This window comes from Epithele typhae (assembly GCF_022376455.1).
Source record: "Epithele typhae strain CBS 203.58 chromosome Unknown BXZ73scaffold_67, whole genome shotgun sequence".
NCBI classification, from domain to species: Eukaryota; Fungi; Basidiomycota; class Agaricomycetes; order Polyporales; family Epitheliaceae; genus Epithele; species Epithele typhae.
In genome coordinates, this window is record NW_025954258.1 from 1 (window position 1) to 60,098 (window position 60,098).

A 60,098-nucleotide genomic window follows, 5' to 3' on the forward strand; every position below is an offset into this window, starting at 1 on the left:
GCGGAGCGGGTGTCCGTGAACTCCGCGGTCCCGTCGCCCATCACCTCGACCCGGGGATGAACTTGAGCGAGTCTTCGTTCGGCGTGGTCTCGGTTTGGATGAACATCGTGCGAGCTGGCGAGATGAGCTGCTGCAAGGATAAATGCGAGAGACTGACGCACCGTTTTGTATCCGCTTCGCACCCAGACCCAAATGCCCGGACCTCCTTGGTGCCGCGGTCGCGAAGGTCGTACCATGCTGGATGGCCACGAATGACGGGGACGCAGAGAAATGTCTTGCGGAAGTTGCGCTTGCAGGGCGCGGTCAGCCGTTGGTGGACGTGCGCTTCGCAGAGCGTGCCAGCGCGCGTAACGAAGACGACGCGACGGACGATGAGGAGAGCATGATGGCAGAAACCAAGAAGAGGAATTCGCAAAGTCGAGTCCGCATGTCTTACTCAGGACGGGCGCTCTGACGTGACATCATTTCCAAGTGCGCGGCCAATCATCGCACGTCGTGCTGCTGGAGGTGCCAGCTTGTCCTCTCCTCCACCATGGCCACTGCGGTGAGCAGTGCGTCGCCTCTCGTCTTCTCTTTTGCTGGCTGGCTTCTCGTACGCCTCTGGTCTTGGTATGCCGCACCCAAGCCTCGTCCAGCCTTGCGTTCTGTCGCATTGTGGTCCTCGGAGACATAGGACGAAGTCCCCGTATGATGTACCACGCCGAAAGCTTTGCTACAAACGAGTTTCTTACATATATCGTTGGATATGGGGGTGAGTGGCAACCACAATCCACAAGACACTGACTAAGACCCCTGCCAGGCTCGACACCTATCCCTTCCTGCTCTCGTTGCCTCGCGTCAAAATACTCTATCTTGCGGAACCCCCTTCCCTGCTACGAAAGCTACCTTTCATTCTCGGAGGCCCTCTCAAAGTGCTACGCCAAGTGATCGACATCCTGTACATCCTGCTTGTGCGCATCCCTCCACCGGAGTATATTCTCGTACAGGTACGCACTCCTCCCTCAGGCGATCTTCCCCTCAATCTCACCGCGATCTCCGTACCCTCGAAAGTCAGAACCCACCTAGCATCCCCACTCTAGCTCTTGTATGGCTTGTTGCGCGGGTGCGCGGTAGCAAGGTCATCATCGACTGGCACAATCTCGGCTACAGCATCCTTGCGTTGAAGCTTGGGGATGAGCATCCACTGGTCAAGATCGCGAAGTGGTGAGTGAATGCTCTCGAGTCTTTCAACTGCGCATACAGCCACCTGACGTTGCTCCTAGGTTCGAGTCCTACTTCGGTCGGTCGGCATATGCTCACTTATTCGTGACAAACGCCATGCGCGAGTATCTCGTTAGGGAATGGGACTTGCAGTACGTCTCCCTTCCCGCCCTCGGCCCTTCCCCCCATTCATTATCTCTCCCCGTGCCCCCAGAGGCCACAAGGTCGTGCTCCACGACCGCCCTCCCACCCGCTTCCACCGCGCGACCTCCACCGAGACCCACGAGCTCTTCCAACGCCTGCTCCCGTCCCTCTCCGGCGCGTCCGCGCCCTCCCTTGCCACCTTCCTCCCAAAATCCGACCCCCCGTTCTCCACACCCTTCACCCACATATCCACCTACTGGGACCCCGTGGCCATGGACGTCGGCGCCTTCACCGACCATACGAAAGCGCCCCGGCCGCGCCCCGACCGCCCCGCGCTCGTCGTGAGCAGCACCTCCTGGACGCCCGACGAAGACTTCGGGATGCTCCTCGCCGCGCTCGCCGCCTACGAGCACCGCGCGCGCGAGCTAGAAACCGCCAGCGAGGACGAGCGCCTCCCGAAGGTCCTCGCGGCCGTCACCGGGAAGGGGCCCCTGCGCGCGCAGCACATGGCGGACATCGACCGGCTGCAGACTGGGGCGGATGGCGGTGAGGCGGGTCCGTGGCGGTTCGTGCGCTGCATCAGCCTCTGGCTCGAGGCGGACGACTACCCGCTGCTCCTCGGTGCGTTCCCATCCCACGATAACCTTCCTTCCTGTCTGCTGATGCGACGACATCGACAGGCTCGGCGGACCTCGGCGTCTCGCTGCACGCGAGCTCCTCCGCGCTCGACCTCCCGATGAAGGTCGTCGACATGTTCGGCTGCGGGCTGCCCGTGTGTGCGCTCGGCTTCGCGTGCCTCGGCGAGCTCGTCCGCGACGGCGTGAACGGGCTCGTCTTCGACGACGCCGCGCAGCTTGCGTCCCAGCTTGAGGTGCGTCTGCGTCTGCGCCCCCTTCTCCCCCTCCTTTCCCTTCTTTTCCCCGTTGACGGCGACGGCGACTGACGTGCTGCACTCTCGCACAGACGCTCCTCCGCGGGTTCCCGCACCCTCCGGCGCTCGAGGCTCTGCGCGACGCGTTCGGGGCGCGCGCGGGGCCGGGGGCGACGGGTGGGCGGGCGCACCGGTGGGAGTGGGGGACGTGGACGGAGAACTGGGACCAAACGATGCGGCCGCTGCTGCTGCACGACGTGTCGGCGAGCGACGGGGCGGACGAGAGGTGAGGAGTAAGGGCATGGACTGTGGGTCGCGTCTGTTGAATGTACGGTACCAATCAGTATTTCCCAAAATGTCTGAAAACCTCTGGAGAGGGTTGAGACGCTTTGAGACGTTCAGAATCTTTCTCGCCTTGGACGTCGTGTGAGATGTCGTGAGAGATCTCAGATGGACCAGAAAAATCTTCAGTTTAAGATAGGGAAGTTTCTTAGGACTGAATCCAGGACTCGCGCGCAGTTGACACAGCGAAGAGGGAGTGAGAAAAATAGCTGGATTTCTGTGATTACTACAAATGCATGTGTAGACTTTGATAGTAGAAGGGCTGCCTAGGGCAGACTACGTGTTGCCCGTGGCCAGAGGGTTAGAGAGTCGGAGAGACTCATGAGCACGCGTGCGCAACCTATCCGTGCGTGCCGGAACCATGCGCATATGCATGCATATGTATGGCTGTGGTTGTACTTAGGAGCCCTTACCCTCGCGTGCGTACCCAAATACGAGTGATGGCGGCAACACGTAGCACTACTCGTCCATCAGCGAGTACGTGCCCCCACCGCAGTTGGTCCCGCCCATGGAGGTGGAGCATTTAGGGCGTCGTGGGCGACTCGCGCGCGTCTTGCGGGGGTGACAACGAAAAGTGGTGCGAGCCCTTGGGCCCGGCATGCTCCATGTTCCGGATGAGCGCGGTGATGGCGCTATGGGAAGCCTCGTCGAGAACGCGATGCACCGGGTGTCGGCAGCTAGGATAGATGATGTTAGAACGCGGTGGAGAACGTGGTGGAGGATGTTAAAATGGCACTCACTCACTCACTCACTCACTATTAGCAGCGTCCTCGAAAGGCGTCCTGGGATGTGTATCGTCTCTGCTGACAAGTGGGTGGGTCGTCGGCGTGTGCGGCGTGGGACGGATCCCGCTGTATGAGCGGTCGGGGAGTTGGAAGCTGGAGACCGAATATTTATGGGATGCGGAGCGGTATATGCAGCATGTATGAGGTGCTCTCCTATGTATTCCCAGTGGAAACGCCTACAGTCGTCTCTCTCCCCACGTCCTGCCATCCAGTGTGTGCCCGAATCATACAAGCATCCCAATTGATCTTCTTCCGCGCGCTCTGCCCTTCGCATCCTCCCATACCTCCTTCCAAACCCTCTTCACGTGTCCTGAACGTAGTTCCCTGCGCGCACCGCATTAGCCTTGCCCAAACCGCCGCTGGAGCCAGAATTTTAAAAAACCCCGCTGCGCACCTGGGAACACGCCCTGCCGCCCGTGCAGCTTCCCTGTCCACCAATCCTCCGTGCTCTCCGTCCGCTCCACGACCTCGATCCGGTCTCCGGCACGGAAGTCGAGGTCGCCGTCCGCCTGCGCCGCGAAGTCGTACAGCGCGACGACGTACTGTACCGCCGGCGCCGCCTTCGGCTTTGGCTTCAGCGGCGGAGGTGGCGGCGGGGCTTTCTTCGCCACAGCGGCAGCGCCGAAGCTCGAACCAGAGGGAGATGGTGAGTACGGCGGCGGCGCGGCGGACGGGGTGAGCGTGGGCGAGGGCGGCGGGAGGGCCTTCTTGAAGCTGGACGGTGAGCGCGAGGCGGCGGAGGCGGTCGACGCGGTCGAGGTTGCGCGGCCGAGGGTGGAGCCGCTGGGGCTGAGCGTGCTGTTGCCGGAGGCGGAGCGGTTCGCTTGGACCATCCGTGCTGCGGAGTGCGTGAGTGAGGGGCGTGTGCGGGGAGAGGACGGGGGACGGACATGTGGAGAGGATGCGGGACGTGATATTGAGGGCCTCGACGCGTTCGAGGGCGTCGGAGCGGCGGCCTTCGTAGTCGCTCGCGATCTGCGCAGCGGGGATGGAGACGTCGTATTTGCCCTCTGCGAACCCGTTGAGCTTGTCGAGGAGGAGGTAAAAGATGTTCAGCCTGCAGCAACGGGGAGCGCGTGAGGGAAGATATCGCGGGAGCAGAAGAACGTTCGGGACGCACTGCATGTAGTAGAACGAGTGGAAGAGGGGATCGATGAACTGGGCGGCTTGAATGAGGAATCGGGGAAGCTCGTTCTTCATCGCGGTGTTGATAAAATCGTACTCGTTCGACGCGATCTCAAAGTCTTGCTCCAGCTGAGAACGAGAGCGCGCGCGCGGAGTTGGGAGGAGAGGCCATAAAATGAGGCAAGAGTACGGCACACACCTTGAACAAGTTCTTCTCATCGCTGAGTGACTTGTCCTTCTTGTCCCTCAGTTTCGAGAGCGAGTTGTTATGACGGTCGAAGTCGACAAGCTGGATAGGGTTGTCGGTATGGACGTGGAGCTGTAATCGCAGAACTGCGCACCTTGTGCTGTCGCTTAGTGATGCTCTTCCGGATGGCCTTCAGGATGCCCTGGAACTCCTTGATCGGGCCAACGACCCTGGACTCTATAAGCTCCAGCTCAGGGACGACCGAGGACTTGAGGTCCTCCATGACTGCGGCATAACTGTCGACATGGGCAATGGTGGGCTCCGCTTCCGGGTGCCTTGATTCCAGTCCGTACTCGCCCCCGAGTGGATGGAAGATGGTGGCCCAGTGGGTGCCAAAGTCGACGGCGTTGGTGAACAGGTTCGCGACGGCCTCGGAGTAGCCCTTGCTGTCCTTGAGGAGCTTCTCGGTCGCCTTCTCGATGGACTCGAAGCGGTTTGCATAGTCGTCGAATTCGGGGTCGCTAGACTCTGCGCAGCGACAATCAGACCGGTATAGACATAAAACCGCACAGGGGGCGCACTCTTGGACATGCCGATCTTGGAAGTGAGCATGTGCGGTGTCCTAGGATGCGCTCCATCGGTGCTCGGGGATGAGAGGATGGTGAAGGGCGTACCGCGAGAAGGCCTTGCCGATGCCCTTCATGTTGGCCGAATATCGCTCAACGGAGGCCGTACAGAGGCGTTGATGTGGTTGGGGGACGAGGCGGCGAGGCGGCGAGGTGTGAGGAGGGAACGGGTGGAAAGAGGCGGCGAGACTCGGTATGCAGCCGCTTGGCACGCAAATGGCGGAGATAATCATCACGTGATCTGAATGAGTCGCGGCCCCGCTCTCGGAGCGAGCCTCGGAGCGCTATGACTGATACCATTCTCCTCTTCCGTTCTACACACACCTCCTTCGACCCCCACACGCCACCATGCCTATCAACCAACCGTCGAATCAGATCAGGTGAGGCTCACACTTTCAAAGCTGGCTGCGAACTAACACCGCCATACACACAGACTCACGAATGTCTCGATCGTTCGCCTGAAGAAAGGAGGCAAACGCTTCGAGGTACTGCGCAAAGCTCTGCAACGTCCTCCGTGCCGTGCTCATCCGTCTGCAGATCGCATGCTACAAGAACAAGGTGCAGGAATGGCGGAACGGCGTCGAGTCCGACATCGATGACGTTCTGCAAATCGCCAACGTCTTCGTCAATGTCTCTAAAGGCGAGCTCGCCAAGCACCAAGACCTGAAAAAGGCCTTCGGCACTGATGATCAAACCACCGTCGTAAAAGAGGTGAGTTCAGCTTCTCCGTCTGCGCGCGCGCTCTCCCCCTCCCTCTCCTACTGTTCCGCACGACACTCTTCTGCCACTCCCGCAGTCATGTCCTGACATGCTCGCGTGTAGATCCTTCAAAAGGGCGAGCTCCAAGTCGGCGAGAAGGAGCGCGAGCACGACCTCTCCTCCGTCCGCCGCGAGATTGCGACGCTCGTCGCCGAGAAGTGCGTCGACCCCGCGACCCAGCGTCCGTACCCGGTCGGCGTGATCGACAAGGCGATGACCGAGGCCGGCTTCTCCGTCCGCCCGGGCAAGAACGCGAAGGCGCAGGTGGCGGAGTGCATCAAGCTGCTCCAGACCGACTCGAAGCTTCCCATCCAGCGCGCGCGCATGCGTGTGCGCGTCACCGTCCCCGTCGCAGATGCGGACGAGGCCAAGGTGCGGACTAAAGTGCGGGAGAGCGCGGAGGCGGTGGAGAAGGACGAGCTTGGCGCGGATGAGTGGGAAGCGGTGAGTGCTGCTCTACATGCGTGAAAAGCTCGACTTACTCAGAGCTCCTAGGTGATGCTCATCGACCCGGGCCAGTTCCGCGTCCTGAACGAATTGCTGCAGAAGGAGTGCAAGGGACGCGGCCGCCTAGAAACGATGTCGTTCGCTGCGACTGCCGGGAGTTGAGTGATTATATGCGTGGCGTATACCATCCATCTCTCCTACCTGTATCGATACTGGCATTCCTCTTGGTTGTACGCTTCTTGAGACACTGTATCCACTTCCGCAGCCCTAGAGCTGCCCATCGCCCAGCCTGCGTATTCGCACCAGGTGTCATCGCCATTGTATGAGCTCGTGTAAGAGCATTCGGAGTGGCTTCCGTTGAGTAAGTAGTTGTTCGTCACATAGCCGGACCAGGCTCCGCGGGGTGGCGCTTGCGCGCCAGCCTCCTTGTCTTGAACCAACTCGTTCACCATGCACTTGCTGCTCACCTATACCCACTCCCTGGTCGCCACCTCTGGCCGCGAAAATCCTCCTTCTTGTCTTACAAGACGATGGCCGAAAGAGCATTCACCCTCGCCTCACGCGCCTCGCGCTCGGCCCAGGCGTAGACCAACCCCCCGCGCGATGCCCTCGCTAGGTTCCACCCGGAGCACCCCTTCGTAATCTCCGGCGGCGACCGCAACAAACCACAGGCGATATACATCATCTGCGAATAGGAGCTCCGGACGAAGGAGGGCGACTTTTCAATTTCACGACCCCGTACCGACAAGTGAGTACTTGAGTTCTGACTATGAGCCCTGTCGTCGATCGCTCATTCTTCTCCGACTTCCTGCGGACGACCAGGGACCAGGATATCCGTGCGACACGTCGACCTGTGTCGCGCTCTACCTTGGCCCGATGCTTGCATTCTGGAGCTTGCCGGACCTCTAGCAGCTAATACTACCACAGCGTGCCAGTGGAAGACGCGGCGGTTCTTCTCTGTTTCCGTCCGCATAAGGCCGCGTACAACTCACCGGGCGGAAACTCAGATTCGTCAGTCAGCGCCCTTCACTTCTAGACTCTCCCCCGACTGACACCACCGGCTTCAAACACACTCGCGCAGCCGCCGATCTTGAATCGAAGCTCTGCAACATGGCCCGGCGCAGCGTCGTCGATGTCGTCGGCACGAACTATCCCCATCGGTGCTCCAAGAAGATTCCATCCCCCGTGGTCTCCTCGAGTCCATTGTGAGTCGTGACTCGTCTGTGATCGATGAGACGTCGCCAGAATGTCTGATTGAGGCATCTCGATCTCGTTCTGCCAGAAAAGCCGGCACCCATCGCCCCAACGGTCCACACACACGCACCGGCGACCGCAGCCTCTCCGCGTATGGATGTCAACTCAATCGCCCCTGTCGCGCGTATTGCAGGGGGCCCACCATGGCCGCCGCTGGATCCATGGTCGCCATGCCGGTGCTTGCGTCCAGAGACGATCAGTGTTCCGCTGATCAGGCGAGTACCATTTACGCTCTCAATGCATAACACCCCTCGTGCTTACGCTACCTGTATATTCGTGGCTACAGGAGACAAGTCCCTTCAACGAGATCGACGCATCTTCCAAGAAGGATAGGTTAACATAGACAAGAGGCCCGGGACGAATCGTCTTATCGTGCGCGAAAGGAGGGCGAGAGGATATCGTACAGTACAGGGAGTAAGCGACGTAATCGTACATCTTCCACTGAAGCTTGTCATGGGAGGCAATGTCCATTCAGATAGATCTCGTGCACGGACGTCCGTCGCGGGCATCGATCTCGCACAGATGCACGAAGCTGAGTGTACCGTTTTTCCTCCCCAGCACCAACGCCTCTCCGTCGCCGGTGAAAGCCAGATGACTTGGAGACCCCTCGGGGAAGAAGTGGTGCCCCACGCACGCCCCATCACGCGCCCTCCATATCCGGACGCTCCCGTCCATCGACGAGGAAGCGATGAGATTCCCGCAGGGTGACCATTGTGCGGTGTGGACGTAATCACGGTGGCCTGTGAGGGTATGAATACAGATGCCGGTGCGAGGGTCTGATACGATGAGTGACTTGACTCTCGTTTGGAAGAGGACGAATGGATGTATACGCCAACAAACGTACGTCGCATTTGGGGATAGGTGTCCTTGGATGACCTTGAGATCACTGCAGTGAAGTAACCACTCCGATGGCCATTTTAGGTGCACGGTTTTCAAGAGGCGTCCCTCCCGTATGGACCAAAACTTGCAGACAGGCTTGAAGGACCCGGTGAGAATGACTTCATCGACTTCTCCCGGTCTGGTGACACGGCCTGGAGAAGATATGCGGGAGCATATCCATGGCTCACCTGCCGGCATCACACCGCAGAGAGTGAGACTGTCACCTATCTCCCAAACACATTTCTCTGGTGTGCGTCCGTAAGTGAACAACCATCGCCCGTCCGGAGAGAGTTCCAGTTTGTGGACCCGAGAATCTCGGAAGTGGCTTCTGAAGTGGCAAGTAGTGTTTGTTGCTATGTCCCAGACAATGATATAACCGCCGCCGTGACCGGAGACGATGCGCTTGCCGTCGGGTAGCCATATCAAGGAGTCAGAGGAGGAGGTGGTTGGGGTTTTCCCTATATGACTATATAGGTTGACAGTGAACCGGCTGCGCCGGGCTTCTATTTTGAGTTCTGTGCAATCTTCGTAGATTTGCGGATTTCCCCGCTCGCCGAACACTCGAAGGGTCCTCAGAGTAGTGCGATCCCCATCAGATTTGTTGCTTTCTACAGTTGCGATCCGCGTGCCTTCCGGTGAAAGTGATACCAAGCGTGCGGTTTGGTAAATGCTCTCGGTAGACGTGAAGTTGAAGGGTCGGATCGCGCGGATAATGTTGGAGGTGCGCGAATCCCACATAGAGACTTGAGCTTCGTTGTCTACGGTCACCACAACGCGTCCCGGTCCGGGTGATGTGAGGAGGTGAAGGGTTCTTGCTTGGGGATTTGCGTCTGCGGATGAGTAATAAATGTCAGTTGTGAATACGAATCCTCAGCTGATATCAGCCAAACCTTGAATCCCGACCGATGTTGAGAACCTGGCACTGCGATACTTTAGAGTGGGGAGCATTTCGCACATGATCGACCTTATGTTCTCGGTGTCATGGATTTGGAGGCTGCGAGCCGTGATTGTGATTTGCACATCTATGGACGACACTTCCTGCGTTTGCGTACTATCTGGTTGGAGTGTGCGCGCATGGCTCGGTGTAGTCTGCCTACGTTGTTTGTGATAAATAAAAAGTATAACGGGTACCATAGGTACAACACACTGTTTCATGAATGCATCGTAGTCACATATGAGGATATTGATGAAGCGCAACTGGGCTGCGGACATTGCCCCTTCGAGTATTTCATCCAGTTCACCAGCAGATACTCCGGCTTCGGCCTTCAGATCCAGCTTCTGGAGACATGGCAGAGTGCTCCAGATATCACTCGTGATCGATACTTGTGTATTCAGTCTGATGAACTTCGAAGTGACGGATAACTGTTTGTTCTCACCTTTGGGGTATTCCTTGATTTTGAGTTCCAGCCACTTGACTCTCGAACCATAATACAGAAGAGCTCCCCTCATCGATGGGCCATAATCCCCATGCATCTATTTAAGAGAATGGGAACAATCAGTCAAACAGGGCTACAGTGGTGAATCACCAGGTGCATCTGTTGCCATAGCCTATCGGCAGGTGCAGATGCACCTGATGATCCGGCCGGCCCGGTTGCATTCCCGCAGCGTGCTCACGCAGCCGCCGGCCACACAGGCGCGACACTGCCCCGAGACGTCCGGACACCGGCGCCTCGGGCCCTGCCACCTGAGCTCACCGTCTCCGACAGTGAGCTCACCTCCCTCTTTGTTTACACCACAGTTTGTATATGATTGGTGATCAAAATATATTTATCAGTAAACTACCATACAGTTGGGCTAGCAACTAATACCACGCCCCGCGACAACGTGGAGGTGGAGGCGGAGATGGGTGCGGGCGGGTGACACAGGTGGATGAGAGTAACACGGGCGCGAAGGCGGTGGATGGGCGTGGGGGACGTGAGCGAGGCGAGCGCAGACGACGCAGCAAGGCGGGCGAAGAGGAGGCGGGCGCGGAGTAGAGCGACACGGCAACGCGAGTGCAGGCCAGGCGCAGATGGGCGACTCGGGTGGAGGGCAGCGCGGGGAAGAGCGAGGCGGGCGGAGGAGCGCGGTTTGGAGGAGGGTGGCGTGGGCGGGTGGCGTGGGCGTGGTGGAAGCAGGCGGGTGTGGGGGACGCGGGTGAGGCGCAGGCGGACGACGAGAAGGGCGAGGACGTGGCGCGGAAGAGGGCAACGTGGCGATGGGCGATGGGCGACGAGCAACGCAGAAGAGGAGGGCGAGGGCGTGGGCAAGATGAGGGCGGACGGAGAGGGCGACGTGGGGGCGAGCGATGCAAAGGCGGGCGACGCGAGGGCTTGCGAGAGGACACGGAAGGCCAGAACGAGGCAGAGGTAGTGGTGCGTGACGGCAGCGGAGGAGGGCGACACGCGCGGAGGCCGCGTGGAAGGCCCGGATGAGGCAGAAAAGGCGGAGGGCGACGCAGGCAGAGGAGGGCGAGGCGAGGAGAAGGCGCGGAGGAGGGCGACGCACGTAGAGGCAGGCGATGCGGGTGGAGGCCACGTGAGGCCGGGACGAGGCGAAGGAGGGCGAGGGCGAGGCGCGCAGATGTGGGTGACGGGGAGGAAGGCGACATGGAGGTGAGGGAGACGGAGGAAGGCAGCGGGGAGGCGCAGAGACGGGCGTGCGGGCGGAAGAGGGAGTGTGGGCGTGCGGGCGTACAGGCGCAGGCGGACAGCGTGGAGGCGGGCAACGCGGATGCGGGCAACGCGGGGGAGGCGCAAGCAGGCAAGGCGCATGAGGTGCGCGACGCGGGTGGAGGGCAGCGCGGAGAAGAGCGAGGCGGGCGGAGGAGGAGGCGGGCGACGTGCGCGGAGGAGGCAGGCGACGCAGAGAAGGGCAGCTCGGAGGAGCGCGGTGTGGAAGAGCGCGGTGACGCGGGCGGAGGAGGGCGATGCGGAGGGCCGAAAGGAGGAGGAGGACGTCCATGCGGACGTCCTCGGCCTGTTGTAGTTGTTGACAAAGCGGCAGGTGGGCGTTGGGAATGGGGAGGGCGGAGTGGAGGACTCACCAAAGCAGGGCCACGGTACATCGTCGTGGCCCCCCGATTCCAATCTCCATGCTGAGGACGTCTGGATGGACGTCCTCGTGCGTCTTGACGTTGTGAGGGCGGCAAGCAGGGTAAAGGGCGGGATTGAGGTCGAGGTCGAGGTCAGCCTGAGGAAGGAAGGTCGGTGTCACCTGGTGACACCGTAGTCCAATAGCAGACGACAGTCGACCATATGGTCGCTATCGTCTGCCTGGACAGAGCGTGGAGGATGGGGGCAGTGAGGGTGGAGGAGGAGGAGGAGGAGGAGGAGGAGGAGGAGGAGGAGAGCGAGGACGGCGAAGGACGCGTGGCATGCATCACAGCCACACATTGATGCGCGCCACGCCCAGCGAGGGGCGTCTACACGGGCGCGCATCACGGATCAACGGGTGCATCTGTAGCTGCCGATAGGCTATGGCAACAGGTGCTCCTAGCGATTCACTGCTGCTCAACAGGGGTACGAACAGCAATTGGTAACCCACTGATAACTTTGGCACAGAGATGCGAGGCGAAATATTGTTGAAGAACCCCGAATCGTAGGTCACTTTCCCTAGATCCAGCGTGTCGAGGGTCGAGAACATCGGCAGTACAACATGGAGGTCTTTTGAGGATTCGAGTACCAGATGAAGATGTCGAACGGGTCGAAGAGAAACTCTTCCAAAACTTAGTAAGAGGCTGCTAGGGGCTTTCATGAAACTGCGATCTTGTAGGTTCATCGAGAGGTGGCTCAGTCGCGAGAGCTTACAGCGGCAGGCCAGCTTCAAAAGACGATACAGATCGCCGCCGCCGAGATCTGCATTGATACCCGCGACAAGCTTGCCCTGGCCCTTCATCGGCTCCAATGTATGTTCAAGGACATCCACGTCCCGCTCCGAGCGTATGTAGACGGTTCGGTAAAGGTGTGGGAGAGCGTGGTGATACCAATCTTTGCAAACGAGTACGCAGTTGGCGAGAGCCCGTACGTGGTGTGCTTCCCCCAAGGGCATTTTGAAGTCGTCTTCGTCACCCAAGCAGTCGATCGCGAGGAATGCGATATCAGTGACCAGAGGGAACGACGACATGCCAAAGAAGACAGGCGTCGCCATGTTCCTCGCCGTCGGGGTGTGGATGATGATTGGTGTGGGGGATGATTACGGACAAGATGGCGAGAGGCGGATGTCGGAGATGATGAGACACCACGCGAGGACTTATAGTCGTGGTTACTATGAATGTAGAAGTTCGGCGCTGCCTTTGGAACCTGGCACGCCGGGAATATCAAAATTTCTGCTCGTCCGATATGTATGAGTAAACCTTACGAGAAATGTAATGTTTTTGGTAGCGTTCTGAGCCCTTCAGAATGATACAATTCGCGTGCATTGAAACTTTATGTGCCTCGACCTATTCCCGAGTCCTCAAAATGAAACATTTCTGCGGGTGCAGAATGATTTCTCACACATAGAGTTCTGGCGGCCCGGGAACTCAAAGTTTCCCGGTGTGCGAAATCATCTGCCAAATTTGACGTTTTTCTCATCATTTTGTCGGCCTCGCAACGATATATTTGGTGTGTCGTTCCGGCGGTCCTGAAATGTTATGTTTTGGATCTGAGCGCCCGCTCATCGCCCACTTGTCGCCCGCGCGTCGCCCGCTCGTCGCCCGCAGGCCGTCCACCTCCCTTATTTCCTTGTGCCCTGCTTATTGCGCGCAACGATGAGTGGGCGACGAGCGGGCGACGCGCGGGCGATGAGCGGGCGCTCAGATCCAAAACATAACATTTCAGGACCGCCGGAACGACACACCAAATATATCGTTGCGAGGCCGACAAAATGATGAGAAAAACGTCAAATTTGGCAGATGATTTCGCACACCGGGAAACTTTGAGTTCCCGGGCCGCCAGAACTCTATGTGTGAGAAATCATTCTGCACCCGCAGAAATGTTTCATTTTGAGGACTCGGGAATAGGTCGAGGCACATAAAGTTTCAATGCACGCGAATTGTATCATTCTGAAGGGCTCAGAACGCTACCAAAAACATTACATTTCTCGTAAGGTTTACTCATACATATCGGACGAGCAGAAATTTTGATATTCCTGGCGTGTGGGCCGGAGGATTCCAGACGGAGGCGAAAGCGCAGACGGAGTTGAAGATCTCGGATACGCTGTTGCTTGGTCCTATTTGTGTTGTGGCTGACGCGGGTCGCCGCGAATAATCGGACTCGGGAGCCTCAGCTCGTCGACAACGCCATCTCCTCCTCCACACCAGTTTCTCTCTACCCCCGGACGCTTCTATCCTTGCATATATACAGGGCCGGGCATCCTCTACCTCTTCCAACGGAAGCTTCTTCACTCTGGCTCTTCTTCCGATCCGTGGTTGTTGTAAACGCCAGCGATACAAGGCGTCTAGGGGGTATCGACATGAAGAGGATTTGGCCCATGGTATCCTGGTGCGTCATAGTCTTCCATCTATGGACCGCAATTCAGCAGACTCAGACCCACCCAGATGTTCCGCTTGGCATTGGCTTAGCGGTCCCGGTGGGATCCTACTTCGGCCTTCCTCCAATGCACCATACCTCAAGTCGGTGTCGGCCACTCCTTTCTGCACTGGCGGCTGAGACTGCTTTAATTAGCACGGAAAGCTGGACTCTGGAGGCGATCGAAGAGTAGGAGGGTGAAATCATTGGACAATGCATTCAACTAGTACGTTCAGTCTGTGTCTTCGTCTTGTGTGAGTAGATGCTAAGGTGCGAGTAGACCTTCGCCGCGGTAGTGAGTTTAGGCAATCGCGCGAAGCCACCCCGTCGATGGTCAATCGAAGTCCCCTTTTCCGGGAACCAACAACTGTCAACTTCCCCCGCTGCGACGCCTATGCACTTCCTTAGGAGATCCTTCTACCTCGGTCTCTCCAATGTCTACACACCTTCCCGCCGCCGCCGCTCACACTCTTGGACTTTCCCGTCGCTTCCACTGCCTCATGGGGCGCGACACCGCGGCGCGCAGAATGGGATCATCAATACTCTCCTTTCGGCGGGCAAGGTGCACATACTGAGAAACGACCATCTCCCATTCCTATATACGACAATCTGCCCCGACATGGCGCCGTGTAACGCAGCCACCTGTGCGTCATCCGTACTCCCACCTTTTTACGTTCACTCACGCGCGTGCACTCGTTCATATAGACATGCATGGTGAAGGCTGGACACCTCTAACTGTCTCGGCACCCCCGCACTGTTCGGAAACGTGGGCATGTGCGACCTCGCGACTCCACCTTTCCTCCACGCCGTTTCCGAGAGGGCTGTCGACGTCGAAATGCCGCTGCCCGCGCGCTCTGCCTTGCGTTCTCGCACTGGCGGAGCGGGTCGGCGCGCTCGCCGGAGCGGGCGTGCCCGCGAACGCCAGAGGTTGGGGGTACGCGCGCCGCCGGTGAAGGTTTTGATGGTGGAGAGGCGAAGCAGATCTTGGAGGATCTCGTGGCGGACACGGTGGGTCAGCTGGTGGACGGTGAGTGTTCCAGAGACCATCTCGGTGTACGAAGAGAAATGTACGTTCGATGGCGAAATCAACGCGTACTACCCCTTTTCTGTTGGGTCGAGCCCTCCGCAATGAAGGTGTTCCGAGACGCACGATCTCGGCTTGTACAACTCGCGGGCTACAAGCATCTCCGCCCAGGCGTCGTCGCCATCCTCGTCCGCTGCTACAAGGACTTGCCGACCGCGCTCCCCGCAGGGTGCATCGCCGCCGGGATGCTCGAGCGCGAGCACGCGCCGACTACTTTATCGTTGAGCACGATACAAGACCCCCGTAGGGCCGCCCGACGGGAGCGTCGTAGGGATAGCAGGGTGCGCCGCGTCAAGGATCTCGTGCGTCTCCTCCACCCTCTCTTCACGCACTCTCGCTGACAGTCCCCGCCCTCCTAGTCTTTCTCTTTGTCCTTAGCGCGGAAACCTGTACGTCCCCCACGCCCCTCCCATTTCCTCGCTCCTTAGGCTATGACGCGCCGGCGCAGCGGCACGCATGGCCCGACGTCCCGCGACCCCCGATCGCCATCGCCAAAGCCGTGTTCGCCCAGGACGTTCTTCCGGAAAGCTTGCAGCGCATATGATTCTAATTTTCAAGACGATCTCCAAGTACCTTCGATACAACTGGTCTACTGCTACACAATCATGACGTCTACAGGCAAAACCTTTCGCAACCAGTGCAGGGGACCAGCGTTCGCGGAGACTTGGAAGAATCCAATTCGGCGGTATACCTGCATTTCCTGAGACGTCACCACGATGCCACCGACGATGTTTGGATCCCAATGGATCGGAACCGCCCACAGCTCGCGCACGCCTGCGTCGTCGTCGCTGTCGAGGTAGACGAACCCGAACCGCTCGAGCCCGTCGTCATCGTCATCTTCGCGTTCGTCGACAGCCACTTCCCGGCAGATGTACCGTCGGTCCTCTTCATCCCACACGCACGGGACGAGCGGTGCGCGGAGAACGAGCGTCGCCGCCAAGACCTCGCCGAACGGGAGCTCCGCATGCGCCAGCACCACCTCGCAGCGAACTACCTCCGCGACGCCTCCTCCTTTGCTCTCGAAAGATCCTGCGGTGACGGCGCGGGCCCCTGCCATCACCTGCCCGTCGACTGCCGCCCAGGACCACGACGGAGCGCGGTACGCTTTCTGGCGCGTCGGGGCCGGGGAGCCCTCGCGCCGGTTCCAGAGGAGGTCCGCGAGCAGGCTCTCGCGCCAGAGGCCGGCGAGGTACTCGGTGCGGAACGCGCGCTGGAACTCCTCCGCGACCCCGCTGAGCGCGACGAGCTTGTCGCTCGAGACGGTGATCGCGCGCGCCGAGTAGTCGCGGAGCGCCTCCTGCCAGGCCGCGCGCAGCGCCGCGCGTTCCTCGGGGCCGATTTGCGGGGGCGCGGGCTGGAGGAGCGCGGCGGGGAGGCGCGGCGGGCGGTCGGACTGGTCGTGGAACGCGCCCCCGACGTTCCGCACGGCGCTGTGGCAGTGGACCTGCACCGTGTGCGCGGCGAAGACGAGGGCGCGCGGGGACATGAAGTACTCTTGCATGCACCAGCCCCGCGCGCTCACCGGCTCCGCGCGGGCGTCGTACTGAGAGAGAGGATGTTCCGGCGGGTCCGGGTACGTCCAGAGAGGGGACACGACGATTTGGCCCGTGCGCGCCGGCGTGCCTTGCGGAGCCGGGCAGCGGAAGGGCAGCACGACGTCGCGAGAGAACGTGCTGAACGGGGTGGGCGGCACTGCCGGCCGCGGCGCGAGGAACCCAGCGCTGACGCGGGGCGCGTTCGCGGCGACGATGGTGACGTGGGCGTCGCGGTAGACGTTGCGCATGCGCCCGAGCTCCTGCAGCTTGTCCTCCAGGGAGTCTTGGATGATGCACAGGGTGTCGGCCCGCAGGTAACGGAGACCGAGAGCGCGTGTCACCGCCATAGCGTCGAGGATGGTCTGCGGGAGGTGGGCGGGGTCGATGAAGAGGGCATATGCGGCTTGGTTAGCTGTCACAGTACTGTGTGGCTGAGCTTCGCCCCAGACATAGCTCAGTGCAGTGTATGTGCCGCGGGTACCGGCCGTGGTGACGAGGCGTGGAGCTCCAGGATCGGCGCAATCAACTAGTCGGGTGGGCATGAGCGACGGCGGGTCTGGTTGTGGGAGGCAGTTCTTGTGAGAGCTGATGCAGTCTTCCAGATACGCTTTCGCGAGGCAGAGAGAGCCACTGGAACCGACGTCCAGCAGACGTGGGCGGGCAACGATATGAAGAGCAGATGGGTCATCTGGAGGATCGTGATGAATGACGAGAAAGACGTGGCGACGCATGCTTACCTTGGTGAGTATACACGTAGCCGATAAATCGGAGAGTGTCGTTCACAAACACCGATATGTCCTGCGTCCCTTCAGGGGTCCCAGTGTTCAGAACACCCTGTGAACCCACAACGATACGCAGTGGAGTGTTTGCATGGGAGTCCGCGTCGTCTTCTTTGGTGGAATAGACGAGCTGACACCAACGACATCCGACGGCTGCACGAGCCGCCAAGTCCTCCCAAGACGTGGAATAAGCAAAACCTCCGGTTGTCGGTTTTCTCGAGTGCACCTTGACGAAAAGGCCTAGGGATGAGGCGAAAAGGCCCTCACAGCAATGTTTACAGACCGACTCCGCCAGCTCTTCTGATGTCCTGAATTTGAATGGAAATGAGTGAACATAAGACTTTAGAATCTGGATTGCATTTTACGTACCTGCTTTCATCGTCGCGCTGCCGCGAAGCCTTCGGAGGCGTGTGACAGAGGGAGCACATCGAATGCCTCAGGCAAGAAACCATGGATAAGAGACATCCCATGTCTGCTCGGCGACGGTGTCGCGGTAAGTACTGGTGAAGAGGCTCGATGCGAGATCTGGCCTGGCGTGAAAAGCACTGTTGTTGCCGCATGGTGGCCTCGTGGTCATGGCGTGGCAGTCAAACCTCAGTCACTGTACCGAGTGTTGCATGGAAGCACTTCGGACCGAACCACAACTATAGCTCGGTATAACGGACTGGTCATGGTGGATATCGTAATATGTGGACCGGAAGGCGCGCGGACAAGTCGTGGGTACGTGCACGTGTGGGGCACCGTTTTGATGGTCCAGGTGACGGGACCGTCACAAGTCACACGACATGATTTTCGGTCGTGCCATCACTGTTGATGTTTCGGAGTCCGCCCAGCTTCCCGGAGGTGCAGCAGAAAACATTCGACACCTAGGTATGTACGGCTGGGATAATAACCGTTGACTGATGCTTACACACATGTAATATCGCCAGCTTCGACGGCCTGGGATCAATACGGGCTAGTGGGAGGCCGATCTTGGGCTATCATTGGTTGCGGACACATTGAGGCGGCTGGTGGACTGCGAGTGCCGTGGAAACCGCCCCGGTGTACGATGACTCAGGGACAGTTGAAGAGGGCGCAGCAGTTCCCGACTTGAATGCTGGGATGCTCGGCGGATGCGCGTTCTTTTATCTCCATGGAGATTTTGCTTACCCATGCATAGGCCACGTACTGCACGGACTAGTAGCGACTCACCATTGGTTACGCAGAGTGTCCCCGGATGTCTTCGCAAACAACCGGGTCTTCAACTCTCGACTCAGACAAAACCACAGCGCAGCTCGCGCAATTATGAGTCTTGTCACCAACACGCACTTAACCGTCTCGTAGACCTCAGGCAAACTTCGAAGTATGACGAGACAGATCGCGTGGCGGACTTCTCGGGCTCAATGTACGTTCACAGTCGGTTTGTCTTACCGTGGTCGCTTACGTCGCACGCACAGTTCAGACGAGGGACTGGTTACTCGACACAGGCGAGAACCCGACCATGGATAACTCACGGACAGCGTTCAACCTTGGGGTGAAGACGGATCTCAATCACTTCGCGTGGTTGGAGGTTCGGGGGAACGAACACCAACTTGCGCGCTTTGTCATGCGATGACCGGGTCGGGTCAGTAGCAGGAAACGAGGAACATGCTCAAAGGTGCGCTCGTTCAAGGCTCCCCGTTGGGCGCTCGGAGTTTGACAGATGGTATACCGCCGCAGGATTCGCTTGAGAATGGTTCCCGGCGGACTCGGTCAGTCTGTGTTCGCGGTCGTCGCAGAGGCGTTCGCTCACCTCCGCTTTGCCGTCGAACACCGCGCGGCGCGCCCGTCGCAGCGGTAGCACCGAGATGATACGTCGTCGCTCCGTGCACAACGCTCGCAGCCATGGAGAACGACGCACGCGGGATTCTTCGCGTCTGACCGCGCAATGAGCTTCCACTGCCGGCACGGCGTTCTCTGCGCCGCAGAAGCTGCTCACCATTCCGGGGCTCGCAGCCATCGTCGCACAACCCAGCACTGTGTTCATGAATTGCGGCGTCCCCCACCACTAGCCCGACGCGAGTGAGCCCTCCCATGCGTTTCTTCTTCTCTTTGCTTAACTAACGACGCGTACCTCCAACAACAGATGACGGTGATGTGACGCTAACGTCGAAGGGCGCGTGAAAGAGGTGTGTGAGGGGATCGCGTGCCGTGCGCTGCGGGGAGTTGGCCGGGAGAACGGAAGGAAAGCGGAGCGCGGCGAGTGGGCGTAACACGCGCAATGAGGAGGCGTCGACACTGTAGATAAAGCGAAAAGACTGCCAGAATAAATACATAACCTAGTACGAGCTCGAGACGTAGCAATGAAGTCGGTGCGGGCTGAGCTCGGGCATACCGGCGAGGAAATGAGGTAGAATAATCGAAACGGACATCGACAGGAGGACGAGAGAGTGTACAGTAGAGGCAGAGAAGCGGCCGCGTGGTCGCGGGAGATAGCAGCGAGACACTGAGTGGGGGTGGTTGGTAGCACTAAGAACGAACAGGACTCGAGACTGGAAGATGGTATGACTGAGACAGACGCTGGCACGGGAACGGAGCGGGGCGGGGGATGCGGGGCGACGAAAGGTACGGAAAGGTCTATAGAAAACAACAGCATGCGGAGAGGTGAGTGAGGGGAGGTGGGATTGGCGGTCGGAGGTGGTGCTCGCAGCTCGAGCGGCGCGCGCGAGCAGCAGCCCGGTGGCGGCGACGCTGGACTGTCGTGGGGTGCGCGCATTGGTGCGCGTTGCGTGGGGAATTGTCGGAGACGGTGTCCGGGTGTGTTGGTGAGGTGGTGGTGCGGGCACGTTGGTGATAGAACGGTCGGTGCGGCGCACAGACCGGTGGTGGACCGGCTTTGGCTTGTTCGTGTAGGGGGTGGTTTGGTAAGAGGCGCGCCGCGCGCGGCCGCGCGGCATGCGCATCAACGGAGAGTCGCCTATCGTATCACGAATAGTCGGTACTGCGTTGACGGCGCATGTAGCTATATCAGCGCAGGATCGTGGGGGGCAACGTCCGTGGTGGGAGAGAGTCGTCTGCATGGACGCCCATCGCGAGCGTCGATCTCGCACAGGTGCAACCAGCCAATCGCACCGTTCTCCCTTCCCAAGAACAACGACTCGCCGTCGCCCGTGAATACCAGCACAGACGGCGCCCCCTCTGGAAAGAAGTGGCAGCCGATGCACACTCCGTCCCGGGCCCTCCATATGCGGATAAACCGGTCGTTTGACGAGGTAGCGATGAAATTTCCACAGCGCGACCATTCGACGGTATGGATCGAATCGCGGTGTCCTGAGCAAACATGGATCAGAGAGCCGGTGTGTGGATCCGATATGAGGAAGGCGTGGTATGGGGAGAAGTGTCGTGGAAGCCAGCAAACGTATTTCGCATGAGGAGACAAGTGTCCGCCGTCAGGGTAGAAATTGAAGTCAGGTCGAAGGAGCCATTTGGAAGGCCACTGAAAAGGTATGGATCCAAGAAAATCCCCCGATTCGAAGGACCAGAAGCTGCAAGTTGACCCGTCCAGTGAGGTCGTCGCAATTTTGTCACCTGCGGGGCTGAGGGCAAAGGAGCATATGTCGGAATGGTCTCCAAAAGCGTTCCATGGAGTCGGAGCTGATATCTTCGTGCGCAACGTTAAGGTGTTGCCTATTTCCCAAACGCATATCTCCTTTCGCCATCCGTAGCTAAGCAAGTATCGTTCGTCCGGGGAGAGGCGTAGTTCACGGACTGAACACATGGAAGAATGACCCGCGAGAATTCTGGTAGATTCTGTGTCTTGGAAGTTTTTCCAGCTCCATACGACGACCTTGCCGTATTCGTGACCGGACACGACGTGAATTCTGTCAGGAAGCCATATGGTGACGTTGACGCGGGGAAGAAGCTCCCCCTCGCCAAGGCGATGTTCGCAAACTTGCTGAGGGTTTTCCATGACAGTGAATACTTGAAAACTCTCGGTGGTCAGACCAAGGCTCGACCGGTCGCTGGCGAGCAGTGCGATTTGTGATTCATCTGGTGACAGTGATGTAACGAATACTCCGTTTGAAGCGGTATTGCTGCCACTGGAGAGACGGATTTCGAGCACATGGATTATATCTTGAAGGAAGTCCGGAGAGCCCCAAACATTGACCTCAAGGTTTTCGTCGACACTAATAACGCTTCCACCAACGAGTGATGGCCAGAGCTGCTTGACATATGCGCCCTTCTTTTCGACTATTTGGGTCATTTTAGCGGTGTTCTGAAGGAGAAAAAGAGCATGAAACCGGGGCGAACCTCGAATGCAAGAGACTGAATAGGAACTGTATCCGAGTTTGGTCAGGCCAGGAAACAGTTTCTGGACTGCCGGTTCCACAGTATCCGGCTGGGGAGCTCGCACGTAGGGATTGAAACCGTTATTCGCACATGCACAAGTTTCCGAGAGAGCGGTAGAGTCGGGATCGTACTCGGGTCCCGAGGAGAGTCTGTCACACACGCCTCGCCTTCAAACGACCGACACAGCCTGAATTGGTCCTGGTTAGTCCACCAGCTTGTAGCACTCCTGCTTAACCGAGTAGAGCTAGCACTTGCCTTCGAAAGGGGTCACTACTTTCGTAGTCGACGATGATGTGGATCAAGCGCAGCTCGGGACCCCACTCAAGTTCTTCAAGTAGTTCACTTATGTAGTGGAGATTGTTTCCGTGGAAGTTGAGAAGGCGCACAGTCAGCTGAGGGACCTCAGTACGCTAGAGTATATAATGACACCTATTAGGTGTCAGATCAATTGGCATGTGTCATATACCCGCGCGCAAAGAAACCACCACGTGACGAGATACGCCGCAGGCTGCCACGCGCGAAGCGCCCGGCAAAACTCAAACTGTATTCAATCTGTTTCGAACACGGGCATCCGGGATGTACTTGCCGCTCCACCAACTGCACCATCGGACTGTTAATAGCGCTCAAACTTGATGTGCTATAGCCTCATCAAATGGTAGGTATGAACACTTGTAAGTCCTCACAGAGGGCTTGTTTTTCGCACTTGCACAAAATGCTCCTGGATGGCGCTTATCTTGGTACTGATTGTGCATCTGCCAATTACGCCGCGTGGCGCACACCAGCGCCTATCTCTGATAGCCGCGCCAGTCAGCGCCTTCCCCCGCGCCGCTGCGCCGCCTTGATAGCCCCGATATCTCCGGAGGGTCCGCGCCGCCGCATCTTCGCCGGCGCCTCCCCGCTCCGCCACCTGTGCTCACCGCCTCCAACAGCGAGCTCGCTGTCCCGCCGCCCCGCTCTCCCCTCTCCTCCGTTTGCCCCCATTCCTTTTTGTATCCGCTTGTATTTAAAATGCGCACCTAATGGTATATAATGCAATACCCTCACTCAGCTGGGTGAGCCTGCATTGAGCCCTTGTACCCCCAAAAATGCGTGCAACATAGGAACTTATGCAACTGATCAATCGTCTGGCTATTATCTGCATCGGATAGGATTATGAGAACTCGTTTTTCATCTGAAATCGCAGGTGGATAGCTGGAAGGGTGCAGGTATGATGTCATATGTCATTTCAGGATGACATATTCCACAGTGATATGGTATATACATTTATCGTCATATGGACACCTAGAATCATAAATAGAGATCAATCAGAGCGCATATCACAAAGAAGCAGATGAAACGACGATGTTTTGGCGATGATATGACATGTGCTCAGAAGGGAGGACTACATTGAAAATGCGGCCTTCATATGTTCTTGTGCAGACGTCCAATCATTGTACCATTTGCTTCATTGCGTTCCCACACATTTATAGAGCTCAGATCGTCAGTTTCATGCTTATCGGTGGAGGATTGAAGATAGAGTATGGTATGTCATTATTCTATGACATAGCGCATAGCAAGACGACATGTGCTCCGATTACTTTTCTGAAAAGCGGAATAGAAAATGGTAGTCTTCTCCTACACAATGCAGAAGTAATCTCGAAAAACGGCCAAGAAATGGTAGAGATATGTTAGAGGAGCCTAGTATGGCAGGTTGTGCAGAGGACGCTCTTGAACCACCCACACCACTTGGCACACTCTGAGCTCCTATGGCATGTCTCCGCCGTTTCTTGGCCGTTTTTCGAGATTACTTCTGCATTGTGTAGGAGAAGACTACCATTTTCTATTCCGCTTTTCAGAAAAGTAATCGGAGCACATGTCGTCTTGCTATGCGCTATGTCATAGAATAATGACATACCATACTCTATCTTCAATCCTCCACCGATAAGCATGAAACTGACGATCTGAGCTCTATAAATGTGTGGGAACGCAATGAAGCAAATGGTACAATGATTGGACGTCTGCACAAGAACATATGAAGGCCGCATTTTCAATGTAGTCCTCCCTTCTGAGCACATGTCATATCATCGCCAAAACATCGTCGTTTCATCTGCTTCTTTGTGATATGCGCTCTGATTGATCTCTATTTATGATTCTAGGTGTCCATATGACGATAAATGTATATACCATATCACTGTGGAATATGTCATCCTGAAATGACATATGACATCATACCTGCACCCTTCCAGCTATCCACCTGCGATTTCAGATGAAAAACGAGTTCTCATAATCCTATCCGATGCAGATAATAGCCAGACGATTGATCAGTTGCATAAGTTCCTATGTTGCACGCATTTTTGGGGGTACAAGGGCTCAATGCAGGCTCACCCAGCTGAGTGAGGGTATTGCATTATATACCATTAGGTGCGCATTTTAAATACAAGCGGATACAAAAAGGAATGGGGGCAAACGGAGGAGAGGGGAGAGCGGGGCGGCGGGACAGCGAGCTCGCTGTCGGGGACAACGAGCACGGGGGGCGGGTCGGAAGCGCGCGACGTGGGCGTGGGAGATAACGTGGGTGCAAGCGGGAGAGATAACACAAACTGATGGGAGATCTGATAATATGTCTATGGGTGCAGTAAATCCATAACAATGTATATGGGGAACCTTGTAAGGACGCGTAGCTCAGCTGTAAAGCTGAGCTGCGCTTTGTTTATGCTAGGCCGGGGTTCTAATCTCGGCAGACGCAAGTCTTTTCTAGGCGCCCGCTGTGCGCGCATGGCCCGCGCCTACCCGTATGCCCCAGGAATTGGCACATGCCCATTGACCCGACACCTAATAGGTATCGGTATATATATAGGTGTACTGAGGTATATGAGTCAGCTCACAGAGCTTTGAAAAGGAGTCCCACGGGATATTCCTTATCCCTGATTCAAAGTATGTCAGAGCACTGAGACCGCCGTCACAGAAGCAAAATACACCATGGCCAGAGTCCAGACTCACAATGATCGCGATCGGAGACGATACTGGGCGGCGGTGGGGCACCGCCGAGCCACAGTGAGGCGGCGGCGGCGGCGGCGGCTGGCAGCATATCCGAACCGTAGTCATTGAACTCCAGTCGTTTGATTGTGGGACCACACTGTTCAAGGATGCCCCTAACAACAACTGGATCGCACATGGTGCTCATCTACTGGTCATCAGTGCGATATACGATTTATCGATGTATTAGGACTTACTGTTAGGTCATGTATGGATACTAGGCGATTCGGAGGTATGAAGAATCGGGGAAGGGTTGGCGATCTGGTTGAATTATCGAAAGAAAGGTGGTAAATAGTCGCAGAAATACGTCCAGATCTTTGAAAGGACACCCTGCCAGATCCAAATGGCGAATGGAACGAAAAGCGGCCCCCCCGAAGGATCTCAAGACGCGAGGGTTGATCAAGAGGAAACTCTCTTCATGTAAAGTCAGTGCCAGGCGTTCTACTTGCGGAAGCTTGTAGATCAAGGTGAGGAAGGGGTACAGGTTGTCGATGTCTGCATTGATCCCCGCGATTAGCTTGCACCTGTCCTTGTACGACTCCAGTGTGTCCCGCAGGATAGCTATATCACGCTCAGAGCGTATGTATACAGTTCGATAGAGGTGGGGGATAGTGTGTTTATGCCATTCTTTGCAGACAAGCGCGCACGTGGCCAGAGCCCGAACGTGGTCCGCATTCCTCCAGGACGTCTTGAAGTCGCCTTCGGTACCCAGGTGGTCCGAGATTACGAGGAATGCTATGTCCGAGAGAAAAGGAGTGCGCGGTAATGCAAAGAAGAGGGGTAGAGCCATATTGATGCGTGTACGGTGACGAGAGAGGAGAGAGGAGGGCAGGTGGAAGCCGAGGAGAGAGAGAGATAGAGAGACAGAAGTAGCGGGTTTTGAACGTGGCAGCCGAGGAGAGGGAAATGGGCGCTGCACTCAATGTGCCCCCGCAATGTGGTTCAGCGTTCAATGAGGAACAAGCTATTCCAGTATAAGGGCGAAGCGCAGTGACGCCCAAGACAGACCATAGAAACCGTCAGACCATGCTAGGTCACGACGATGCGACAATCACACGAGTGTACTATCAGAGAGCATAACACAGTGACATGTGCGAGATGGAGACAGAATAGTCAAGCACAAGGACCAAGGTCGATCGCGCACTCCGGGGCAGCAAAGATCCTACAGTAGCTAATCGCCAGGTGCATCTGTTCCGATAGCTACTCATCAGGTACAGATGCACCTGGTCTTATCAGGATGGTTGCATCCATCATCATATGTAATAGACACCCTTAATAATTATTGTTCTGTGAGTGCAGATGCATCTGTTCCGGGTACGGATGTATCCGTCCTCGGGGCAGAATGTGGTACGTATGCGAGCATGAGTCCGCGCGTGGGCCGCATCGTCCACATGTCAGTGTAACGCATGAGCACGAATTCGTGCCACGCGCACCCATATTTCGCTGCGCCTCGGTGTGCGCACTAATGAGATGTTTGTCGCGCGGCTAGTAGCAAGCTCGCGCACCAAGCGCGAGTCCGAGCGCGCTCGCGTCCACACCGTATTTTCCTGTCCGCTTCCCCAGAAGACGTGCCCGGGGCTCCGTCGCGTGTGCGAGGGGTGCACGCAACTCAGCCGTTGCACGCGCGACTCCACCAGATGCACACAAGGGTCCCATACAACCGATTACAACAAACTGTTCATTGTCGACGGTTGTGCAAAGTAAGTACAGGCGCATTTTAGAGGCCGGGGTAGCGCTCCAACTCGTCGTCGTGGACGACTGCCCGAAGAGCCTATGGATGGGACAGTAAGATAGCGGAAATGGCAAGCGGCGGTCCCGACCGGACACATTCACCGGGTCGGGACAGGGCCTGCGTGGGCCAGTGCTGCAGGCGACGGGCCCGCGCGACCTCGGGGCGCTGGAAATACACACGGAGACAATGGGCGCAACGCACCCATGGTCCTCCGTGTGCTCCAGCGCCCTTCCCACTGTGGACGTCCTTTCCCGCCGATCCAACGCGGGAGCTCTTCCTCTTCCCTTGTGCGGTGGGAAGAGAAGGCGCACCCGGCGGTGTAGCATCTTGAACCGAGGAGAGGTCATCGGGACCCGATACCATCCGTGTCGACATCAGGAGGCGTGGAGGCACGCAAATATACGGGCGCGGGAGAGGGCGTTGGCGCGAGAACGAGTGAGGATGCGCCGGTAGATGTGGTTGTGGGAGGGCGTTGGTCAGGTTATAGAAGCCGGGATAGAGCGCCGGAGACCGAAGGCGAATTAGAACGGGACCGGGTAGGCAGTAGTGTAGGGGAGACCTCACCTGTGGGGGGCTGGGCGGGCATCGCAGGTAGATATACCAGAGGCCGGTGGAGGAGGCCGCGTGAAGACGAACATCCGACACAAGTACGTCGCGGAGCATACTATATGCTCGAACGCGATGGAGGGTGGGTGCTTCTAGTCGAGGGCGGCGGGTATGAGGTGAGTAGAGTAGGGCTTGTGCACCGCGTGGAGAACGACGCACATGTTTGAACAGTGTGGAGCCCACGGGTGGGGTGAGGGGGTGGAGAGGATCTCAGCCCGCGAGGACTCTCGCGAGGCTCACACACGCGATCGTCCAGGCGTGCCGCGACTGAGGGCAAGAGCCATGCGGCGACGTGGACCATCTCGCGACGTGGCTGCACTTATGAAGCCACGAGCACGTGTGAAGGTGCTGGGGAGGAAGGGAGGGCGCTGCCGGTTCCGGGATGCAAGAAAGCGACGAGGTGAGGGTGGACAGTTGAAGATGAGGCAGTGATCTGGCCGGCCCAGAGGCGCCACTCGAGAGCTTCCCCGAGCGCGCATTCGCAGCGCCCGATTTCCCGTGGAGGAAGACGTGCAAGCTTCACCCACGCACGATTGGACTGCGAACGATCTTGCATAAACTTGGAGGCGAGTATGAGGCAAGCCAGGAAGGTGCAGCGGGGACAACACAAGGGGGAGGGGAAGCGGGGAAGCGGGGGCAGAGAAGTGCTGCAGAGGGAGGGCCGACATGATGCGCGGGCGTCGATGTCTCTGTCGCCTGTCACCGTCGCAAACGGTTAGAATGGTGTTGCTGAGATCGTGGGAGATAGAGCTGACAATGCGAGGCTCACCGACGACACCTTGCACAATCCTGGGCTCGACGGAGGACAGATGATCCAGTCTTCTTGGTGCGGAGGATGTCGGGGATCTTGGCGCGAACGGCCTCCAGATAGCAAAGCGCGGTTTGGAGGACATCGGTGGACGTTCGGGAACGACAGAGGACCTCTGCACAAAGCCCTTGATCGGAAGCAGATTCCGCTGACGGAACCTTTGGGCGACTGTGAGTGTGGCTCGCACCCGCTCGCGATTGGAGAGGACATGCGGTGCGTCGACGACGATATCGGGGAGAGAAGCTGTGTGTTCCGCGACGAGAAGATTGGCGCGAGACTGCGAGGCGATTGCGGCGGACGAAGACGTGGCCTTGAGGTCGGGCTGTGCACAGAGCCCGTCACTGTTACCAACAAGGTACACGGCCGGAATGTCATCGGTTTGCCGAACGTCTGAAGGTGTTTTCACGGCTTGATCTGGAAAGACGGTTGCCATGAATATCTGTTCTATCGCCCGCGACAGAAGTAGGTATGCGTGACACCCGAGGGTGACCGACGCGCCGATGCACTCGCGCGTGCGCCAGGACGACATAGCGCGTCAGGGAATGACACAGTGTTGCTCGTGGACTGGCCCGCTCCATAAACATTAAATCAAAAAAGTACTCACCAACGAGTTTTGCGGCATATTTTGACTTTTGAACATCCCGGATTGAGTCGGGCGATGGCAGTGATGTCTTGATGTCGCAGATTGGGTGGAGGGGGCGGTGGATGAAGAAGAGGTGGCAGATGAAGAAGCGGGGGTGTGCAAGTAAACAGGAGCCGGGACAGGTGACTTGGAAGTGTGGGATGCGAGTGTGTGGCATGCAAAATGTTGGAAGCATAGGGCTGCCAACGGGCCTTAGCGCGCGAGGTCGCGCGAGGGCCGCGGTGGGGCAGCGAGTGGGTGATTGCATGGATATTCATTGTCGATAAGTGTGCGGAGACTGGGATCTTGCGGAACAGAGTGGTGGCGAGGGACTATTACCAGATTGATATGATTCAGAAGAGAGCTGGGCGAGGTCGAAGGTGGACTGGATGATAATGATACTGGATATTGTGTGCCGAGGGCGCTGGAATATCGTGCCGGAGCGCAGCGCAGGGCCGAAGGACGCAAATACGTATTCATTCAGCAGGGTCGTTCCGCCTTCTAGCTACAGGCTTTCAACACCACGGCGACGGAGCACATACAACACGATTAGATGATTATGTTCCTGTGTCCTGCGTGAGCAACTGCATCTGTGGGCAGGGGAGGGACCTACTCAAGCGTTACGTGGGGGAGAGCGAGTACAATGGTGGTCACCTTTGGCCAGCCGATGTTGATGGTGTCGAAAAGGTCACGGGGCTCCCAGGTGGTTTCCCCAGAGCACTGCTTGTGCCCAAGCTGAAATTTTGCACAGCCGTAGGCCCCCATGATGTCGGAGAGCGAGAAGATGTCCATCGCGATGATGTCTGTGACCTTAGACGCCACGCCTTGCATCCGATGGAGCGGACCTTCATCGTCCTGAGAGACTGCGTTAGCATGTAGCATCGCACATCAGGGCGTCGGCGCACCTCTACGTATATTTTGGTCGTCAGAACCCACGGCTTGTCACCCCAGGGGATGTCCTCGTTGGCCTTGTCGAGTTTCATGTCGAAAGGCCGCAGAGCGTGCGCCGCCTGGGGCAGGCAGCGGCCGACGAAGGCCGCAAGGAGAGTAGGTGCTGATGACCAGGCAGGATGTCGGTGAGTGGGACGACTGAACACAAATGGCGCAACTTACAGATGCCCTTCACGGCAGCTTGGACCTCTGCAGCGTTGGCGCTGGCACCGGTGTAGTCGTCACGGAGGAAAAGCGTCCGAGGCCCGCGCGACGGCCCCGCGACAGCTCCACGGCCCGGGGGCTTAAGGACCCACGAGTTGACGACCTCGGATCCGACGAGCCAGGGCCGGAGGTCCCGGACGCCCTCAATGGCTGGCAGAAGGGTGTTTGTGTCGGCAGAGGGCGCTTGGGCGAGGCACCTCAGCGACCTTGGATGTAACCCAGGCCCTTGGCCTGTAAGCGGGCGGGACGTAGAAGGGGTGGTCGCGACTTCCTGGAGGTCGCGAAGAACGTGTTCGGTCGGTTCCTCCTTGATCTTCACAGTCTTGAGCGGGGGCGGGCCATCGTTCTCGTCATCCGAAGAGAGGGAGATGACGGAATAACGGCGCTTGCCGGAGGTTGTAGTAACCATGTCGCCGTCGCGAGCGAGGCCCTGCTATAGCATGAGCTACTAGACACGAAGGGGAGGGGAAGAAAGCGCACCTTGCTGTAAGGACCGCTGTTCTCCTTGTTTGAGCCCTGCAAAGATATGAGCATAGGGAGACGAACGAAGGAGGGCCTGATGTACCTGGTTCTGGGAGGCGAGATCGCTGGGGGTGTCGTCGTCGCTCTCAGCGAAAGCAAAGAGCTCATCACCGTTGTCGCTGTCGCTGATGCTCAGTAAACCCTTTAGGGGCGACTCCTACAAGGACAGCCATCAGTTCTTGTTGAGCATATACCGGATACATACACACCTTGACCGGCTTCCGAGATTGCGTAAGCTTGCGCCGAGCAGCGGCCAGCACGCTGGGAGAATCGTCCACGCTAGGCGACCTGCAGGCGGCGGACGCACGCCCAGGGCGTTGTCGGGCCTTCCAAGGAGGGACTTCGTCATCGTCGACTATGCCCCCGTTGTCCAGGAGATCCTGGAGCGACCGAGCAAGCGCTGCATCGTTCTGTGTTGTGTCTGGGGGAAACACTTCATCCTGGCTGAGCGACCGAGCGAGCAGCGCATCAGCTTCAAGCTGCTCCGGCGTGGTGCTGGTGCTCGAAGGCACCCACACAACTGGGGAGGGCTAACGAAAAGTCAGAAATCAGAACCTGGAATATAGTATGCTGCATACCGCGCGTGATTTCATGTTGGCCTTCGCCTTACCCTTGTCGATTGCCGGTTTCGTATACTTCTGAGTTAGCACCGGGCTAAGGCTGGCGCTTGAAGGGAAGTCAATGAGGGGAGAATCCTTAACGGAGGTCAGAACAGGGGAGCCGCGACAGCGAAAGACACCCACATCGCTGGAGTTGACAAGGGCGATACCTTGCCCTTGCCCTTGCTCTTGACCGGCGTATTGGCCAGATTTTGAACAGCGGCCTTGGACACCTTGGTGAGCTATGGCATGTTAGTCAAGAGCGACACGCTAGGGACAGGGAAACGCACACGGTCGGCTTCACGCTGCGCTTCGATAGCAGCAAGCTGGTCTTCGGGGACCGGGTTGCGCGGAGCAATGCGGCGAGGGCCGCAAGTCTCGTCACCCTGCCCGGTCCGAGCATCGCACTGCAAGACGGTCAGGCTGGTGGGCATCAAAGAGCTCAGAACTTACGGAAATACCCATTTGTCCGGCTGCGTCGGGCTTATAGTGCATGAAAGGGCGTAGGGAATCGATACGCCCGCATTTCGGGCACGGGGGTCTCACTTCAGAATAGTTGACGAGTTCAGGAGGGAGTCGGTGCTCGAGCCCGAGCCAGCAGAGTTCTTTGAGCGCTTGACTGTACTGAGAGGAGGGGGAGCCTTGAGCGGGAAGCAGCAAGGTGCGGAATCGGTTGACCGCAGCGACACGGGCCTGGAAGTCGGTCATGGTCGAGCTGTGGGGCATACATCAGCGCAAAGCTGGGGTGGTTCTGGGGAAGGCGTACCAGGAAGAAAAAGGCTGTTGAAGGGCGAGTAGGGCAGATGATGTGGTTCTGTGAAGACATGAACGAGGGGGGAGGGTTTAAATACTCCTCAAAGAGCGTGCTCACCTCGGTCTCTAAACGGGGTTGTCCTATCTGCGTCTGGGGTCCGCGCTCCCCCCAGGGAGCCTTCACCGGGAACCCAGATGAGCGCATGCTCGCAGACCTTTTGGTCTGCCCCTGTGTGTTGTCTTGGTGTCCTGGATCAGTACAAGGCTGCCAGTTTGACTTACGGGCGGCATGTGGGCGATTTGATAATACACGCCGCGGAGCAGAGACCGTCAGCGACATCACCATAAATCGAGCCACAGATCTAGGGCGCACGACTCAGACCCATACGCCTGGTTGGGCAGCGATTTAGTACGGCCCTAGACCTCAGAATATGCGAGAAACTTGAACCGCAGGATCGGCCTGTAGCCCGGAAAGGCTTATTTCAACTCCGGCGTCAACAATGTCTGCGGTTTCATCTCACCCCCGTCGTCCTGTCGCAAGGGCCAAAGAAAATTACTAAGGACCAGCATGGCTAGAATAATTGCCCACTCCCGCCCTCCGTCTATATTCCAACCGCCCCCACCCGGTGCACTGAATACCACTATTTCCGAGCCCGCTTGGCAGCGGACATATCCCTGCATGAACGTCAGATACATTGCGGCCAATAAAAACGTGCGACTCACGGGCTTTTGCCATCCGCCCTCGCCGTACGTTTGCGCTTACGCTTCCCTGGCTCCGCACTACAACGCGTTAGGAATTACTCCTGCCGACGGAAGCAGTTACCTACCCGTCAGCAGTAACAGCGGCGTCCTGTGCGGTGTTTCGATCTCCGTCATCCGGCGCAGCGCTGCTGCGATGTAAGTTTGACGCGTTCATAAGGACAGACGCAGAACCCACCTGCTCCCTGCAGCGTCCTCGCATGCCGCCTCCTTAGGATCACAAGCGGCGACTGGCCTGTATCTTGAAATCAATAACAGTAAAACGGAATGCGGAAGACAACTCACATCTTGGCCTGGCGTTTGGCCCGTGCGCTGGGCTTTGATGTGAACGCCTTCGCCTGGGCGCGAGCCTTCTGGGTATTCGTCGAGGTTTTGCTGCCGGCCGGTATAACCCTGCAGTGACATGAGAATCGTAGCATCACCGGCTATGGGCAAGAGGACTAACATATTGAGTTTGGGGATGATAGCGCGCGTATTGGGCTTCGCGGAAGAGGATGTGCCGTTCTCCACGGATGCCGCTGTCACCGGCGGACGGCGAGACCGGGGTGGCACGGGCCCTTTCCTGCCCACCGATGGGGCCAACTCCGACAGCGCGGCAACAGGTATGGAGAGGCTGGAGGCATCGAGCCCATGCGCCAGTCCACTGCTGTGGTAGGCTCGGCGGACATCACCGACCCAGCACTGGTACGAGGAGGGCCTGGGAGTGTAGGACTGTTCGAGGCCACATGGCGCTGTCAGATGAATGCGCGGGCGTAGACGTGCCGCCCCCTGAGGTCGTGTGTTGTGAGGCAGGCGCAACGGCGCTGACTGAGTGGAAAGAGGTGGCCGGTTCTACCAACCCGGTAGCGCGTGGTGAGGTAGAAGCAACTGGCAGAGAGATCACCTGGGCTGGCAGAGGGGATTGCATCCTAGCGGGAGAGGAGTGCGAAGGCGCGATAGCGGCCCTAGACGCCGCATGGCGGCGGTAGCCAGCCCCGACCCGCTAGCCTTTGGCAAGGCGGGTGCCCCAAGTTGGGAGGTTGCAAGCACTGCGCGCCGGGGGCTAAAAAACGTTTAGGCCGCGTCCACCTGATGCGAACGCAGGCAGCTCACGGTCGAAAATCCTGTGCACCCAGTGAGCGAACTCCGACTCCAGCCGGGTGGGCTGCACATCGAGACTGTCTTGCAGGGCCGCAGGAAACGAGCGGCCCGTCGGATCCTTCCCAGTAGTGGCGCTGGGTGAAGGGCTTAGTTTCAAGATTCCCAAGGTCGAACCCAACAAACTCACACCGAGATGAATAGCTGGCCCGTCTCATCAAGACCTCCTATCATGGACAGGCCGACACAGCCCGTCATTCTCTGCCATCCCTTCATTTTGGCTTGGTGGGTTGAGCGCAGCTGCACGACGTACCTGGACCAAAATTTAACTGGAAAACACGTAGTAGGGGAATTGGACTCACAACTGCCGGCGGAGTTCGTCAAGACGGTCATTGGACGCAACCGCCTGGCGTTTCTTCTCCACCTGCCGCTCGAGGAACGCCCGATCTTCCTCACCGAGGTTTTTGAACGCCCGACGTCCCTCCCGGTTGAATTTAGCCATACGCTCCGGACGCGACAGGGTGACGTCCATCTGGGGCACGTCCGGGTGATCGCTGTTAAGGAACTCCCTGTATGCGCCGAGTCGCGGGGCGGCCTCCCGCTTGAGGTCACCCACTGGTGCGGTCGCCGATTCAGCAGACGCCGTGGACGCATCACCGACCGGGACATTCTTCCTCACCCAGGCCTTGATGTGGTTCAATATACGCTACAAAGATCGAACATCACAATAGAGCACAGATAGACTAGTTTAAACACTCACCGAGCCTGCCATTGTCATGCGATCCTTCATCTCCGCTTCGGTTTCTGCCTGCCGACGCGGTTTTCCGCGACCCCTCTGACGCTTCTGACGTTCCAAGTACACCTGTTCAGGCTCGCCAGGGAGCAGGTGGTTGAACCGTGTCATGTAACGTGTTAGTAGAATGTCACGGACGGTCGTTTGCACCCCGTATGTCCCACGTTGCTGCAGCGTCGCTTGCACTTCGGGATCAGCAAGCTGCTGCGCAATGAACTCTTGCTCTTCGAGACGTATCTTCACCTCAGGCATGCTGGGCTCGCTTGTCGTGCTAGTTAGTCGAGCTGCTCTCGACTCGTAAATGGATACTCACGTGATGACCAGAGGGGTAGGCGATTTTGGAGGTTCGAACACGGCGGGTGGGGTGTGGACGGATTGGAAAGCAGGCAGTCGGGATCAGATACAACCAACGCGAAGAGCAGATGAGTTAACGAAGAGCGACGACATGGGCATACAAAGTCCGGGCTCGCCGGAGACGGGGCTGTACTAACAAAGCAAATCAAACTACCACTTCAGCAAATTACGCAAACGTATATATCAAAATATGTCCGAGCTAAGCGTCGCCAAGGGAGCAGCATGGCGCACGGGCGGGACAGGGAGACGTTGGAACGTACGGATGAATGTATCAACGTAGAACTGCGCCGCTGCAGCCTGGATGCGACTATACTCAAACGGATCACAATCTTCCAGGCGCTTCAATGCGCCGGCGAGTTCCACCGGCTGCCTCGGCCAAGTCTGCTGGACATCGAGCAGGGCTCGGAGATGTGGGCGCCCGACCTCCCATCCAGGGTCGGCTGGCGAAAGCCACAAGAAGGCTGTGACGCCGTCCTGTCCGCCTTGTTGGAGGGGAAGATGTCAAGCGCCGAACTAGGGGGACCCCAGACCTCGGAGATGAGGCTCTCCCGACACCATTGTTCCACTTCAGGCCAGTTCCGGGACCCGACGACGACGGAGTCTAGGGCGAGGAGCTCGCACCGCCAGTTGACCTCGTGGGTCTCCCAGACTAGTGTCCTCAGCAGTTCGTCGTCCTGCAGGATATCCGTCTCCTGACCTCCCTATCACCGAACTTGACGGCGACGCCCTTTTCGAAACGCACTAGCGAAGCACCGGCGAAGATAGATGCGACGTTCATTCGTTCCTTCGCCCGCTTGGCCTTGTGCTTTGTGTCGGCGGGCTGCTTGTGCTTTGCCGACGTCGAAGACGATCCCGAAGAGCGGCCGGTAGGGAGGGACGAGGAGGACCCAGACGACGAGCCCGCGATCGCCGTGACGGCCGGGTTGACGGAACCACGCTCGCCATACTCGCCCCACAAGAGATCCCTCCAGGCTTGAATGCCCAAAGGGGCGCCGTTGAGCGTCCTGTCGAACAATCGGCGCTGGCAGAACTCGCGGACACGTATCAACTGGATGAGGTACCTGCTCCTCTTGGGGTCGTTGGGTGAGAAGTTGTCCAGTCGGTCAAATATCCACGGCGGCGGCCAGTAGTACTTGGGAGACGTGGGTGGATGCGACAGCGTGCCAACCGAGCGGAGCGCTTCCAACCAGCACGTGCCGTATGCAACCGACAGCGATACGTAGAAGCAGCGGACGGGCTGGATCTTCTCCACGGGCCTAGCGCCGGAGAGAGCGTGGGCCCGGCTTTTTTGGCGCCTGCTAGAGCACGAGCCGCGGGGTTCTTCGCGACCTTACGTGGGGCCGACGGCACCAAGGGGTGTGCGAGTGCTTGCGCATCGTGCGGATCGCGCACGCCAGGGGTGGAAGTCTCGGAGCCCCTCCACCGTTTCGCCGCGCACCCGTCTTCATCTCCTGAGGGCATCGCATCAAGGCGAGAGCCGTTGAGCAATTGCCGATGTGTTGTGTTCAGCATCATTTCGATCCACTCTCCTGGGGCGTTCAACGTTCCCTCGAAGTCACGGCGGGCCAGAACAAGTCGGGGAAAGGATGGGGTGGAGGAGAACCAAAACGGAAGGCGCTTGAGGGACACAGACTCGTACACCGCAACGGGGCGCTACGTTCCTGCTGCAGCCATACCGGCACACCGGCGAGATGAAGCGCTGTGCCACGCTTGGGTTGTTCGTGTAGGCGCCAGGACATCAAGGATTCGAGCGGTAGTCTTCCCCGTGTTCAATCTTGGCAGCACACCTGCATGTAGACGTGGATCCCGCAAGGAACAGGATAAGGCGCTGGACGTGGGCGGCGAGAGAGAAGACGACGTCGCGGACGGCAGGTAGAAGTCGTAAGCGGTCCAGGGTGATTCGCAGGCACAGGCGTACAGCGTTGAACCTATCCCTGATGTCGGCGGGGCCTCTCGCACACTCCTCGCACGACTGGAGGACGTCATCGGCGGCGTCAACGAGTTGCTTGATGACATACTTGTCCATCACCCCGACGTGGCCGAAGTCGGACTCCGTGCGGGTCCAGTAGGATGGAAGCCAGCCCACCCAGAGAATGTCGTGCTTGGGGCGTACACACTTGTTTCCCGCGGGATGCATGCAATGTGGATATGGGACGGATGGTATTGCTGTGGCCACCTGGATAACTCGTGTGCACCCCAAAGACCGTCATCGAATGTTTTAATCTCCTGAAATGCCAAGCCGAATTGCGGTACAAAAGTTTGATTTGGCGTCGTGAACATAGTACCGCTGCTGAACCCGTCGGAAGCGACGTATCCATCGAACGGACCGCACTCTCCCAACGGAGGGCGATCTATGAAATTCGTATTAGATTACAGATCGAGTGAATAACAAAGAACACTTACCCTTGATGTCTCGATTGGGCTGGACGCGCGAAACATAAGGGACCAATGGCCCATGTCCCCACGAGCGTCGAAAGTGTTGGGAGTCATATATGGTAAACCTACATTGCGGATGTAAACTTCAATAAATGCGACCAAACATCTCAACCAACAACTTACCGGGGACAGGCGATAACTAGATGTGTCCGTGATTCAGCACAGGGCGGCAAACCAGAATCTTTGACATGTGTTAGCAATATCCCGTACAACAGCGAGTTGACATACATACCAGAAGATTATCAGAGGACGAGAAAGGTGGAAGGGATGCAAACTTGACAGGGCGGATCGGAAAAGGGGAGCTGAAACGTCGCGCGATAAGAAAACAGCGGGGAAACATAAACATGCCCACGGCTTACCCAGAAAACACACCACTCGTTTGAGGAAATTGATTTCTTGTAACCTTGAACCCGGCCTGAATGCCACGTAATCAGCGCATATCGCCACCAGCAAACGTCCTGCTCGACTCACGTTGACGAGCTTCAGGCGAAGCTTCTGGAGACTTGATGTGGCGATGTTGATCGCAGTCTTGTCAAGGGCTGCGTCATTACGGTGTTAGCGAAGAGCACGGGCGTGCAACGTCAGAGCGCTACGCACATCCGCTGGCCAGGAGACCTGGAGACACCTTGGGGACCTGTGGGGGGAGAGCAGAGATCGGTGCCCCTGGGGCGCCGACGTCTACAACAACAGTCGACTATGTAGCCGCTATTGTCTGCTTCGACGGTGGGATGGAAGGGGACGGAGAGGGCTGATGTGGTGGTGGTGGTGGATGCAGCGCGTGGAAGTGGGGTGATGGAGGTGAGAAGAGAGCGAGAAGACGAAGGCGCCTCTGACTCCCTGCTCTGTGGCGTGGGAACAAGAACACAATCAACAAACCCGACCGCGAGCGCGTCCAGTCAGGTGATCGTATCACTGCCAGCTGTCAAGTCCCACGCTCCTACGTTCTCCCCCTTCGTTGTCGTCGTCCTCCTACTCACTCCTGTCTTCCTCCTGCATACTCCACGTCCTCCTCTTCTTGCTCACTCTAACCCTGCTCCCTTTCGTCATTCCACTATCCCTTTCCCTCCTGCGCTCTGTACCGGTCATACGATCGTGTGCGTCCGGGAGTTACTGCACCGTAGAACCTGGTTCTACAACGCATTTTCCGTCTTCGCCTTCGTACCGGTCATACGATCGTGTGCTTGTGGCGAGTCACTTTGTCGTAGAACCTGGTTCTGCGCGTCGTTCCTGCAGATTTTCCGTCTTCAACATCCACCTCGGCTTCAACACTCGCCGCGGTAGAGGCTTACTTACTGTGCGTAACACGGCTCAACCACCACACCCCACTGCTAACCCTTGGCAACAGCGTGTCCTGGCCTTGAGACTCTCGGCTGCTCAACTCCCATTACACCAGCCTTCCTTTTTTTGTAACCACGTGAGTTCTACATGTTTCGGCATAACTCGCATGTGCCAAATTCAATCCCCAGAGCTCCGATGAAGTCACGCCGAGGCCTCGCATTCTTAAACACTCTCAAGCGGACGCGCACGCAGGCATTCTCTGGGGAGATCCCTGATGGTCCCCGCCCACCTCCCCCCACGGCCGTCGCCGGTCCCAGCAGAGCATGGGCTGGACTTGACAGCGATCATCCAAACAACCCGGTCGACCTGGCTGGGATCGAGGACACTGACGACACCGATGGTGACGAAGACGGCGATGACGGCGAAGACGACGATGATGGCGATGACGACGAAGACGGCGATGACGACGGCGGCGTATACGATGGGCCGCCTTCAAACTCAGACGTCACGGTGAACCAGTCGTCAGAGGCCAAGAAGAGAAAGAAACAGACGGTACGTCCAGCTGCCCGTATGTACAAACATATAGTGACCGTGTCACAGACGGCCGCGGAACACATGGCAAATTTCCAGAACGAGTGGGCCTCCCGCGTTCAAGACGCGTTGTTAGAACAAGAGGCTGGACCCGCCGCTCCCCTGCCGTGCTCATCTTGCGCTTTCCAGATTGGCACGCGCGCAGGGGCGGCGACACACGTATACCGATGTTTTGACTGCATGTACCCGTTGCCCCTATGCATTACATGTATCGTCGCCCAACACTGCAGGCTCCCCTATCACCGTGTGGAGCAGTGGGACCCAGCCATTGGATTTTGGGACCGCGTGGGCCTTGGGGAACTGCCCTCCCCACAAACCTCGTCCTTCACCTCGGTCACGGTGGCCTTCCCTGTCCAGTTTCGCTCGCCTCACAGCAAAAAAGGGCTATGACCATCGTCGACTCGCACGGTCCGCAGACGTTTGAGGTCACCTTCTGCACGCATGCCTCCTTCGAGCAAGAGCCAATGGACGAGTCAATGCAGCTCATCCAAGCCGGGCTGTGGCCCGCGACATGGGACACGCCACGTACCGCTTTCACCATCTCCGCCCTTCGGACTTTCATCTCCTATCCCTGCAGTCGCAAATATCCGTTCTCGACATCTGGAACTACCTCGCACGAAGCAAGGACAATATTCGAACGCACGAGATTGAGGTGAGGGTCCCTATGTTTAGTCGCGTGCATAATCTGACGATGAGTCCATATCCAAATAGAATCGATATGCACAACTGCGGGCTTCGATGCGCCAGTACGCCTTCGTCAGGTTGACCAAGCGAAATGGAGTCGACCCGGGAGGCGAGATGGAAGCTGGAGTCCTCGCCACCCTGTGTTCCTCGTGTCCGCAGCCAGGGATCAACAACACTGTCCCGGAGCCGCCCGATCTCAACGAGAAGAAGCAAGATGAGGGCGAGGATAAGAGGCGAGTTCTTCATCTTAGCCTGCGAGCCCCAGACTGATGCCGTTGTAGATACCTCGACGCCTTCTTCTATAATAAAGACGCAACCTTCTCCAGTTTCAAAAAATGAAAGCTGTCGATCCACACGACAAGGCTATGACACGCAACGGAGCGTTCTTTGTCCACGAGGAACAGGCGGCGGCCATTCTCAAGGATGCAGAGGCGGAAGCTCCCGCAGAGGTACGTGTCCTATAAGAGCCTGTGCGCATGAGCTCACGCATTACAGGAATCCACATGCAACAAGTTCGGGGCCATGGGATATCAGCGCTATGCTGGTACTGTTTCTGGACTCCTCGCAATGACATGCTCCCGACACATGATGACGATGAGAAACAGTGTTGTCGACCTGACCAAAGGTGAAGCGTAAGTCCTCATCCGATTGCAGATCGGTCCACAATGTTCATAATAGAAACAGGTTCAAGTACGCAGACCTCAGTGAAGCCAGTGCGATCAAGCCGTACCTCACCCTCCCGATGCTCATCTCCGGCTATGACATCAATTGTCAATATCACCGGAACTATGACACGCGGATGGACAAGCTCATGTCTACCTGGTCGGAGCTCATGGAGTGCCTCCCCAGCGTCGCCGAGTGGGAGAAACTTCCTTACATGCTTATCGCCGTTGGCAAGTTCCACCTACCTGCCCACCAAGCCAGCTGTCGCTACAAGTTCTCTTACAACTACCTCCCCGGCGCTGCACGTACCGATGGTGAAGCGTCTGAACGGATGTGGGCTGCTATATACCAGCTAGCCACACGAATACGGGAGATGGGACCAGGATCTCGTCACGATGCGCTGAACGACATCTGGAACGACCAGAACGTCCGTCATTTGCACACAATGAGTATGTCTTGATAGGTTCTTCGGTCATTGTGCACTGACCGTCGATGAAGGTCGGGACCTCTCTGCAAGGTACAACACCAGTGAAGAGTTTATTGCAGACCTCGAGCGCCATCTTACAGCTCTCGAGGCCACGTTCAGTCCCGAACGGCTTGCACAGCTCAAGGAGCAAGAGGCTGCGTTCAAACTCGCAGTAGTGGACATGGCGAATCACGACAGCCTTGAGAACATTTACGATATCAATATCGAGCAGGGTGCGTGCGTCTTCAAGCTTGTGATAGTGATGAGTATGAACGAGTGCATACCCCATCAGTGACGGATGCAAAGGATGCGACCAAAAGCCAGAAGGCGCGCAAGGCGTCGTCAACAACCCGTCGGGAGGAAAAGATTATGCAAGCCCTCGACGAGGGTGCTCGCCTTCAGGTAGAACGGTAGGTTTCTCATATACTCTCCGCTTTCATGTACTCAAACGATGTGCAGTGAAAAACTCCTCAAAGCGCTCATGCTCAAGGGCAGGGTCCCGTCTAGTGTTGTGGATCAGCAAGCCGACTTTCTCAAGCGATATGCGGAGTGGTCCCCACTCTGGGACGCCCACATTCAGCCCGCACTACAAGATGCAGCCTTGATGATCTCCGAAGAGGACGCCCCCAAGACCAACTTCCCGCGACTGTCTGAAGCTGCCTGGAAGGCCCCACGCGCCAAGCGCAAGGCCTCTTTGTGGAAAGAGGTCTACAATGCCGATATCGCGCTTCCCTCTTCGTTCCATGAAGCGGTACTGAAGGAGACCCCAGCTGTGCCTCTTGTGGAAGCGGAGATTAAGATTCGACGAGATGAGGCCCGGGAAGCGCTCGACGAGGTCCGCACTGCACTGATCCTCTCGTTCTCTGTGAAACTTAGCAAAAAGCATGCACGGAGCAAGAGGGTGCGCACAGAGATCTCCTCTACCCTCGGATCGGCTCGCGGCGACGTGCAGGCGGCAGCACACAAGTACCGAAGGGTCGTCAAATGCCTCCTCCGTCTAGGCGTGCCACCGGATGACCCCGCAGTCCATCCGCTCGAAGAAACCGATCTCAAGGTGATGGTCATTTCGGCTCAGGGGGACCAGTCGTGGATCTGGGACAGTCTTTCAGTTGTCGACAAGGCTGGGACGGCCGCACATCAGCGGTACAAGGACCAGAGTGAGTACCCTGCCTGGATACACTACTTCAGCTGAGGTCGGGTTCACAGTCGAGAGCGTCCACTGGTTCCGCATACATGCGATGCTCACGAGGTGGCGGGAGGAGCGCAAGCTGTTGCGGCGTGAGATGTGGAGAACCGCGGTGTTCTTCGGCTTTTTCAGGCAGCATTGGTTGCAAAATGCGGAACTGCATGAACACTCCCGCGAACGAGGCAAGGCCGCATACGCCAAAAAGTAAGTGCTCCCTCCAGCATCATCAACGTCACTGAATGTCTGTCAGGCAAGCGCATAGGTATCTTGTATTGTTCGACGGCTGCAAGAAGGCTTACATGTGCCTGAAGACGCCGTTCGTGCGTCATATCTTCCACCTCCCAAAAATCGACTCATCCTTTTCACCAGACGAAATCGGACTGGAACACCGCCCTCGGACTTCCCGACCTCGACATGGACTAGTAGAGGTTTCCTCATCTCGCATCTCACCCATTCCAAGTCACTCCCGTTCACTTCCGTGCTCCTGCTTCTTTATCTGCCGCCTCGTCATCTGCGCTTCCTCCATCCACCGGCTCCTCAATGCACCGAAGTCGCTTCGCGCGGTCTCGCACCATTCTCCTAGTCCTGGGCTCGGGGGAGAGGACCATCCAAATGTCCATAGTCGTCGACATCCCGACGCCCTCTTGCAGCGGCTACAACACCCCTTGGATTGCCCACGCCATCCCCTATACCCCGGCCGACATTCCTGGCGCCTCGCTCACAGCTCGCCATGCTTACGCGTACGCCGATGCGGAGGTTTCGAAGGGGGCCTTTCCCAAACCCGAACAATGTCTCGGCTCCTACGGCTACCGTCTGTAGTAAGACCATATCGTCTCTCTCTCGTCCGTTGTACACCATGTCCTCTTACCTCTGTACTCACAATATAGTATATACGCCCCTCTTCTTCTACATCCTTATGCCATACTTATCACCTCATAGATGATACTGCTCCGGAAGGTGCCACCGCTCAGTTTCACGGAGTGGCGCCTCTCGTGCGCCGCACGGACTCTCGCACGCCGCACGGACTACCACAACGGGCTCACGCGCGCCACACGGACTCTCGTGACGGGCTCGCGTGCGCCGCACGGACTATCACGACGGGCTCACGCGTGCCACATGGACTCTCGTGACGGGCTCGCGCGCGCCACACGGACTATTGCGTGCACGAGATCGCGAGAGTGCCTGTGTTCCCCACTTAACACGCTTTGTCTGGTTGCGCATGTCTCTCCTGCATGTACATTACTTTGGCTCAGCTTTGTCAAATATACTACTTTTCATTTGTCATTCACGCGTGGCCCGCGACCCTCACGCAAGCCCTCGCACCTACCGCACAAAGCCATGATACGTGCGCGCGTGGTGCCCTCGCACTGCATCCTTCGCACGCACAAAGTCTCGCGCCTGCTGTCCACTCTACACCCATGCACACGCTGTGGGAGCCGCGAGCGGAGCTACGTCTTTGTACGCATTATCTTGATATCCTCTATATCTACATGCAGCCCCAGCGTGCATGGTCTACTGTGCGCGTACATCGTGTGCTTCGACTTTCAATTCATGGAATCCACACGCAAGTCTGTTCTTTCGGGTGCGCTACTCTCTTTAAAGTGTTGTGCCATATGATGAACGAATTGAGCGTATTTCTCGCACGCATATGGCACCCCTCTCATGTGTTGTGGCCGCGTTCTGTGGAGCATTCAAAGGCTTGAGCCATGTATAAGGTGGTATAACCTGTAAACAGCCACCCATATGAAAAGGACTATGGTGTAGTGGTGTAGATTACTAGCTACAACTGTGTAGGCCGTGGGTTCGACTCCCGCGCCTCCATTGTTTCGGGCGCTTGTAGCATTTACGGGCTCCCACGCAATGGGCGCTTATTCCGGGTGCATCTGGCCCTGCCGATAAGCTGTCACAACAGTTGTAACAGGGAAATCACTGCTGCTCAAAGATCTTCTACTAGCGCCCCAGGGGTGCGGCTGTTGCTTAGTCCTATTTGTGTTGTGATCAGACTGAGGCGGGCCGCCGCAAGTATCGCCTCCGCTGAGCGCTTGTCGACGTCTCACCACGCCTTGCATTTGCGGAAAGACGCAAATATCTCCTAAGTACACGGGCCTGGTTGTCCTCCTCTCTCTTTGTTTTTTCTTTCTCCCATTCTGCATCGTCGCCGTCATGCCCCTCATCACGGCCCCTTCAGTCCCTCTTGCACAGCTTCCCCCTGAGTATGCACTAGAGGACGACCGTCGCTCTGAAACCTCCAGTTCCACCGCTTTCACGACCGGCATCAACAGACGGGATAACTACACTGCATCGTATGTGGGGTTTGTTCGGTGCCAGAAATCAGTCACATAATTCCTGGCTGCGAAGACGAGACTGTGAGTCGCAGAGGGCCCCAACCGTTCTCAGTTCTAATGCTGCTCTCAATAGTGGCAAGGCCTCCGGCAACGGCTGTGGCTTCCCGCCACTGCCAGAGCATCAGCGAAGCACGACCCGAGGAATGGTTTCGTGATATGCCCAAACCACCACCACCAATTCAACTTCTACATGTTCTTTATCCGCTTCATACCCCACAGCGACATCACAGTGCGTTCGACCTCCTGATTGTAGTCGTATACCTCCCAAGCATTTCGAACCAGCGTGCTCGCTACGTGCTCATAAACCTCGGACAATTACAGGATCTTGACGAATTCCACGGCAAAGCTGTCGCCCTCGACCCTCAAGACGCCCTCGCCCCCTTCCCCTCGCTTTTTCTAATCCATGAAATGCGTGTTCGAGGGTTCAACCCGCTCAACACCACTATCCCGGACGTCCCGGAAGACATCGAATGGCAGCCCTGGATTCCCCGCGAAAATGTCTTGCGGACCGACGGCGGACAAGGTCACTTTGACCGCGACGGAGTGCTGGTGCGCGCGGACGACGGTCGCACGCGCGGGGCGTCCGGGCCGAGACATCCTCTCCCCAGTGTCGACAACTCGGTCGCCCAGATTCTGCGCGCGCAGCGCTTGATGCCGACGTGGCGCGCGTTCGTGATGGAGAACACGGTGCGGGATGGGACGGCGGAGGAAAACACCCAGAAGTTCATCGCTGCTGTCGGTGTCGAAGACTCACCGGTTGGGCAGGAGCAGGATGAACTGGATGGGCAGGATGATCGGGCGTGACGAACGGGTTTGTCGAGCAACCGGCATGTTCTCATGGACTTCGCGAACGGTTGTACGATCATGAGTCGTTGTTTTGTCCGCGTGTGCGCTGCCTATGTCTGTATCTTTCGGATACCGCAGCGTGAGTCTGTAAGCCAGCTCGCCTTCGGGGTGTCGACGAGGTTGCTCGATGCCCTGAATAAAAATTCGGTGCCGAAGATATCCCCGAGTTCCGCTACGCCGAAATAGCCTGTGGACGGAGTACTGTCACTGCTCAATCCACGTTCACGCTGCTCAAGACGCCCTCGCGAAGCTGGCGCAGTCCTTCCTCGTCGTTCCACCTTCCAACATGGCAAGCGACTCGCGCACCCCGTGACTGCGATCGGCGAAGGGGGATCCGGCACCTCTGTGAGCAGCCAAATAGTCTGTCCCACAGCGTCAGCGCGACCGTCAAGTGCGATGATATAGGCCTCCCACATCTACATGACATCTAGCTAAGGACGCGCGCATCCGACGCCGGCTGTACCGGGACTAGCGCAGTCTCTCTATCGTTATCTCCGTATGCCGTATTAAAATCGCTGTAAGTATCCAGGGTATGATCATCCTATCGCGCGCACGCAAAGCAGCAGCGACGTCGTAGCCCTCTATCGCAATCACCCGCTCACCACAGCGCACCCGGCCAGCTCTCGCACCTCCACTCCGCCGACTCCCCTCCGCGTATCTCCATCCTCGGCAGCTCCGCGACGCGCTCGTGTTGCACCGACACGAAGTGCTCGCGGAGGCGCGCGAGGTCCACGTCCGCCACTTGCACGAGCGGCGTCGTCTGCAGCACCAGACGCTCGAGGTACCGGTACGCGCCCGACGCGAGGTCGCGGAACATCGGGCCGAAGTCGAGCGCGGTGACGGCGGGCGACGGCGGGTGGGCGTCGCGCGGGTGGCCGTGCGCGATGCGGACGATCTTGAGGCGCGGGCAGGCGAACGTGCGGTCGTCCGCGCGGGGGAGGACGTGCAGGGACGGGGTCTCGAAGGGGAGAAGGGAGCGGTCGACGACGAGGACGACCTCCTCGACGCTCGGGGGGAACAGCGTGTGCGTGGAGGCGTACGGGGGCATGCCCGAGCGGGACCAGGGGTAGGAGGACTGTGTGTTCTCGAACCATACCTCGCGGATGGTGTTGAACCCGGGGGCGAGAGCGGGGTCGATGCAGTGGGAGTGCCACATCCAGGACGGGAGCCCACGGAGGTAGAGGGAACCGCCGTACGTCGCGAGGCGGCGCGTAAGAGCGGGGCCGGCGGTGGTGAGCGAGAGGGAGTGCTCGTACTGACAAAAGCGGCCCTCGCGGTCGGGGTGGAGGGCGAAGGAGAGGCGGGTGACATCGGGAGCGTCGGCGGGGAATAGGAAGGAACTGGTAAAAGAGGTATCGTTCCCGCTGAAGCCAATGACGTGGAACGAAGGACCATCGGCATGGCTGAGGAGGGTGACATAGAACTGAACGGTTGCGGCGTCGAAGCCATGGAGGGTGACTTGCTGTATGGCGGGAACCGCTATTCCGACAGTGCTCGGCAACTCCGCTGGTTGCTGTACACCCAGCGGGCCGCCCAGGGCGAGGTGGAGAAGAGAAGGGCATTGGGTGATAAACTCGACAACGCCAGCGTGAAGATCGTCGCGGGTGATGTCGTAGAGAGCGAGATGGGTCAACCACTCAAAGGTGCCGACGATTTGAAAGGGTGCGACGAGGAGGGAGAGGCGGCGTAGCTCAGGGAAATGCGCAGGCGAGAGACACAGATTCTTGCGAGTCTTCCTCCAACGCGGACTCGACACAAATCCGAGCGACAACGAGCGAAGGGCGGGGTGGGGGTAGGAGAGGAGTGTGTTGACATCTTGCAAGTGCGGATCATGAATCTCAGCCAGATGGAGCTCTTGAAGCGGCGACGTGATTGCGCTTAGCGTGCCCGGGGTATGGTTTGAGAACAACGAACGAACTCGGAGGGGTAGGCCGTTGGCGTTGCGATCAAGGAGTCTTGTGATTGAGAGCTTATCGCCGTTCACGTCTCGCCACAACAGTCGATGACTGAGAATCATCGCGCGTAGCTGATGGCACGTGTGGCTGAGAGGTAAGACGGAGCAGGAATCGCGTATGGACGACTTCAAGAGAAGTGGGTAGGTGCTCGGCTTCATGGGTATAGAAAACTCGACGATTTGATGAAGGACCTCCACGGGAAGTCTGAAGAGCGGCTGTGATGCGTTATGATTCCGACGGAGGGTGCATGAGATCTGTATGATGCTGGCATGGATGGCCCACATCTGGACGGGGTATCAGGCGAAGACCATATCACGCGGACATTCGTTGGCGTACCAAGTGGGCTCTTCGAGGCCAAATACATGAGAAGAGGGTACTGCGTACTGGTTAAGAAGTACTCACGGTAAGATATGGGACTCTGTCTCCACTTGAAGGAGGAGTGTCGTGACATGCTGCTGGAGGGATTCATAGGCAGCGAGGGCGATGGGGGACATGGAGGGACAAGGAGAAGGTGTCGAGCGGCTCGGCCAGCAAGGCTCGTATCGCTGGCGTCCCGATACATCGGACCGGCCCATAAGCAGAGCCGCGGGACGTTGACGGCAGGCGACGAGATGCGAGCAAATTGGTCGATAGCCTAGGTGGCGCGTTTCGAGGAGCCTCCGAGGCGAGACAGCCGCATTGTCGTGGCAGTTGTAAGACCGTGCCACATACAAGCCTGAGACCTAAGCGGCGGACGATGGAATGCAGACAGTCGTAGATTACTATATAGACATGTTACACAAGACGTACGGACTCTGTATGTGTCCCACCCGCAGCCTCGTCGCCAGGAGGCTGAACCCCACCCACCGACAGACAGACCGCGGACGGTGTTGCTCTGCGTCCCCGCGAGCGCCTGCATGTCCCTTGAGAGGATGAGCGGGAAGCAAGTGACTCTAAAGCGGAGACGGTGACATTGAAGGCCCAAAACTTCGCGCAGCCTCGGGCTATATACTGGCGCTTGCTTGCGTGTGTTTGCATTGTGGCTGAGGCGCGCCTAATGCCGCCCGTGTCGCGCGGACTTGGTCCACGGTGACCGGCTTGCTGCAACCCTCCTCCTTCCCTCCGCCTTTGCTGCAATGGCCTCTGCTGCCAACGATACGGATGACTTCACCCACCACATTGCCATAGAGCTCTCTCGAGCTCTCAACATCGTCAACCCGAACGACCTCCTCGCCAGGCGCGTTCAAGACATCGCCAAGACGAACACAATAGACAGCTTCATTTCTGGTGCGCATCCATGTATCTAGCGATTGTCTACGGTCTCTGATTCTCCTCCTTGTCGCAGCTGCGAGAACTTTTGGCAAGTTCAAAGATTCCTTCCTTGCCGAGCTGCATGCAGAGATCTTGTCGCACGAGAAGCAGGAGGCCACCGGAAAGCCAGCGCAGCCGGTTCAAGGCATCGTCGTCCATGACAGCGATGTTCTCGAGCCCGAGCCGGTTAGGCAGGGTGGTCTTATGCGTAAAGAGGTGGTAAGTGGCCCCGTCCGGCGGATAAACTATATAACCCATGCACGCCTGGCCGCTAGAAACATACCTTCCGCCAACCGGTCAAGCCACTTGCACCCCCAACCCCTCGATCTTCCGTACTCGGTCTTGACCGTCTTGCCCAAGAGAAGCGCGCCGCCGCCGCTGCAGCTGCTGCTGGGAATGAAGAAGGAAGTCGGAAGAGGGCTAGACTAGACGGGATGAGCCGGTCTTTAAAGGTACGCTCTGCGCAGGTTATCTCCCGCCACTTTCCAATACGAGCTCCTTCCACAGTTCCGTCTCTCCCGGCTTCTCGTTCGGCTCAACTACGACAACGTGGCGATGAAACACCATCCCATCCGGGAGGACTGTCGGATATTGCTCGTCAGAGGCTAGAAGAGCGACGACGGACCAGAGGTACGCCAGGAGTCCGTCTTCATTGCATTTCCATAGCCAACGAAGTGCGATAGAGGGTATCACGGCGAAGAACGAGCCTCGGAACGATGGACCTCGCGGTCTTGGTGACTTCCAGCGACGCCTCAATCGCGACCGACCATACGACAGACGCGACCGTGACCGCGACCGCAATCGGCGCGACTGGGATGCAACACCTCGCTCAGAACGTAGCCGACGCGGAGACGATGCGCCAAGTGTCCGTATTCCCAACGCATCTTGGGACGCCACTCCTCGTCGATCTGGATCTCCGGGGGCCAACGGGAGCGCGCGTAACCGGAGGTGGGACGCCCCGACCCGCGCCGTGGTGGTTCCCCTGGTTCGGACGAGGGCGACGGTGCGTTGGGTCTGGATGCCCGGGAGTGGGAAGAGGAGCAGACACGTCTGGATCGTGACTGGTACATGGGTGCGGAGGAGGGTAATGTTGTCGGCGACGAAGACTACAACCCCCTGGCGCAGTACGACGATCTGGCGGCGGTCAAGGAGGAGCAGATGGCGAAGAAGCAGGTCAAGAAAATCTCGGCGCGTCAGGCTCAATACGTACGCCTAATTTCATTCGCCCACACTTGACTCTATGTTGACCTTGAGGCTCCTCAGAATGCCGACAACGATCTTTGGGAGGCGAACCGAATGGTGACTTCCGGAGTCGCTACGCGGAAGGAGATCGACCTCGACTTCGAGGACGAATCCGAGTCAACAGTCCACGTCATGGTGCACGACCTCAAGCCCCCTTTCCTCGACGGACGGACCGTCTTCACCAAGCAACTAGAACCCATCAACCCTGTGCGCGATCCCACCAGCGATATGGCTATCTTCTCGCGGAAGGGCAGTGCACTAGTCAAGGAGAAGCGCGAACAGGCGGAACGTGCCAAAGCAGCTGCGAAGCTGGCCGCCCTTGGGGGCACGCAGCTCGGGAACATCATGGGTGTGAAGGACGAGGAAGGCGACGCCGAAGGTAAGCACTGCGCCTTTACGCTTATGTGGCATCTCGATTGGACATTCACGCAGTCTTTGTTTCTCCTTGGCCGCCTCGGATCACACCCGCTGTCATCTTCGTATGTCGCGGTCGAATCAACAGCTGAAGGGGAAGCGAAGGCAAAGCAAGAGAAGGAGGAAGACTACAAGGGCGACTCGAAGTTTGCGTCTCACTTGAAAACCACGACCGGAGTCAGTGCTTTTGCGCGTACGAGGACACTCAAGGAGCAACGAGAGTACCTGCCCGCGTTTGCGTGCCGAGAAGAGCTGATGAAGGTCATCCGGGAGAACCAAGGTACGTCTCTTATGCCTCTCACCCCAAGGAGCCTCCACATATCCATATCTTTCCAGTGATCGTCGTCGTCGGAGAGACTGGTTCGGGGAAGACCACCCAGCTCGCTCAGTTCTTGTACGAGGACGGGTACTGTTCATATGGCATCATCGGCTGTACGCAACCTCGCCGTGTTGCGGCCATGTCCGTCGCGAAGCGTGTTAGCGAGGAGATGGAGGTATGCGTCAGTCAGTACACTGTCGGCAGCAACTGACTCCCCTCCTTCAGTGCAAACTTGGCTCTACCGTCGGATACGCCATCCGTTTCGAGGATTGCACGACCCCCGAGACAAAGATCAAGTGTTAGTCCATCCTCATTCTGTGTTGCTCTTATCTAACGTCGATGATCAGATATGACGGACGGTGTTCTCCTTCGTGAATCGTTGAACGAGGGCGACTTGGATCGGTACAGCGTCATCATCCTCGATGAAGCGCACGAACGGTCCCTCAGTACCGACGTTCTAATGGGTTTGCTACGGAAGAGTACGTAGGCACTAGTATCTTCGTCCTATCAACGCTGACCTTGTCTCCCAGTTCTCTCACGTAGACGTGACCTAAAGCTCATCGTCACATCGGCAACGATGAACGCTGAGAAGGTAACTTGATCGACCTTGTTTTGAGGATCCTAGCTCACATGTTCATAGTTCTCCTCGTTCTACGGAAACGCTCCGACTTTCACCATTCCCGGTCGTACTTTCCCAGTCGAAACCTTCCACTCAAAGTCACCATGTGAGGACTACGTCGACAGTGCGGTCAAGCAAGTGCTGCAGATCCATTTGTCGCTTCCTCCAGGCGACATCCTGGTGTTCATGACGGGTCAAGAGGACATCGAGATCACTTGCCAGGTCGTTCAAGGTAGCGTCCTGTCTTTATCCCTGCATGGGAGTCCACGCCTGACATCTTTTCAGAACGACTATCGCAGCTCGATGACCCCGCTCCCCTCGCCGTCCTCCCCATCTACTCTCAAATGCCGGCGGATCTGCAGGCAAAGATCTTCGAGCCAACGGCCGACGGCCGGCGAAAGGTCATCGTAGCCACCAACATCGCCGAGACGTCGCTAACAGGTGCGTATGTGCTAGTATCTAAGTAGTACCAAAGACTGACTGTATACTATAGTCGACGGTATCCTGTACGTCGTCGACGCCGGCTACTCAAAGCTCAAGGTCTACAACCCGAAAGTCGGTATGGACGCCCTCCAGATCACGCCGATCAGCCAAGCGAACGCCAACCAACGCACCGGTCGTGCTGGTCGTACGGGCTCCGGGTTCTGCTACCGGCTGTACACCGAGATGGCGTTCCGGAACGATATGTTCGAGAACAACATCCCGGAGATCCAGCGCACGAACCTGGCCAACACCGTCCTGCTCCTCAAGTCGCTCGGGGTCAAGAACCTGCTCGAGTTCGACTTCATGGACCCGCCACCGCAGGCGAACATGCTCAACTCGATGTACCAGCTCTGGGTGCTCGGCGCGCTCGACAACATCGGCGACCTCACGCCGAGCGGGCGGAAGATGAGCGAGTTCCCGATGGAGCCGAGCATGGCGAAGATGCTCATCCAGTCGGTGGAGTACAAGTGCTCGGCGGAGATGCTGACGATCGTGTCGATGCTCTCCGTCCCGAGCGTGTTCTACCGGCCGAAGGAGCGGATGGAGGAGGCGGACGCCGCGCGCGAGAAGTTCAACGTGCCCGAGAGCGACCACCTCACGCTCCTGAACGTGTTCAACCAGTGGAAGGCGCACGGCTGGCGCGACGAGTGGTGCCTCCGCCACTTCCTCCACCCGAAGCTGCTCCGCAAGGCGCGCGAGGTGCGCGCGCAGCTGGAGGACATCATGAAGTTCCAGAAGATGGAGCTCATCTCGGCCGGCACGGACTTCGATGTTATTAGGTGCGTGCCGCTTTCGCTCTGGTGCGCGGGCACAGGAACGATCGGCTGACGGCGTGGGGCGTGGCAGGAAAGCGATCACGGCGGGATACTTCCATCAAGCGGCGCGCGTGAAGGGTATCGGAGAGTTCGTGAACATACGCACGGGCCTGCCGACTCACCTCCACCCGACCAGTGCGCTGTATGGTTTAGGATGTGGGTCATCTCGGGCCTCGGGCGCTAGTGTTACGGCTGACCGTTCGCGCTCACAGACACGCCGACGTACGTCGTCTACCATGAACTGATCCTCACCTCGAAGGAGTACATGACCCAGGTCACCGCCGTCGATGCGTATTGGCTGGGTGCGTGATTCGGACTCTCTCCGATCGGGTGAAGGCTCACGTTCGCCCCTCCTCGTAGCTGAGCTCGGGTCCGTCTTCTACTCCGTCAAGGAGAAGAATTTCGACGAGCGCGGCAACCGCCGCCACGCGGACCGCGAGTTCTCGAAGAAGGCCGAGCTCGAGACCGAGATGGCGCGCCAGCGCGAGGAGTGAGTCTCGCCTTCACCCCTTCCCCCGTTCCCCATGGCAATTTTGCCTCGCGCGCGATTTTAGCTGCGGCGATCAGGTGGCTGACTGGTCCGCGTGCCACAGGAGCACGAAAAAGGCGCAGGAGGAGGCGCTCGCGGTCAAGACCGGTGGCGGGAGCTCGAAGATCATCGTCCCCGGTACCCCAAGACACTCTGGCGTCGGTGCGGGCGCGAGGGTGGGGGCGACGCCGAGGCGGAGAGGTGGGATCTGAGGCGGACACGGTCGCACCTGAACGTGTATGCAATGTGCGTAGATGTATGACTCTGAGGAAGGGGTTGTGATCTTCCTTGAAGGAATGGTGTGCGTGATAGACCCCATGCGTTCCGTCCATTTCGCATGGAGCGGGGGAAATGCGATTGGAAGCAAGAGGGTGCGTGACAGTCCGACTGCACGGGTCCCCCAAGCGTGACAAGACCCCCACGGTCGTCAGATGTTTTGCAAGATGGGTGTTGCACTGAATGCATCCTCCCTGATAAACAAACTGTACTTTCACAGTATAGATGAAAGTACTTAAGTTCCTACTTATGTGCGGCTTTGGCAGCAGCCGAGTTGCACAAACTCGTGCTCGGATTGATGAATGTGACGGGCGGGTGACGGAATGTTACATCAGGCAGTTGTCACATGACGGACGGCTCCGACGGCATATAGCACGCTCTCTGTCTACCGCATGTCCCCCGACTCTGCCCTCCCCACGTCTCATTGTCCGCACTTAGCTCTGTGGGTTCTACCTCGCCCGTTCGCCCGAGTTTCAACGCCCCCGCGAACCGAGCCCGGAGGCCTCGAATGCCATCAAACCGCGTCCACGGCTCACAGTGACGTCGCAGAGCCGCAGATCCAACGCTTCGTGAATCTTCTGCATCCCGGGAGTAGTCGCGAGTGCATATAGTCTATCTGGGGCCCATGGTGCGTGGCCTGCCTCCGTAGATCTTCCTAGCGCTCATCTTGGAGCCATGGCAGGTCCTGGTCAACGATAAGAAGTTTGCCTGGTATGTCTGCCTGTCCCTTTTTCCGGCGGAACAAGTGCCCTCATCGCCCGGGGCAGCGAGTCGTGCATCAAGGGCCACCGCTCGTCTGGCTGCCAGCATACCGAGCGGCCGCTCTTCGAGGTGAAGAAGAAGGGCCGGCCAGTGTCGCAATGCACCAACTGCCGCGAGCTGCGGAAAACGAAGCGGATGCACAATAAGTGTAATTGCGCCTCGTCCTCCACCGCCGAGCAGTCGGCGCAGGCGGCAGGCGTGCCGGACCCCGCGGCCCCCAAACCAAAAGGTGCGCCGTACGGCATCGCCCCAGCGCTCGCGCCCCGACTGACGTCGGCGGCGGATCTGTCTACAGCCAGAAGGTTCAAACCCATCGCGCCCGCTCTACCAAACGGCCTGAAGGACATCGTTTCTCCCATTACAGAGTCCGTTCCTCGGCCGGACGTCGGCGTGCACCTGTGCCGCTGCGGAGGCAAGGACGCTTCGATCTGCACGTGTGGCCACGAGCGCGGCTCCTCCGGCACGGAGAACATGCCCAGCGGTCTCGATGCCCTTGCGCAGGCGGCGATGTTCTGCTGTGGAGGTGGAGGGAGGACTCCCGCGGACATCGCCCCGGAACCCGCGCAGATCGGCACCAACACGGACGATGCGAATCGCAAACACGCCCGCAGCTGCTGCTCGAGTGCCAACAACTCCCGGCCACCGTCCCCGAAACCCAAGCGGACGAAGCGGACGGCGACCGCCTACGCGCTCTCGTACGAAAACGCAGCGCTCTCCGCAGGTCCGTCCTCGCCGCACAACCACCCCGCCGTCCCCCCGCCGGTGTTCCCCCCCGTGCCGTCGTACCATCCCACAACCTCGAGCGACTCGTGCTGCTGCGGGACCCAGTGCTCGTGCCCCGGCTGCTCCGTCCACCGCGGGACGGAGCACGCATCGCCTCACCACAAGGACTGCACCGAGGGCGAGTGCACGACCTGCGTCGACCGCGACGGCGGGATCGCCCTCCCCGCGCACGCGCTCGCCTACAGCCAGGGCACCGCCTTCGCCGCCCCACCCCCGCTCTCTTCGTCGCGTTCCGCCCCCGCGTCCACCTCCGCGGCGGTCCCTGGACTCGCGTCCCCAGCCCTCCGCGCGCGACGCCCGAGCGTCTCGTTCATCGACGCGTTCTTCGCGACCGCCGCCGCGCTCCCCGCGCCGCCGCAGGGGCGCCGTGCGGGGCTCGACCCGACGGACGTGCGCGTGTACCCGCGCGGGGTGCTCGCGGGCGGCGCGGAGACGCGCTCGCTGTTCGGCCTCGTCGAGGTCCCGAAGCTGCGGTGCAACTGTCCGGGCGGGTGCGGGTGCCCCGAGGGTCGGTGCGAGTGTGGAGATGGGTGCGGGGGGTGCGCTCCTGCGCGGGAGGGTGACGAGAGGGAAGGGGAGGCAGAGGAGGAGCGCTCGCGAGTCGGCAAGGACGTCGAGGTGTGCGGGGAGGCGGATGTGGTGACGGGGGTTGATGAGGTGAGACGGGGCGGGTGTTGTGGATGACCAGGGCGCGCGCGTTGGTGCGTGAGGTTCTCGGCTTATGATCTTTCTTGGGTTGTTGTGTGTATGATAATGTTATGCGTGTGTCTGTCATCTTGCCCATATGTCGAACGATTTTGTTCTGTCAGGCAAAAGCGCACACGACCGGTGAAACGGGCCGCTTTGGCGCCAAGGAAATTTGTGTTGCCATCAGCCGGCCTTGGACTTGGAGTCTGTTCTTACTTGTCTCGCGCAGTCCGCCATCTCCTTTCACTCGAGACTGTACTTCTTCTTGGGTTTTATCGAAGACGAAGACACAGCTACCACCGGTTGAAGCCCCACCATCGGGTGCTTACTTTCAATCTGTAAGCTAGCTTCTCATTCTGCTGTACTGGGGCTGTTTCTCACTGTCGAACAGACAGTTCTCCCCCGGCATCGCTACACCGGGACCACTCAAACCGTGTCTCTCATCTCTGGCCTCAGGCGACGTCAGAACTGCATTCAAAGTGCACGAATTCTGCTATGGTGCGCCTACAAGGGCAGACGTTTCCGGCGTTTTGCGTTACATATGTCATGCCCGGTGTGCGAAGGCGCGCACTTAGGTAAGTATATGCGCACCGTTTCAATCCTCTCTTCGATCTCGACAGATCGCAGGGCTGGCAAAGCGGTGCCTTTGACGCGCGCAGCGTTGTCAGCCCCGCACGACGGATCTGCGGGAAGTTCGCTGCTGTCGATATTGCCCCCGAGCATCGTCATGTCAGTGATGATATGCGTCTTCTCGTTCTCGTACGCCCTTTGCGCGCCATGTGTTGGACTTGTCTACAAGCTCACGGTGATGGTTACCTCTCCGCACATATCACAGAACGGAGCTTGATACGGCCGACTTAAGTTCCAGAGAACTATCGTCCGGGCCTCGCGCGACTGAACTTTACGTTAGTACACACCGCCCTCGCACGCTATATATACTCCCCAGGCAGTGGAACTCGAGGGATTTCCCCTTCCTCCGACCCCTCTGGCATCCCCTTACACCATGGACTTGAGCGAGATCATCGCTGACTTCGATGCACTGTAGGTCGTTGTCACTCGCTTGGCGCACGCTTACAAACTCACCTGCGCAGTTATACGCAGAACAAGGCGCTTGTGAGCGTTTCCGGTACGATTGAACCCTTGTTCGGGAGAAAGGCGCGCTGTCTCAGAGCTCAATAGCGTTGGTGTTGTTTGAACACGTTATCACGCTGGGCCCAGAATTTTCATTGTTCTGGACGCTGCCGATCTCGACGTCAACGCTCCTTTTCTTCTTCAACCGCTACCTGCTGTTGGTGAACACCCTCCTCTCACTAGTGGCGTTCAATCCTTCCATTTCTTTATCGGTGAGTTCTTTGGCCTGATCTCTACAGGTCCAGTAACCTCAACTGTGTGTGTGCTTTAGGGGTGAGTTCTTTCTCGTCGTAAATCTCTCACGGACCACATGCTCACTTTTCGACTAGTTGCACTAAGACAGCACGCGCAACACATGTGCTGACCTACTCGGCTTACATTCCCTGGGCAGGTGACCGTCATGTCACGTGTTCCATGGTCATTTCTAACAACCTCATTACGTTCACAGTGTTTGCCGCCATGCGAATGCTCGTTCTGAGCGGCAGTCATTTCTTATCCCTTATCGTTCTGCTCCTCTCTCTTGTGCCCTTCGGTATCAATGTGGTGAGCCACGCGCTCTTGTGCTGTGGGAGGAGCAGACCGTTCACATTTTCGGCCGCGACTCCACAGGCTCAATTCCGCTTCGGCATCAAAGGATTCGTCGATACAATCCTAGGTTGCCTGGAAGACGACGGAGTGCCGTCGGAGAACACCGTGATTGCGTAAGAGCCTCCCACTGCGTGCAAGAGTGCCGCGCTGAGATTATGTCCGCAGCCGTTCGTTCTAACACCGCGATCAGTCGAATACCGCTAATCGCAGTTCTTGCCCCAGTCATCGTAGCAGCCCGAGGATCACTCATGGTGGCTGACTTGCTGGTCATGGCTGCGACGTGGAGGCGGCTTATTTCACAGAGTTCGATCAAGAAGATGCTCAGGGACAAGACAGTCTCTTCCATCCTTCTCTTTGATGGCAAGTGCAGAACTGTTTTAGAGAAAACCTTGGCAGCTGATGCGCTCTTTCCCAGGCGTCCAGTACTTCCTGTGCGTCTCGCGCCAGTCTTGTATCTTCCTGGAGTACTTAACATGGTGAGATCAGGGTGCTCAGCATCTTGAACGCTTTGCAACTTGTGCTTTCCTTCACCTCCGTAAGCGTGTGCTCCCGCATGGTCCCTCGTCCTCGTAGTCACGTTCACTCATCCATCAGATCTTCTTCGATGGCGACAGCAGCGCTGTCACGCTCATTTGCCAACCGTGAGCTCTGCGTTGCGATGCGCGAACCCCGCTCTGACTCGAACGACGATCGCCTCCCGCCCTAGACTCACTGCGATCCTCGTCTCTCGCTTCCTGCTGGACCTCCAGAACTGCCAGAAGAGGCGCACGAAGCTCGGTGGGACGGCGGCTCTCGGTTCGACTTCTTCGACGAACGACATGAGTTCGACACGCGGGTCGCTGAGCTTCGCCAGGTTCGTTGGGTCCATCGGCGAATCGCTGGAGGAGTCGGAGAGCCACAGCGGGGGGCGCACGAGCCACGCGGAGGACACCGAACTGCGTTCGTTCGGCAGCTCTGATGCGGAGGGCGGTTGGTGAGATGTAGTAGCGCATCGCGGACGGCATTCTGAATTCATCATAGCCTTCGACGGCCACTTCATCCTCTTTCGGCGGCGCGTCTGCTCGACAGTGCAGCACACACGCGATTGCCGTGCGTCTGCACTTGTGGCGCGAATAATTCCTTGGTTGATATCGGTCATATGGTCATGCTGACGACTTGGCGAGACTGCGACAGCTGTAGGCTCGGTCACCGGGGTGAGAACCTACCTTTGTTGAAGTACGTGGATGCGAGCGTTCTCACCGACGTTTCTACTTCTACAGGGCAGATTGTACTCCGGTCGACGACCTTCTCGACTGAGCCGCACGCGGCACGAAAGCGCCGGTGCGTTGTTTGTATTCCTGTGCGAAGCATCTTCTGACACACCTCCTATTTTATATAATCTCCAGCGCACAGTTCAGGAGCTCAGTTGGCCTGGAGCTGGGTCCTGATGGACGATATCCTTGAGCTTCACGACGCTAGCCTTGATGCCGTCGTCTCCTCCAAGGAGCGCGGGGAGCACAGATTGTGGAGAGTTGTTAGAAACGAAATGCGATCGCGCTGGGTACGTCTTCGCGCCCTCCGACCGTCATCCTCGGACCTCGAGCGAGCGGCTCCTTTCTTGGCGATGCGTGGTGTGGTGTAGCAAGTGCCAGTGCTTCATCCCCACACGGTGCCGTCAAGGTACAAAGTACGTGCATCAGCGATCAAGGGCGGACGGCGAGCCGGGGGTCGGACGCGCAGGGTGCCGTGGGCCAGACGGCTGTGTGCCACGCAGCCACGGTACTCAAGCCTTGCTCTCCCCGATATTACCTTACATAACAGCGCAGTCCGAGATTCTTGGTGCTGCGGCAAATGACGCGCGACGGAATCCCGCGGTCCACTACGGCGCTCGGGATTGCTGCTTGGTGTCGCGAGGGGGACCCGTGCGAGGTGCTCAGAACTTTGGCATGCGGACGTTCGTGGCGGTGGAAGCCCATGACGATGGCAGGCCTTCCACCGAGACGAGACGCGTGCCCACGAGCAGGCCCGTCGTCGTGAGCGCCCTTGGCAAAGGTTTAGTATAGGTGTCGGAGAGCATGGCGATGCCAGTACGTGGTCAGCGCCGAGACGGACCCCTCGGCGTGAGGATTTCCCCTCCAGGTGAAAAGACGACTCCTCATATATGACTCCGCTGATCACCCGCCCCCTACCTAGACACCCCCGCGCGAGAAGACCCCCGCGCGAAGACGCCCCACGACCCGTGCGGACACGAACCCCGGGTGCACGGGTCATCTGAGTATGACCCACACCCTTACCTGTGGCAGCACGGGTGGCCCCCAGTGGTTGAACAAGACAGTGCTTAATCCATAACGGTGGGAATACCGCTAGGTCTATGTTTGAGCACGTGTACGGCCACTGTTATGTTCTCTGAGATCGCCGCCAAGCGCCCGCCGAGCAGCCCAATGTCGCCCTCGAATAGGTTACTGGCGGACAGACGTCATGGGCGCTTATCCACATCGGGGGTGTTCGTTAGGTTCCAGCCTCGTCGACTGAGCACGGCGCTGGGACAGCGTGGAGGCAGGCGGGACCGTGACGCCCGCCGGACACATGGGTTGGGCTGGCGCATCGCGCAGCGAAGAGTCTGCCGCGATTTGCTCCATGCGGTCCAGAAAGGGGTGGCGAACCGTGATTGGGGGCGCTACATTGGGACCAGTCCATTCGAAGATCCGTCGGGCAGCTTGAACCTCTGGTCGCAGAGCGGCAGTGGTGGGTCCCGCAGTGGGCACATCCGAGCCCGCTGGCTCTTCTTCAGCGCACTGCCATTCGATCGGAGAAGTGTGCGCCATCAAGACCACCTCACAAGCAGGTCTTGCAGGTGCGGTGGCGTCGAGAAGGAGCTGGGCGTACGAGCGCCAGGGAACCCAGCCAGGAACGCGGGGACGTCTCCGCGCGAGAGCGCGTCGGCGATGTTGTCCCGGGTGTTGACGTAGGTGGCCTCTCATCAGGAAAACCTTAATGAGCTAATTAGCTCTAGGCCAACTAGGACTAGCACTATCGACTTAGCTATTCACACTAGCAGACTATGAAGAACTAGACATACTATTTGACCGCTATCTCTTCACCTCTGGCAACTATCTGGCTAG

At 58.1% G+C, this 60,098-nt stretch overlaps 17 protein-coding genes across 17 annotated transcripts; 9 read left to right on the plus strand and 8 right to left on the minus strand.

Annotated features, from left to right (window-relative positions):
* Positions 1–687: 687 nt before the first annotated feature.
* On the plus strand, positions 688–2,505 carry BXZ73DRAFT_53372 (beta-1,4-mannosyltransferase; the record flags this gene model as incomplete). The annotated part of the gene is made up of 7 exons (XM_048020990.1): positions 688–755; positions 800–986; positions 1,055–1,203; positions 1,263–1,352; positions 1,415–1,965; positions 2,025–2,215; positions 2,308–2,505. The coding sequence occupies 7 exons, from the start codon at positions 688–690 to the stop codon at positions 2,503–2,505; spliced, it is 1,434 nt and encodes a 477-aa protein (XP_047873577.1).
* Positions 2,506–3,643: 1,138 nt separating this feature from the next.
* Positions 3,644–5,357, minus strand: BXZ73DRAFT_92370 (BAR-domain-containing protein; the record flags this gene model as incomplete). The annotated part of the gene is made up of 8 exons (XM_048026343.1): positions 3,644–3,666; positions 3,737–4,180; positions 4,233–4,399; positions 4,463–4,596; positions 4,667–4,756; positions 4,809–5,182; positions 5,236–5,276; positions 5,329–5,357. 8 exons carry the CDS (start codon positions 5,355–5,357, stop codon positions 3,644–3,646), a joined length of 1,302 nt encoding a protein of 433 aa, XP_047873578.1.
* A 271-nt stretch (positions 5,358–5,628) lies between these two features.
* On the plus strand, positions 5,629–6,648 carry BXZ73DRAFT_53388 (Shwachman-Bodian-diamond syndrome protein; the record flags this gene model as incomplete). Its single annotated transcript, XM_048020994.1, has 5 exons — positions 5,629–5,660; positions 5,714–5,765; positions 5,818–5,991; positions 6,103–6,483; positions 6,535–6,648. The coding sequence occupies 5 exons, from the start codon at positions 5,629–5,631 to the stop codon at positions 6,646–6,648; spliced, it is 753 nt and encodes a 250-aa protein (XP_047873579.1).
* Positions 6,649–8,274: 1,626 nt separating this feature from the next.
* BXZ73DRAFT_29761 (WD40-repeat-containing domain protein) lies at positions 8,275–9,021 on the minus strand (the record flags this gene model as incomplete). The annotated part of the gene is made up of 3 exons (XM_048017783.1): positions 8,275–8,537; positions 8,699–8,715; positions 8,888–9,021. Coding segments are annotated over 3 exons (414 nt in total), but the record flags the coding sequence as incomplete, so codon positions are not given.
* A 2,186-nt stretch (positions 9,022–11,207) lies between these two features.
* Positions 11,208–12,946, plus strand: BXZ73DRAFT_80819 (uncharacterized protein; the record flags this gene model as incomplete). The annotated part of the gene is made up of 6 exons (XM_048023351.1): positions 11,208–11,375; positions 11,587–11,803; positions 12,013–12,119; positions 12,373–12,505; positions 12,548–12,627; positions 12,677–12,946. The coding sequence occupies 6 exons, from the start codon at positions 11,208–11,210 to the stop codon at positions 12,944–12,946; spliced, it is 975 nt and encodes a 324-aa protein (XP_047873581.1).
* Positions 12,947–15,236: 2,290 nt separating this feature from the next.
* BXZ73DRAFT_105528 (uncharacterized protein) lies at positions 15,237–15,736 on the plus strand (the record flags this gene model as incomplete). Its single annotated transcript, XM_048016289.1, has 3 exons — positions 15,237–15,494; positions 15,552–15,581; positions 15,641–15,736. The coding sequence occupies 3 exons, from the start codon at positions 15,237–15,239 to the stop codon at positions 15,734–15,736; spliced, it is 384 nt and encodes a 127-aa protein (XP_047873582.1).
* Positions 15,737–15,787: 51 nt separating this feature from the next.
* On the minus strand, positions 15,788–17,792 carry BXZ73DRAFT_53374 (HET-domain-containing protein; the record flags this gene model as incomplete). The annotated part of the gene is made up of 2 exons (XM_048020991.1): positions 15,788–17,415; positions 17,465–17,792. Coding segments are annotated over 2 exons (1,956 nt in total), but the record flags the coding sequence as incomplete, so codon positions are not given.
* Positions 17,793–20,486: 2,694 nt separating this feature from the next.
* Positions 20,487–21,242, minus strand: BXZ73DRAFT_53362 (WD40-repeat-containing domain protein; the record flags this gene model as incomplete). Its single annotated transcript, XM_048020987.1, has 1 exon — positions 20,487–21,242. The coding sequence occupies one exon, from the start codon at positions 21,240–21,242 to the stop codon at positions 20,487–20,489; it is 756 nt and encodes a 251-aa protein (XP_047873584.1).
* Positions 21,243–27,609: 6,367 nt separating this feature from the next.
* Positions 27,610–27,771, minus strand: BXZ73DRAFT_28444 (uncharacterized protein; the record flags this gene model as incomplete). The annotated part of the gene is made up of 1 exon (XM_048017755.1): positions 27,610–27,771. A coding segment is annotated over one exon (162 nt), but the record flags the coding sequence as incomplete, so codon positions are not given.
* Positions 27,772–29,146: 1,375 nt separating this feature from the next.
* Positions 29,147–34,507, minus strand: BXZ73DRAFT_105530 (uncharacterized protein; the record flags this gene model as incomplete). The annotated part of the gene is made up of 23 exons (XM_048016290.1): positions 29,147–29,162; positions 29,211–29,452; positions 29,503–29,651; positions 29,711–30,182; positions 30,233–30,268; positions 30,318–30,431; positions 30,484–30,804; positions 30,853–30,969; positions 31,044–31,115; positions 31,164–31,280; positions 31,327–31,356; positions 31,420–31,566; positions 31,640–31,687; positions 31,745–31,866; positions 32,390–32,406; positions 32,454–32,513; positions 32,564–32,620; positions 32,671–32,778; positions 32,831–32,903; positions 33,478–33,599; positions 33,653–33,775; positions 33,825–34,168; positions 34,223–34,507. The coding sequence occupies 23 exons, from the start codon at positions 34,505–34,507 to the stop codon at positions 29,147–29,149; spliced, it is 3,192 nt and encodes a 1,063-aa protein (XP_047873586.1).
* Positions 34,508–34,792: 285 nt separating this feature from the next.
* Positions 34,793–38,214, minus strand: BXZ73DRAFT_105531 (uncharacterized protein; the record flags this gene model as incomplete). Its single annotated transcript, XM_048016291.1, has 13 exons — positions 34,793–35,083; positions 35,140–35,283; positions 35,352–35,865; positions 36,397–36,710; positions 36,937–36,960; positions 37,013–37,110; positions 37,169–37,184; positions 37,221–37,226; positions 37,278–37,347; positions 37,405–37,460; positions 37,517–37,584; positions 37,643–37,723; positions 38,208–38,214. 13 exons carry the CDS (start codon positions 38,212–38,214, stop codon positions 34,793–34,795), a joined length of 1,689 nt encoding a protein of 562 aa, XP_047873587.1.
* Positions 38,215–38,518: 304 nt separating this feature from the next.
* On the plus strand, positions 38,519–42,732 carry BXZ73DRAFT_80823 (uncharacterized protein; the record flags this gene model as incomplete). Its single annotated transcript, XM_048023352.1, has 13 exons — positions 38,519–38,875; positions 39,492–39,566; positions 39,626–39,835; positions 39,925–40,047; positions 40,094–40,230; positions 40,277–40,710; positions 40,760–40,960; positions 41,020–41,137; positions 41,187–41,884; positions 41,916–42,117; positions 42,176–42,233; positions 42,283–42,335; positions 42,465–42,732. The coding sequence occupies 13 exons, from the start codon at positions 38,519–38,521 to the stop codon at positions 42,730–42,732; spliced, it is 2,934 nt and encodes a 977-aa protein (XP_047873588.1).
* Positions 42,733–44,076: 1,344 nt separating this feature from the next.
* On the plus strand, positions 44,077–45,062 carry BXZ73DRAFT_53366 (uncharacterized protein; the record flags this gene model as incomplete). Its single annotated transcript, XM_048020989.1, has 3 exons — positions 44,077–44,247; positions 44,332–44,487; positions 44,541–45,062. 3 exons carry the CDS (start codon positions 44,077–44,079, stop codon positions 45,060–45,062), a joined length of 849 nt encoding a protein of 282 aa, XP_047873589.1.
* A 640-nt stretch (positions 45,063–45,702) lies between these two features.
* On the minus strand, positions 45,703–47,553 carry BXZ73DRAFT_105534 (uncharacterized protein; the record flags this gene model as incomplete). The annotated part of the gene is made up of 3 exons (XM_048016292.1): positions 45,703–47,343; positions 47,396–47,405; positions 47,462–47,553. The coding sequence occupies 3 exons, from the start codon at positions 47,551–47,553 to the stop codon at positions 45,703–45,705; spliced, it is 1,743 nt and encodes a 580-aa protein (XP_047873590.1).
* Positions 47,554–48,174: 621 nt separating this feature from the next.
* BXZ73DRAFT_92373 (P-loop containing nucleoside triphosphate hydrolase protein) lies at positions 48,175–52,735 on the plus strand (the record flags this gene model as incomplete). The annotated part of the gene is made up of 17 exons (XM_048026344.1): positions 48,175–48,325; positions 48,384–48,568; positions 48,625–48,979; positions 49,033–49,322; positions 49,346–49,555; positions 49,613–49,970; positions 50,094–50,285; positions 50,342–50,499; positions 50,550–50,622; positions 50,672–50,803; positions 50,855–50,916; positions 50,965–51,175; positions 51,229–51,384; positions 51,539–52,205; positions 52,273–52,397; positions 52,454–52,543; positions 52,602–52,735. The coding sequence occupies 17 exons, from the start codon at positions 48,175–48,177 to the stop codon at positions 52,733–52,735; spliced, it is 3,549 nt and encodes a 1,182-aa protein (XP_047873591.1).
* Positions 52,736–53,725: 990 nt separating this feature from the next.
* Positions 53,726–53,967, plus strand: BXZ73DRAFT_28900 (copper fist DNA binding domain-containing protein; the record flags this gene model as incomplete). Its single annotated transcript, XM_048017767.1, has 2 exons — positions 53,726–53,757; positions 53,814–53,967. Coding segments are annotated over 2 exons (186 nt in total), but the record flags the coding sequence as incomplete, so codon positions are not given.
* Positions 53,968–57,354: 3,387 nt separating this feature from the next.
* BXZ73DRAFT_105537 (uncharacterized protein) lies at positions 57,355–58,424 on the plus strand (the record flags this gene model as incomplete). Its single annotated transcript, XM_048016293.1, has 9 exons — positions 57,355–57,361; positions 57,413–57,428; positions 57,484–57,532; positions 57,592–57,638; positions 57,704–57,966; positions 58,018–58,086; positions 58,171–58,190; positions 58,257–58,317; positions 58,390–58,424. The coding sequence occupies 9 exons, from the start codon at positions 57,355–57,357 to the stop codon at positions 58,422–58,424; spliced, it is 567 nt and encodes a 188-aa protein (XP_047873593.1).
* Positions 58,425–60,098: the final 1,674 nt, after the last annotated feature.